Source organism: Cynocephalus volans, chromosome 8 (genome assembly GCF_027409185.1).
Source record: "Cynocephalus volans isolate mCynVol1 chromosome 8, mCynVol1.pri, whole genome shotgun sequence".
NCBI classification, from domain to species: Eukaryota; Metazoa; Chordata; class Mammalia; order Dermoptera; family Cynocephalidae; genus Cynocephalus; species Cynocephalus volans.
Window position 1 is genome coordinate 25,641,908 of NC_084467.1, and position 51,557 is coordinate 25,693,464.

At 47.7% G+C, this 51,557-nt stretch overlaps 2 protein-coding genes across 2 annotated transcripts; one reads left to right on the top strand and one right to left on the bottom strand.

Moving 5' to 3' along the window:
- The first annotated feature begins 2,576 nt into the window (after positions 1–2,576).
- Positions 2,577–31,887, top strand: HDAC1 (histone deacetylase 1). Its single transcript, XM_063105294.1, has 14 exons — positions 2,577–2,696; positions 8,195–8,307; positions 18,589–18,706; positions 23,511–23,585; positions 25,159–25,297; positions 25,755–25,896; positions 27,137–27,229; positions 28,855–28,963; positions 29,056–29,196; positions 29,709–29,817; positions 29,906–30,036; positions 30,319–30,471; positions 30,958–31,006; positions 31,287–31,887. The coding sequence occupies exons 1-14, from the start codon at positions 2,648–2,650 to the stop codon at positions 31,312–31,314; spliced, it is 1,449 nt and encodes a 482-aa protein (XP_062961364.1). The 5' UTR covers positions 2,577–2,647; the 3' UTR covers positions 31,315–31,887.
- A 222-nt stretch (positions 31,888–32,109) lies between these two features.
- MARCKSL1 (MARCKS like 1) lies at positions 32,110–34,424 on the bottom strand. Its single transcript, XM_063106469.1, has 2 exons — positions 34,157–34,424; positions 32,110–33,388 (listed from the first exon to the last, which is right to left on the bottom strand). The coding sequence occupies exons 1-2, from the start codon at positions 34,241–34,243 to the stop codon at positions 32,876–32,878; spliced, it is 600 nt and encodes a 199-aa protein (XP_062962539.1). The 5' UTR covers positions 34,244–34,424; the 3' UTR covers positions 32,110–32,875.
- Between the last annotated feature and the right edge of the window lie 17,133 nt (positions 34,425–51,557).

Below are 51,557 nucleotides of genomic sequence, written 5' to 3' on the forward strand. Positions count from 1 at the left end.
ACATGCCCAGTAAGGGGATCTTAACCCTTGGCTTGGTATTGTCAGCACCACGCTCAGCCAGTGAGCGAACCGGCCATCCCTATATAGGATCTGAACCTGTGGCCTTGGTGTTATCAGCACCGCATTTGCCCGACTGAGCCACGGGCCAGCCCCTATGGGCTTACATTTTAAAAGGACAGCTCTTACTGCTGTCTTGAAAATAGACTTAGTTAATTAATTAATTAATTATTTTTAAAAATGACTGGTAAGGGGATCTTAACCCTTGACTTGGTGTTGTCAGCACTATGCTCTCCCAAGTGAGCTAAGTGGCCATCCCTATATAGGGATCCGAACCCGTGGCCCTGGTGTCATCAAACCTACACTCTCCCAAGTGAGCCATGGGCCAGCCTAGACTTAGTTAATTTATAAAACTGGGGAGATTTTGCACAAAACTCCACATTTCTGCCTTCTCTTGAAAAATAGTAAGATTTGGCCACATTGGGCTTACCTGTCCTCATGGAGCTGAGTAGTGGCCACCCCCTCCCTTCAGGTGGGGCATAAATTCTCCCTTTGCCAGAGTCCCTTCCAACTCCCTATTGCTCCCAGACAATGAAACTCAGTATTAGTAGCTATTCATCATCAAGCTTGCATCATTGTTCTTATAATAAAGAGGAAAATGAAAAAAATTTTTGGTACCCACAGTTTCGTTAAAACGTGAGAAAATTGGGGGCTTTCCAGTTAGCTCAGTTGGTTAGACCACGGTGTGTATTTTTATATATATATATATATATATATCAAGGTCAAGGGTTTAGATCCCATTCCTGGTCAGCCACACATACACACACAAAAGGTGAGAAAATTAAAGATACCTGGTGATGGCAGTGTGTTTAATTGAAGATGGTGGAAAGGCATATTTCTTTATGAAAGTGAAAAATAATCCAATTTTTAAAATATGCAAAGAACATTTGAGTCATAATAATATAAATCCATTCATTTACATCACCTGCCTGACTGCTGCAGGCATTTGAGTTTGTGACTCCTGTTCTGCATTTTATAAAGTGGTGCCACACCCATGATCTCATCTGATCCCCACCCTCCTCCTCTTTTGGAAACTGTGCAGCCATAGAGTTGGTGAACTTTGTGTTCCTATCCTTATTTTACGAAGAGGGAAATGGAATCCCAGAAAGGTTAAGTAAACCCACCCAAGGCTATGTGGGAAGCAGCAACACTGAAGCAGAACTAGGAGTATGATTTGTTCCCTAAGCTCTTTGCTGTTTTTATACGAGATCTGCCCAGTCTTAGATCTCCTGTTACCTTAATAATTAAGGGCCCAGATGCAGTTCCCAAGTGAGGAACACAAGTCCCCAAGCACTCTTTAAAGAGGCATAAAAAATTATCTTATTGACTGAAGGACCACATGTAAGTACCTCAGTTAGCACAATGTTTGGCACATAGTAAGCTCACTAAATATTAACACTGTTGTAGTTATTATTATAATGGCCTAGCACAGTGCTTTTCAGTCTTTCAGTTTTCAATAACGACTAGTTGATGATTGATCGATCTGGTACAGTGTTCTCAAGGGGAGGGTGTGGGGCGATTTTACACTCTCTCTAACCCCCTCCCCCCACATTTGGCAATGTCTGAAGACAATTTTGGTTGTCACAAGGTGGTAGGGAAGGGTGCTTCTAGTATCTAATGGGTAGAGGCCAAGGATGCTGTAAACAACATCCTGCAATAATGCACAGGACAGCCCTCTACATCAAGGAACTATCCACCCCAAAATGTCAATAACTTCAAGGTTGAGAAGTCCTACTCTCTTATAACAGGACAATCTTGTTTCCTTCTGTCTAAAGAGACTCCTCAGTCATCCCGGGTGATCACATCAGGGAGGTAGGTCTTGGAGTCAGAAAGGCTGGGTTCTGCCACTTTGTTACAGTGTCTCGGGTGCGTAGCAGGCATTTGGTACAATTGAAAATAGAATTTAATTACTAATTTTGTGACTCTGTGCAGTTCACAAAAGTCTGAACTTGTTTATCGTTATCTGTAAAGTGGCGCTAAAAAGCCCTCCGCCAGAGCTGTCTTCAGAAATAACAGACAACGTAGGTAAAGCACAGTACTTGGCCCACAGCAGGCCCTCGGCGAACACGGGTTTTCTTCCCCTTTCTTGTCCGTTTTTCTCCCTCCTCTAAACCCGCGTTCCAATCCAGGTTCAGCCCCTCCATTAGCTAAGTGACCTTGTGCAAGTCATTTGTCCCCTGGAGGCCTCGGTTTATTCTCTGAAAAATTAGAAAGTTGGCCTCGGATCTCCAGGCGTGCTCCCAACAGCAAAATGGGACTGTGAAGTTTACGGAGCTGCTTTCCTCCCCCGGGACTGATGGTACGGTCCCCGGGCAGCTCCCCCACCCCTCTGTCGCGGACCTTGGTACAGGCCCAGGGGGCCCTCGGCGGCCTCTCAGGGCTGCCCTTGCCCCCTGCCGAGTTCCGGCCCGGGCCTGCGCAAGCTGATTGGCTGGAGCGGTGCCCGGGCTGCGCGGCTATAGGTGAGCCTGGGAGGGGACGGGCGGAGCGGGCTGGAGACCCGCCCCCTCCCCCCTGGGTCGGACGCAGCGCGGAGCCGCGGGCGGGAGGGCGGACGGACCGACTGACGGGAGGGACGGCGGCGAGCAAGATGGCGCAGACTCAGGGCACCAGGAGGAAAGTCTGTTACTACTACGACGGTGAGTCCCGTCCTGGCGGCGGGGGCGGGGCCGGGCCGGATCGGGGGAGGGACGCTGAGGCTGAGGTGATCTGAGAGGGGAGGCTGAGGCGTTGGGGGGAGGCTGAGGCATTGGGGGAAGGCTGAGGGAGGAGGCTGCGGGGAAAGGAGGTCGAGGCTGAGGGAGGAGGCTGAGGCCGAGAGGGGTCGTGTGGGGAAGCCTGAGGTAATCTTGGGGGGGAGATTCTGAAGAAGTCTGCTGTGGAGGGTTTGAGTGGGCCTCCTACAGGGGAGGCTGAGTCTGAGGGGGGAGGCAGAATCTGATGGAGGCGGTTGCAAGAATGTATATGGTCCTGCTGAGAATTCAAAGGTCTTCCACTGTCCCGTTCCTTCCTCATCTTCTTTGGTGAGCGTCCTGCAGAACTGGTCACCCGCTTCCCCTCCCCCCAGTCTCTGAGCAGGGCCTGCAGTTGCTGCTGGGAAATGGGGCCCTCGGGGTTGGAAGGAGAAGGATGCAACCTGTTAAAACAGACTTTTCATTGAACACAAGTGTTTCGAGCCGCTCACTCTGTTCTAGGTAGGGTTTGGGTGCTGGGGCCCTGGGGATGATCAAGTCGTACTTCCTTCCCATCTTCAGCACACAGTCTAGAGGGGAAGATACACAATGGCAGAAGTACTCTCCAGTGTCAGTGCTGGGTTAAAGAAGAGCTAGATGTTCTGGGAGCACAGAGAACAGGCACCCAACCCAGCCTGAGGAGTCAGGAAAGGAGGTGTCATCTCAGTTAGGACCTGAAGAACAGGGGGCATTAGCCAGGCCCAGGGAAGGCAAAGATAACAGCAGGTTTAGAGGCAAGAGGAAGGACAGCACCTTTGAAAAACAGTAGGTATTTGTACAGTACGGCTGAGGCATAGATTTGGGGGACTAGTGTAGAAGGTGGGGAGCAAGGGAGGTTGTGAAGGGTTGGCAGTGATGAGGCTGGAGAATTCAGTAGGGATCAGATCATGAAGGGCCGTGCATGCTATACCAAGGAAGTTGGACTTTATTCTGAGGGCACTTGTGAATCATTCAAGTTTTATGCAGGTTAGTGACATCATCAGATTTATACCTTAGAAGTATCACTCTGGGACAGAAATTCATGAATGTAGGGGTAAGGAAGAAGCCTTGAATTTCAAGTTTCTGGCACAGGAAATTTGATGGTGGGTGTTTGGAGAAAGACATGTCAATTGATAATTAAAATTATTTTTTTTGGGGCCGGCCCGTGGCTCACTCGGGAGAGTGCGGTGCTGATAACACCAAGGCCCCGGGTTCGGATCCCATATACGGATGGCCGGTTCGCTCACTGGTTGAGCGTGGTGCTGACAACACCAAGTCAAGGGTTAAGATCCCCTTACCGGTCATCTCTAAAAAAAAAAAAAAAAAAAAAAAAAATTATTTTTTTTAAAGAAATAACTATTGAGGCTGGCCGGTTAGCTCCGTTGGTTAGAGCTTGGTCTTGTAACACCAAGGTCAAGGGTTCGGAGCCCCATACTGGCCAGCTGCCAAGAAAAATAAAGTATTTATTTTACTTTTTTTTTTTTTGTCTTTTTCGTGACTGGCACTCAGCCAGTGAGTGCACCGGCCATTCCTATATAGGATCCGAACCCGCGGTGGGAGTGCCGCTGTGCTCCCAAGCGCTGCACTCTCCCGAGTGCGCCATGGGGCCTGCCCATAAAGTATTTATTTTTAAATTAAACAAATAATTAGTTGAGATGTCTAGGGGACATCAAGTAGAGGCATCCAGACCATTCAGAGCTGCAGTTTATTTTATTTATTTATTTATTTTTAATTAAGTTTTTTGGTGGCTGGCTGCTATGGGGATCCAAACTCTTGACCTTTGTGTTACAGGGCTGGGCTCTAACCAACTGAGCCAACCGGCTAGCCCCAGGTCTGCAGTTTAGAAGACAGAGATGACAAGATAAAGATTTTTGGTAGTCATCACCATACAGATAGTAATTTTAGTTATAGAAGAGCATGCAGTCACCCAAGAAGATGTATAGAGTGAAAAGAGAAGAGGATCCAGGGTGGAATTCTAGGGAAGTGGACTGAAGGACAGTCTAGTGCCCTTCATATTCTGTACTCCCCTGTCATAGCACTCATCACAGTATTGGAATACCCATTTACTTGGTCATATATTTTGCAGACAGGAAGTTCCTTAAGGAAAAAGCCTCTGTATCCCTAGTCCCCAAAACAGTGCCTAGCTCATGGTAAGCTCTCAATAAATATGTGTTGATTAAATGAATCAAGATACAGAGGGAGTGGCCAGAGAGGTAAGTGAGTCTAGAAAGTGTTGGGTTACAGAAGCCAAAGGAAGGAGGGAGTGGGCAAGTGTTGGCAGGGGTTGGGGCAGAAGCTAGATTACAGTAGACTCAGAAATGAATGGATAGGTGAAGAGGAGACATCAGATTGAACCCTTTTAAAGGGAAACTTGTCTGCATCAGGGAGAGAGGGTTGTTGATAAAGGACTGATGTAGTGGCTGAGAGTTAAGCATATTCAAATTCTTACGGAAAATAACCAGAAGAGAGGGTTAGGTTGAAGGTACAGGAGAGGGACTAGTAATGATGGAGTTTCCTGAGGAGAACAGGTGAGATAGAAACCAAAGCCTAGGTAGGGACACCAGCCTTCAATAAGTTGCCTTGTGATGAGAGGGTAGGTAGCAAGGAAGAGTTCAAATGCAGTTAGGTTTGATGGGGAGAAAGTTGAGGGAGTTCTCAAGAAGTAATAGAATATTCCTTTTCCTGCAAGTGTGGGAGGCTGTTGTGAGAGGAAGCTAGGGAAATAAATTTCAAAGGATTGCTGAGGACCCATTTGAGTCTGGAACCTATGATTTTGTAGCCATGTCATTTTGTACTGTTTTATGATCTCAATATTTTGAGTTTAAAAGAAGAAAAAGCAAAAAGACCTCAGTCTTTAGAGAAGGAAGTAGACTTTTTACTTCTTGAGAAACTGAGTTTTGCAGTGAGGTCACTAGCGTGTACCTCAGATTTGGCTCTGTCACTCAGAAGCTTTGCAGTATTGGGCAAGTCACTTTACCTTTTATGTCACTCTCCTGTAAAACTGAAAATGATAGCAGTTCCCAAAATGATAGCAGTTCCCTTTATGAGAACAGTGATGGGAAAGCTCTTTAACAGTTTAAAGAAGGGCTGACCAGTTAGCTTAGTTAGAGCGTGGTGTTATAACACCAAGGTCAAGGGTTCGGATTCCCACACAGGCCAGCTGCCAAAAAAAAAAAGTTGACAGTAGAGTCAAATGAAAAGGATTATTTCTTTTTAAAGTCTCTCAGCAATATGATTAAAAACTGTTAAGAAACGGATGGGGATGGCTAGTTAGCTCAGTTGGTTAGAGCACAGCCTTCCAACACCAAGGTCATGGATTCAGATCCCAGTACCAGCCAGCCACCAAAAAAAAAAGGATGGTGTCTCTGGGCCCCACCCTCAGGTAATCCCTTATTTAGCCCTCTAGATAAGGTATCTTAGTTCTCCAGGTCCAAGCCTTGGCTGGATCCAAGCCTGATAGGCAAGGGAATTGCTAGGGGTCAAGGCCCATACCCTTTTTTTTTTTTTTTTTTTTTTTTGTCGTTTTTTCGTGACCGGCACTCAGCCAGTGAGTGCACTGGTCAGTCCTATATAGGATCCGAACCCGCGGCGGGAGTGTTGCCCGCTCCCAGCGCAGCACTCTACCAAGTGCACCACGGGCTCGGCCCCCATACCCTTTTTTCACTGGGTACTAAAAGCCGTGCCTAGGGGCTGGCCCGTGGCTCACTCGGGAGAGTGTGGTGCTGATAACACCAAGGCCATGGGTTCGGATCCTATATATGGATGGTCGGTTCGCTCACTGGCTGAGAGTGGTGCTGACAACACCAAGCCAAGGGTTAAGATCCCCTTACCGGTCATCTTTAAAAAAAAAAATAGCTGTGCCTTATCCTGATGGACCTGTAAGGAGGGATCTTTGGGTGTATAGTTCACTCGGTTTTAGAACATTGTTCAAGGAACTTCCTACCAGGTAGACCAACTCTAGATTAAGTGCAAACTGAAGTAGATACTTGGGAAACGTATTGTAGCTTTTAGCGTACCGGATTTGGAGTCTCTGAGTTAGTTCTGAGGTCACTCATTACCTGTGTGATATTGGGCAGGCACTTAACTTCTCTGAGTCTTATAATAAATATTATGAATAAATATAATAAAATTATATTATAATTTAAAAATAAATATTATAATAAATATTATCTGGGTCAGATAATAAATATTTTAGGCTTTATTTTGCCATATGGGTGGGTCTCTGTGGCAACTTCTTAACAACTCAGCTCTGCCACTGTAGTGTGAAAACAGCTATAGAGGGTAAAAAATTAATGGGCGTGTCTGTATTCCAATAAAATTTAATTTACAAAAACAGGCAGACAATTGTATTTGGCTCAAGGGCCATGGTTTGCTTACGCCACTCTTGAGCAAAGAGAATGAGGGTGAATGTGTGTGAGAGAGAGAGAGAGAGTGAGTGTGTGTGTGTGTGTATGTGTGTGTGTGTTGTGGGGGAGGATGATGGTGGTAGGTAGTAGGAGATGAAGTTGGAGAGGCAGATTAAAAAAGTTCTTGGGGGCTGGCCCGTGGCTCACTCGGGAGAGTGTGGTGCTGATAACACCAAGGCCGCGGTTTCAGATCCCATATAGGGATGGCTGGTTGGCTCACTTGGGGAGAGCATGATGCTGACAACACCAAGTCAAGGGTTAAGATCCCCTTACCAGTCATCTTTTAAAAAGAAAGAAAGAAGAAAGTTCTTGAGTGCTAGGCTGCTACTGAAGTTATTTGCTATTTATCCTGTAGGGGATGTGGAGCCATTAAGGATTTTTGAGCAGATGTCATCAGAACTGTGGATTAGGAAAATAACTCTGGTGACAGTATGGCAGATTGTTTGAACTGATGACAGAGGGACCAATTAGAAGGCTATTGTTATAGATGAAGCAAGCGATGATCAGGGTTTAGTTTTCTTATCTGTAAAATAAGCATAATTTTCCTTGTTCTACCTATTTTACAGCATTACTGTGAGGATCCAGTAAGAAAATGAAGTGAATGTGCTTTGACACCATAAAGTGTCACAATATGTAAGAGGGGTATGGTGGCTTATAATAATTCTGAGTAATGATGATTATTTTTCTTTTGTGGGAAGGAATTCCTTGGAGGTATAGTGAGGTGAGTTACCTCACTGATTGATGTTTCCCAGTAGCTTTGGAATGAATCCCGCATTCTAGTGCCTGTGTATTCCAGGATAAGAAAGTGGGCTAAACTGATCCTTAAGTGCTGACCTCACCAGGGTCCCCTGCTTTTTGTTTGTTTTCTTTTGGAGTTACCCTTCCTCATGGTAGGAAGGAATCTTGGGAATTAGAAATGAGCCTGAAAGAGTTTGCCTGGGAGTTTGCTGTAAAAATTCCTGGGTTCTCCTGAGAGTATGTGTCTAACTGTCACTGAAGCTGTCATTCTTTCTTCTTCAGGGGATGTTGGAAATTACTATTATGGACAAGGCCATCCGATGAAGCCTCACCGGATCCGCATGACTCACAATTTGCTGCTTAACTATGGTCTCTACCGAAAAATGGAAATTTACGTGAGTTACTGGGAATGCTACTAACCTCATCAGCTCTGGTTTCCTAGGTGCCATTCATTATCTCCTTTTCTCAACTACTCATTCGCTCAGTCATTAAACATGTGTTGAATGGCTGTTCTGTGGCTGGTACTGTAAATGATAAAGATTCTGTTTTTAAGGAGTTCACTCTTGTGCTGGAGACCCACACATAAACAAATAAATTATACTACAGTATGGAAGTTTACAAACTACAAAATGTGCAAATTAAATGTGTACAAATTACAAAATGTACAAGATGCAGAGATAATGAAGAGTGAAGGAGGAAGGGAACCTTGGAATGTTTTCTAGAGGTGGTATCTAAGCAGAATTTTAAAGATTGAATAGAATTTAGCCTGGAGTTTAAGAGGGGACTGGCATTCTAGGCTAAGGGAAGAACATATGCAAAAAGGCATAGGTCAAAACAATATGATGTTTGGGGAAAACATAAGTACTTCAATGTGCAGGTACTGCTGTAGTGTAGAGTTCACAGTGTGAATGAGGTGATATAGAGCTGGAGAGGTCAGCAAGGGTTGAATGTGTTGTGCTAAGCAACTCTGATGGGCCAGGATCAAAAATCCAGTGCCTAAAAAAAGAATGCTTGGGACTGAGTTGACTAGATACTAAGTCTCTAGTTATTACAGAATATAGACTCTTATCTAACCCCTAAACTCAGCTCCAGCTGATTTTGCCTGATCTTCCAGTTGTTGTTATTGTTGCTTTTGTATTGTTTTGGTAGCTGGTCATTAAGGGGAGCTGAACCCGTGACCTTGGTGTTATCAGCACCACTCTCTAATCCAAGTGAGCTAACCGGCCAGCCCTTAATTTTTTTTTTTTTTTTTTTTTGGTGGCTGGCTGGTACATGATCTTCCAGTTTTTAAAGAGAAACTGGAAATTCAGATTACTATTATTATCCTGAGGATTAAAATGTTAGTCCAAGGGTTTTTTTTTTTTTTTTTTTTTTTTTTTTATGTATGCATCAATATATCTGTGGACCAGATTTGGTCCAATTGTTCCTAGTTTTAATCTCTTCTGGAGGCAGAGAAAAACAAGTGAAATATTTTAAAGAGAGGAACAGGCATACATTTTAGAAGCAGGCCAGTTAGGCTGTTTCAAGAGTCCTAATGAAAAAATAAAGAGGGGCTGGGGGCCCATATTGCCTTATGGCATAAGTCTGTTGTTCAGGTCTGTGCTGACAGCTTGAGTAACCTAGCAACAGCAGTATCCTTCTCGCGGTTCCAGAGACTGAAAGGAGATGAGTCTTCTGTCCCAGATGGCTTTGTCATGTCTCTGGAGCCAGTGGAGGCAGCTGAGAAAGCAAGAAGGGAAGGTAGACAGAGGAGCAGACAGACCTTGGGACCAGAGAGCTTTTCAGTTGTGAAGGGTAGCTGGGAATGAAAACAAAACGCAACAAAAGTTTTCAAGGACGCTGGAGAGAAGAGGAGAGACTAACTTTCCACTCCCATCTTTTTACTGAAGAGGGAAACCCTTCCCAGAAGCTTCCCAACAGACTTGCGCATACACCTCATTGGATCATTTGCCATCCTCAGACCATTCACTGGTGTAGGGGAATGGGATTACCAGAACTGGTTTAGACTAATCTAGTTCGATCTCTAGGGCTGGGTATATTAACAACCACATTGGAATCTGTTACCAAGAAAGAAGGGATAGAATGGCTCTTTGGGTGGTAACCAACAGTGGCTGTCATAGGAGATAATACTACCTTATTGGAAATGACTTCATCTTCTTATTATAAACTCCTAAAGCAAAACCCTAGTATAATTTCTTCTTGCCAACTCTTTAGACCTTGTTCTCTTTAATGTGATCTTTTCCCTCCTCTGGCTGTACCTCTCCATTGACTGTGAGTCTTTGGTCCTATTGCCACAACAGTGTTTCTCTGAATTCATCCCTCTTATCCTTTCCATTCTCTGGTCTGTGATCTTAGAATACCTTTCCCAAAGAATAGGTAGCCATTTTTGTATCTCCTGCAATTGAGGCTTTTCGGAATCATTCCTGAAAGAAGCTCCTTAGACTTCTCATAGAAGTTGCTGTATTACCTCTATCTCTGTACCTGAAGGAGACATGTTGAGGTCTTTTTCACACAATTTCACCCTCTTTGGTCCCTCCCCGAATCCTGTCTCCACACATCTAATTAATCTAGAATCTACATCCTCACTTTACATCCAGGCACCTTCTTGTTTACATAATCAAGAATCCTGCTCTCTTTCTTACCTTGGGTGCTAATTTTTTATATTTCCAGCCTTCTTATTTATGCCTTTCTGTTCTTTTTTTAAAAAAAAGTTTTTATTAAATGTTGAGTAGGTTTTTTTTTTTGTTTGTTTTGTTTTTTTTTGTCGTTTTTTTTTCGTGACCGGCACTCAGCCAGTGAGTGCACCGGTCAGTCCTATATAGGATCCGAACCTGCGGCGGGAGCGTCGCCGCGCTGCCAGCGCAGCACTCTACCAAGTGCGCCACGGGCTCGGCCCTAAATGTTGAGTAGTTCTGAAGAATTTTTATAAAATATATGAAAGGTATAAGGAATCACAATTCAATTAATACCGTCTAGTTTAAGAAAGAGAACATTTTCTTTTCTTTTCTTTTCTTTTCTTTTTTTTTTTTTAAAAGATGACTGGTAAGGGGATCTTAACCCTTGACTTGGTGTTGTCAGCACCATACTCACCCAGTGAGCGAACCGGCCATTCCTATACGGGGTCCGAACCCATTCCTTGGTGTTATCAGCACCACACTCTCCCAAGTGAGCCACAGGCCAGCCCAGAAAGAGAACATTTTCATTACTGCTAAAGCCCTTATATACACTTTGCTGATCCTATCTTCCTTCTTCCCCAGAGTTAACTTATGCCCTGACTTTGGGATTTATTATTTCTTTCTTTTTCTTAATAATTTTACCAGCATGCATTCGTAAACAATGCATGTTTTAGTTTTACATGTGTGAATGTTATATAAATGTAGACATACAGTATTTATTATGACTTGCCTTTTTTGCTCATATGTCCCTGAGAGTCATACATGTTTTTAAAAAATTTTTTATTTAAAAGAATTACTTTTGGCTGCTGGCTGGTAAGGGGATATGAACCCTTGACCTTGGTGTTATCAGCACTGTGCTCTAACAAAATGAGCTAACCAGCCAGCCTAGAGTCATACATGTTGATGCATTTTGCTGTATTTACTTTTACTGTATTTCATTGAAATAATGTACTACAATTTGTCTATTTTATTATTGGTGGGCATTTGATTTGTTCTTGGTTTTTGGCTATTACAAACACTCCTGCTGTGAACATTCTTGAACAAGTCTTTTGGTGTACATATGGTAGAATTTCACCAGAGGATATACCAGGAGTAGAATTGTTGGGGGAGGACATACACAAAAATACGCTGGTATTAGATAAAGCCAAGATGATTTCTAATTGCCAGTAATGTAGAAGAATTGCAGTTGCTCTAAGTCCTTGTCAACACTTGATTTTGTCTGATTAAAAACTTTTTTTGCCAATTTAGGTGGGTGTGAAATGATATCTTACTATTGTTTTAATTTGTATTTCCCTATTGAAATTTCTATTCAAGTCTTTTGCCCATTTTCCTACTTGGTTGTCTTTTTTTTTTTTTTTTTTAAATTAGACCGCAGATGCATAAAATTGGGTTAATCATTATCCTTGGCTCATAAGCGTCATTGGTCTATGCCTGCCCTTCTTTTGTAAAAACCTATTTTGTTATTTATTTATTCATTTATCTACTTAACTATTTTAACAACACAATGAACATCTATAGCCCCACAACCCAACAATCACTCTTCTAAATTTTATGTTTATCATTCTCTTGCTTTTTAAAACATTTTTATTGTGTGTGTGTGAGATTGTGAATGCCTAAACCATGTATAGTGTTCATTTACTTGTTTTTGAACTTTACAAAAAAGGGTTACACTATTTGTTGTCTTCTGGGACTTGCTTTTATCATACAATATTACATTAGTAAAATCGACCTTGTTGCATGTAGCTATAATTTTTTCATTTTTCTCTGCTGAGTAATATTCTATCATATCTGTGTACTGTTATTTATCCATTCTCCCATGAACTTAATTTGCATCTGATTTTTTTAATGTTAGAAACAGTGCTACTATGAACATTCTTGTACATGTCTCCTAGTGCATATGTGCAAGAATTTCTTTTGGCTATATCTCTAGGAGTGGAATTGGTGGAAGGTAGTGTATATGAATATTAAATGACAGGTTGCTTTTCAGTGTGATTGAGTGAATTTATAGTCCCACTGGCAATATATAAGAGATACCTTGAGTCATATTCTCTTCTATACTTGGAATTAAACTTTAAATTTTGCCAATCAAATGGGTATATAAGAGTATCTTCTTGTGATCTTAATTTGCACTTTACTAAAGACCAGTGAAATTGAGCATCTCTTCATATGTTTATTATCCATTTATATTTTCTCTACTGTGAAGAAATGTCTTTTCGTTTCTTTTGTCCATTTTCCTCTTGGGTTGCTTGGCTTTTTCTTACCAATTTGTAGTAGTTCTTTATATATTCTGGTATATGTAGTCCAATGTCAATATATTATTGTAAATATATTCTATTTTCATTTTGGTTTTTTCTGAACAGAAGTTCTTAATTTTTTTTTTTTTTTTTTGTCTTTTTCGTGACCTGCACTCAGCCAGTGAGTGCACCAGCCATTCCTTTTTTTTTTTTTTTTTTTTTCTTAATAAAGATGACCGGTAAGGGGATCTTAACCCTTGACTTGGTGTTGTCAGCACCATGCTCAGCCAGTGAGCAAACCGGCCATCCCTATATGGGATCCGAACCCGGGGCCTTGGTGTTATCAGCACCGCACTCTCCCGAGTGAGCCACGGGCCGGCCCCACCGGCCATTCCCATATAGGATCCGAACCCGTGGCGGGAGCGTCGCCGTGCTCCCAGCGCCGCACTCTCCCGAGTGCGCCACGGGCTCGGCCCCAGAAGTTCTTAATTTTAATGTAGTCATATTTATTAATTGTTCCCTTTATAAGTGTTTTTTTTGTGTGTGTGTAAGAAAAAGTCTTTTCCTTCCCCACTGATCTGTCACCTCTTTTATATATTAAATGTCCATATTTATTAATTCATTCCATACGTATTTATAAAGCACTTTGTGCCAGGCACCATGTGTGGGATCAGCTTCTGGGCGCTGTTCTATTGACTTGTTTGTTGACCCCTATGCCAATACCACAGTGGCTTAGAATTAGCTCATCAAGCTCCACAAACAAATCTACTGCAATTTTGGTTGAAATTTCATTGAATGTATACATCATCTTAGACAGAATTAATATCTTGAAAATATGTCTTTGAATTCATAAATATGGTGTGTTTCCATTTATTTAGGTCTTTTAAACTTCTCACAAAAAAGCTTCTTTAATGTCTTTATTTTGAGATATATGTACAGAAAAGTACATAAAATAAATATAGTTTAACAAATTGATATAAAGTAAACCCTGTACTGCCCAGTTTGCCAAAAAAAAAAAAAGTAAACATACATGATATGAAGTAAACAACACTAGCTAGTTCAAAAAGTAGAACACTGCCTGTATCTCAGAAACCTACTTATGTCCCTTCTTGAATCAGTTTCCTTCGTCCTCTCAGAGGTAACTAGAATTCTGACCTTTCTGTTAATTTTTTCCTTGCTTTTTATCATAATTTACCTAAATATGCATCCCTAAACAATATAGTTCAATTTTTCCAAACATTGTGGATGGAATGCATTATTTGTGTGTACCTGTAGTTTGTTTATATTAATTGCTGTGTAGTATTTCATTGTAAAATATACCACAATTTACCTATTCTGTTGGTGGGCATTTGATATTCTTTCTGTTAATAAAGTTTTATAATTTTCTCCATAAAGGTCATGCACATCTTTTAAGATATTTTTTCAAGTACAGACAGTCCCCAACTTACAGTAGTTTGATTTATGATTTTTTCTTTTTTCTTTTGGCTACTTTGTGATTTTTGACTTTGAGGTCATATTTCTTGGAACTTTGAAACCTAGGATGAAGATGTGTTCTCAGGAGATTTGCTTTTACTTTGTAAAAGAGGTGGCATTTGAGATAAGCTGTGTCCTTCAGAGATTTGTGATAAGAGATGAATTTCAAATAGTGGAAAAACATGAGTACAGACACTGTGGTGGGAAGCTCTATAGGTCTTGTTGAGAAAGAGATGTTTGGTATATAATATTTATGGAAGAAAGTGGGGGAAATTAGATTGGGAAAGGAACCTTGTGAAATTATTTGATTGCTATATCAAAGAGTTTAGAATCTTTTCTTTCCTAAGTAGGGAGTCATTGAATATTTTTATTTTTTATTTATTTATTTATTTATTTATTTATTTATTTATTTATTTATTTATTTGTTTATTTATTTATTTATTTATTTATTTATTTATTTATCTATCTATCTATCTATCTATCTATTTATTTATTTATCTATCTATTTATCTATCTATCTATCTATCTATCTATCTAATCTATCTATCTATCTAATCTATCTATCTATCTATCTATCTATCTAAAAGATGACCAGTAAGGGGATCTTAACCCTTGACTTGGTGTTGTCAGCACCACGCTCACACAGTGAGCTAACCGGCCATCCCTATATGGGATCCGAACCCGTGGCCTTGGTGTTATCAGCACCGCACTCTCCCGAGTGAGCCACGGGCCGGCCCCCATTGAATATTTTTAGATCAGGGCATTGATGTTCTAAGATTTTTGTGATATCTGTATGGGAGATGGAAGAGAATAAGGCTAGATATAAATGGGACCAATTAGGATGCCAAAAATTATCCAACTGGGATAATTTATTAGGTCAACAGATATTTATTTATTGTTTGTTTATTTGTTTGTATTTTTTTTGGTAACTGGCTGGTACAGGGATCTGAACCTGTGACCTTGGTGTTACCAGCACCACACTCTCTCAAGTGAGCTAACCAGCCAGCCCTAACAGATATTTATTGAGCAGCTGCTATATGACAGGCACTGTGCTTGTTGCTTAGAATAAAGACAGACTTGAAACATGCAATTTCTATGCAGTTTGGTGAGTATTGGGAAGTACACGGTTCTCGGGGGAGCTTTTCAAGGAGTTACTTAACTGAGATTCTGGGGGTCACAAACAGCTTTCTGGGAGAATTGATTTTTCAGTTGAAACCTAAAGGTTTAGTAGAGGGTGGGAAGAGAACAGTGTTATAGGTCATAGCACATGCAAAGGCCTAAAAGTGAGAGAGATTGCCCTTGGAGAATTGCAAGTAAAATGGTGGTTGGCAGGTTGGTACAGTGCATGAGATAAATTTAGCCCCTCAAACATGTTTTGTTTAACCCACAAAGTATTTCTTTTTGTATTCATTTTGGTTTTTAGCCCACAAAGTATTTTTAAGAACGTTACATTAGTTGCCACCTTTGAAAAAAATGAAATTTTACCCAAAGAATCTGGCAATTGGGCCCAAATTCCCTCATGGCAGTAATAAGCTAAAGTTAGGTAAAGGCTGTCCTCTGCTTACTGGTTTTTTGTTTGTTTGTTTAAATTACCTAGTGGTGTGGTGCTGATAACACCAAGGCCACAGGTTCGGATCCTTATATAGGGATGGCCGGTTGGCTCACTTGGGAGAGTGTGGTGCTGACAACACCAAGTGAAGGGTTAAGATCCCCTGACTGGCCATCTTTAATAAAAAATAAATAAATAAATAAACAATAGATAAAGCACCTAGTTAGATAAATTGCCTGGTCCTTATAAGTGATTTGAATTTAGTACTACCTGGGCTAGAGGATAAGATATTTAAGGGGGATGCTAGAAAGGTGAGCAGGCATCAGTTTATTCTGGTTTTCCAAGCCGGGTTAAAGAGTTTGAGCTTGATATTGTGAGTAATGAAGCCTCTGAAGTGTTTTTAAAGAGGAGTGACATGATTAAGTTTTCATTTTAGACAGATTACTCTGCCCATAGGATTGAGAATAGATTTACAATGGTTAAGGTTGAGGCTGGGATACCAGTTAGGAGATTGTTGCCACAGTGCAAGCCAAAAAGATGGTGTCCTGGGGAAGGAAGTGGACATATTTGACAGATATGTTGGCAGTAGTTTCAAGAGAAGTTGAATGTAGTGGATAAGGAGAGAGAGGAATCAAAGGTGATACTCTGGTTTCTGTCTTTAGTAATTGGGTGGATGGTGGTGAGAATGGGAAACCTAGGAAAGAGAAGCATAGGAGAAATAGGGTAGTGGATGCAATCAAGATTATGGAGGTGTGATGAGAGGGCCTGGCAATGGGTTGAAATAGGAAAGCAAAAAAAGGCAGAGAGTTTAAAATGACAGTTAGGTTTCAGCCTGAATGGATGTTGGTATTTTTAACAGAAATGGTCAAAGGGAAGGTCTGAAAGTTAAGTTGAATTTGAGTGCTTCTAGGATCTCAGCGACAAATTGTTGGGTCCAGTTGAATCTGAAGTACCTCTAGGATTTGTGGGTGGAGCTGGCTGGGAAGTTACTGCAATTGTGAATCTGGAACTCAGAACTGAGATGAAGATGGAGTTAGTGGGGGCCTGCCCATGGCTCATTTGAGAGAGTGTGGTGCTGATAACACCAAGGCTATGGGTTCGGATCTCTATATAGGGATGGCCAGTTGGCTCACTTGGGAGAGCCTGGGGCTGACAACACCAAGTCAAGGGTTAAGATCCCCTTACCGGTCATCTTTTATTAAAAAAAAAGTGGAGTTAGTGGGCTGGCTGCTTAACTCAGTTGGTGAGAACACAGTGTTGTAACACCAAGGTCAAGGGTTCAGATCCCTGAACTCACCAGCCTCCAGGGAAAAAAAAAGAAAAAAAAAGAAAAGGAAAAGATGGAGTTTTAGAGTTTGTGTAGTCATCTGTTTAGAAGGGATAGCCAAAGCAGAGCTTTGATGACATTCCCAAGAGAGTAAAGGGTTTAATATAGTAAAACCAATTTGGTATTTGGAGTCAAGCCTTGTTTCTTTCACTGTGGATATTTTTTTTTTTAAGATGACTGGTAAGGGAATCTTAACCCTTGACTTGGTGTTGTCAGCACCACACTCTCCCAAGTCAGCTAACCGGCCATCTGTATATAAGGATCTGAACCCGTGGCCTTGGTGTTATCAGCACCACACTTTCCCAAGTGAGCCAAGGGCCGGCCCTCACTATGGATATTTTTGATAAAACAGTTATCTGTCTCTCAGTCTTATATTCCTCATTAAATTAAGTGAGGATTAAATAAGAGTTAAATAGTACCTGGAGCCATACCTCTGGATTACTTTTCCACTTTTACCAGCTGTGTAATCCTGCAAGTTACTTAACCTCTCTCTGCTGTAGTTTCCTCACAGTAAAACAAGTAATAAGAGTATGGATTTTAAAAGGTTGGTGTGAGCATCACATAAGATAGCATATAAGGTGCATGAAACAGTGACTGGCACAAAGTAGACACTCGATTAATGTTAGCTGTGTATTGACAATGCTTTGTAAACTTTAAAAATATTGGTAATTAGAGAAGAGGGTCATCTTTGAAGAAGACCCATGTCTAAGGGATGGGAGGAAGAGAAGAAAATTTTTAAAAGGGGGAAGGAGGGGCCAGCCCGTGTCTCACTTGGGAGAGTGTGGTGCTGATAACACCAAGGTCACGGGTTAAGATCCCCTTACCGGTCATCTTTTAAAAGGGGGAGGGGGAGTCATCAGAATGTGGGATGACCAGGAAATTATCATGTCAAGAAGTTTTAGTGGAGAGGATGTGATCAGAATTGTTGGTGTGATGATTTATAAAGGATTTCCCATCTATTTTGGTTGACATTACTTACCACTTTTTCTTGAACTCCTAGAGCTATTTGGCTCACAATTATATATCGTTGTAATAATAAAAAGTAGTAATTTGTAAAGCACTTTACCATTTACAAAGAGATTTAACTGTCTCATACAATTCTCACAACTTCACTGTGAGGTAGATATTGTCCCTATTTAGTAAATGAGGAAATTGAAGCTCAAAAGATAATGACTTGCCTAAGCAACAGATCTTGAGCAGTAGCCTAGGGGTCTTCTGATACTCAGTCTCCTTTGATAATCTTATATGCCTAATTAGATTGTAAGTTTCCTGAGGCCTGAATCTACTAATCAGTTATTTCTTTTAATCCTTTTATAGCACTCAGTGCTAGGCAGAAAATTTTTAAGTGTTCAAACTAGACTGAGTAAAGACTGGCAGTAGTCAAGAATAACTTGCCCTTTCTCCCTTCTGCCCTCTAGCGCCCTCACAAAGCCAATGCTGAGGAGATGACCAAGTACCACAGTGATGACTACATTAAATTCTTGCGCTCCATCCGTCCAGATAACATGTCCGAGTACAGTAAGCAGATGCAGAGATGTAAGTTCGTTCTGTTCCCTCCCTATTCGCAAGCCCCCAACTGGATCTCTCTTTCCATTGGAGAGGCCCACCCTGCGTTCTTTGCACCTCCAGTTCAGTTGATACCTGATTTCTCTTGCCTCTCAAGGATGCCAAAGTGCTTCTTTTTTCTCGAGTCTGGTTTTCCTTGTTTCCTGATTATAGATAATGCAGCTTAGACTTTTTCCAGCTAGGTTCACAACATTGTCCCAAGACTACTGTAATTATTGTAATGGAAAAAGCACTGACCTGGGAGAGGGAGACCATTTGTACAGGGTCCAGCTCTAACTCAAGTGACTAGGCAAGTCACTTCCCAGATTTTTTTTTTTTTTTTTTGTAAAATGGGCTAAGTCGTGTGATCTGTGATTTCTGTCCAACTATAACTGTCTGACTTTGTGAGTATTAATTGAGAATTTAGAGGCCACTCAGGACAGACTCTAGATGATGTAATCCTTGAGATGAGGTGATTCTAGCACTGTCCCCTGGGACTTGAAACTCTAGAACAGGTATCACTTCAGAAGCCACATAGTTTGTAGGAATCGTAGTGATTGCTTTAGCTATGGGAAAAAATATGTTCAAATTTGGGATATAACTGTCAAACCTGACTTCTCCCTTATTATTTTAGAAATGACTTCTTAGCACCTAAGACCTCATACAATAAAACAGTAACAGTATTGTCCAGAAGAAGTTTCAGTTAGCTTATGGCAGCATATATTGAAATATCAGGAAATCTGTGGCACTTGTTTATTGCTACAAGGTAGTCTGATTCCCAAGGAAGAAAGTTATTTATTAGTTACCATAACTATAAAGTCGTAATGATGACAGAACCATGATGACTTTCTTGAAGCATTAGGCTTCTTTGCTAACCCACAACTCCAAGAGCTATTGCCCCCTCTGAGTGAGGTATTTGCTCTCTGAATTGCATGGTCTTATTTCCTTCCAAGGTGAGACAGATTTATTTATTTTGTCATATAGATGTCCTATAACCCCTATAGATGGCTTTAGGGGTTTCCATAACCCACTTAGGCCAGGAATCAGGCTCCACTCTCAGTAGAGTGGGCTCTCATTAGAAAAGGTTGGTATTAAAGCAAGAAAATGAGCTTTCATGTCTTAGTTTGAATCCTCAGCTTAGCTGTGTGTTCTTGAGTAAGACTCCTAGCCTAAGACAGTAGTGTCTATTTCATAGTCAGGGATGGGGAGATATGTGAGATAATGTATTCAAAGTACCTACCCTCAATGAGTAGTAGCTTTTGCCATTATGACTTATTTTTGTTATTTACAAATCTGTCAAGGCAGACAAAATATTAGGCCCTCAGGAGTGTGCAGGTTCTACTCTAGCACTCCAGTTTTCCTGAAACCAGCATTCCAAAATTGTGCATTAAGGGCTGAGCAGAGCTGCTGATGCCATGTTTGTCTGCTTGGTGGTGGGGAGGCTAGAGAAGGAAGTCAGCACCCTTTTGGAGCCATGAATATTGTCCAAACTCCATCTGTTGCTCAGATTGGAATTTCAGTGGAATTATTGGACAGTGTGGCTCAGCAGACTCCTGTAGGCAATGCTGCTGTATCCTCAGTTGACTCATTCACTCAGTTCACACAAAAGATGTTGGACAACTTCTACAATTTTGCTTCATCGTTTGCTGTCTCTCAGGCCCAGATGACACCAAGTCCATCTGAAATGTTCAGCCTGGCAAATGAGGTTCTGAAATGGTATGAAAACTTTCAAAGATGACTAGCACAGAACCCTCTCTTTTGGAAAACATAATTTGAATAAAATAATTTTTAACGGAAAAAAATAAAAAATTAAATTGTGTGCATTAAAAAATTAGGTCTGGGATTTTCTCGTATGGGAAATAGGGTAAGAAGGAGGAGGCTGAGACTTCAGGGTGTATCTTACTGACTTGATTCAAAGCATTAAAGAAGGTCAGAGTAGGCAAAGACTTTAGATGTCACATACTGCGGGTAGACTTGGGGCATCTACTGAGACAGTAACAGAAATATAAGAGGTCTTTTGGGGGTAGGGAGGGTGGCTGGCCAGCACAGGGATCTGAACCTTTGACCTTGGTATTATAACACTGTGCTCTAACCAACTAGAGCTCTTTTTAATATTTGCCAACATCTATCCTAGGAAGTTTTACTTTGTGTGAAGACCAGATAACTCAGGTTTCTTTGCTCTTGGCTGGAATGTAACAAACTCTTTGTGGTCATTTTGAGACTTTGAGATCCTTGCCCTAAAGTTCTAACCTAATATTTAATTAATGAAAATTGGAACATGAATAATGAATAAGTGCATTTTTTTAGCAGATAGTCTATCAAAACATGGGGCTCATGGTGAAAACATGATAAAAGGGATTTCTGGTGGTCAAAAATTGGGAAACATTCTCATCCATTTTATAGAAATACAAACTGAGAGCAAGGGATGTGAAATGACTTTCCCAGAGTCACACAGCATATTGGTGGTAGAATGGAGAATGGAATTCTAGTCTCCTGATTCTGGGGTACTTTTAAATATGGTACATATAAAATATTTCAGATACAAGGGCTGGCCCGTGGCTCACTTGGGAGAGTGCGGTCCTAATAACACCAAGGCCATGGGTTCAGATCCCTATATAGGGATGGCTGGTTAGCTCACTTGGGAGAACGTGGTGCTGACAGCACCAAATCAAGGGTTAAGATCCCCTTACTGGTCATCTTTAAAAAAATAGAAAGAAAGAAAGAAAGAAAGAAAAATTTCATACACATACAAAAAGTATAAAAATGACATAATGAACATCCATGTAACCCACTACCCAGCCTAAGAAAGAAAACAAACAGTTGAAACCCCCTGGGCACCTCTCCTTAATCACATCTCCTTTCTCTCCTACTGCCATCTACCTCCTGCCCCATTACCACCACTGGCAAGCTATAAGCACTATCCTAAAGTCAGTGTTTAGTCCGATGCATCTCTTTCTTCAATATGCTTTTTACTGCCTTCTTTGCCTACCTCTGCTCCCCAATCTCTCACCCAGTATTGCTTCCCTTCAGTCTAAAGACAGCCTAAGAATAAGAAAAGTATTAATAGTGGGAAGAGGGGAAACCAACAGAAAGGTCTTCCGTAGCTTCACAGATTAGCTCATAGGAGTATCTACTGTCCCATTTGCCTTCTTTCCATTTCTAGTCACATAGCTATTGAGCTGAGAATAAATGGGCTGGCCATCTGAGCCACATTTTGGTTTGGGGCCTAAATGAAAATATTTTTTTCTCATGTCTAAAACATCCATTCCTTCCCATGGAGGCTCCCTCCACATCCCAAATGTGAGTATGGAGAAAGCTTTGGAAACCCAGGCAGACCAAACCTGCTTCAGGAGGAAGTGGCTAGAGAGGGAATCTATGGCAAATGGATAAATAGCCTGGCCCCAGGGACCAAAGTTCTTATTGACATAGCCTCCCAGTGTTTACCCAGGAAGAGAGCCACACACTGCTCACTCCCTTATGTAGCCACATCTCTTCCGAGTACCAGATCTTGGGCACCCTCCCAAGTTTAGAGCAGTGCCAGAATCGGTAACTCTTGTGGTTATTGCAAATACTGAGCTACAGCTATGTCTTGAGATGTTACCTCTGCAGTCCAAGCTAGGCTGTCCTACCCTCCTCATCCCAGGGCTCTTCCTCCTTGCTCTATTTTGAGAACTCCTGTTAATAAAAGTGGGTGCAGTGGGAAGATTAGGGTAAGAGAATAAGGATCTAGCCCCACTCCTGCCTCTCACTTCCTATATATCATTGATGTCTCTGTAGTTTCCTTTTCTATGAGTAGTCTTGTATCCGTAAGGTTCCTCTCTAGCTCTGTGAGTCTACAACCTCCAGGTGTACTTTCCTTCCTGTCTTTTTCCTTTCATTTGCATTATTATTTGCATGTGTTTCCACATTATATACTAGTTTATACTTTTACCCCTTTAGGCCTGAAATAACTTTATTCCAGTTGTCACTTGTGGGTGTAGTAGAAAGAGCACTGGGCTCTGGGAGTCAAGACACCTGGACTCTGATGTTGGCTCTGCCACTGCACTGGTTATATAACTTTGGGCAAGTCACTTAACTTCTCTGTATCCGTTTGTACCTCTGCACAGTGGGGTTGATATCTGTCTTGTCTAGCTCCTTAGGGTTGTTGTGAGATTCAAATGAGATTATATACGTGTAAGTACTTGGGAATAGGCCGTGGTATATTTTCACAGGCTTTTAGGACAGACACACCAAAGCTTAAATACTGTCTCTGCCATTTACTAGCAGTTCACCTCTCTGAGCTTGTTTTCCCATTTGTAGGATGGGATCAAATCTAACCTCAGAAGGTTGTGTGAGGATAAATGATATTATGTATTTAAAGCATTTAGCACAGTGTCTGGCACATTGTAAGCACTCAGTGAATGATAGTTATGTAGGTCTCTGTTCTTCACTTCCTTGTTGGTCAGCTGGAATGAGGTCCAGGAACAAACTCAGGCTGGAAGAAGAGGATACATTTTTCTCCCTCAAGGAATGAACCAACATTTTCCAAGTTGCTAAATGCTTCTCCATGTAAGATTTCTGTTAATTTTCTCAACAATTGGGTGAGGTGGATGTCATTATTGCTGATTATAGATAATGGCCTAAACTCAAAGAAGTTAAATGACTTTACCCAATCACACAGCCAGTAAGTAGTAGAACCTGGACTAGAACCTAAGTCTTCTGAATTTAAATTCTGTTTTTTTCCATCAGCTAATAAATATCTAAACAAAAACTAGAGGAAATTGTGGAAATTAACCTTTTGCTTATTTCTTTCAAGTCAACGTTGGTGAGGACTGTCCAGTATTTGATGGCTTGTTTGAGTTCTGTCAGTTGTCTACTGGTGGCTCTGTGGGTAAGGAATATACATCCCCTCCTCAAGGGCTATGCTGGGCTGTTCTAGTGAGGTCTGCCTTTTAGGCCTCTATTCTGGGGGGCGGTGATCTGTGACTGTGTAGAATGGTCCTGTGGGTTTTAACCTTAGGTCTTTAAAATGTCCTTCTGGTTCAGTCGCAGACTAGGTCAGTCTCTGACATAGTACTGCCAGGTGTCCTTGACCGTCCTCTCCCACCAAGAGATCTTGTATTCAAGAATTCCCTGATGACCTCATGGGGTTATTGAGATGTTGTATGTAAAAGCAATTTGTGATCTGCAAATTACTGTAAAAATGGAAGTATCATCATCTGTGTCTTATGAAAGAGTATGGTGATTGCCTTTAGAGGTCAGAAATACTCCTCACGTATCTCCCATTTCCATTTGTAACTTCTGGGTTACCATTAGGATTACTCTAATCCCTTTCTTAACAAATATTTATTTTCCTATAATCATTGTATCCACCCCCATCCCCCAATATAATCTCAAAGAAAAAATGTACAAAAAAAAACAGTCACCCACAATCACACTGTGGATAACTACTGTTACCATTTTGGTGTTTGTATGTCCATTATTTTTTGTGTGTGTATATATCTGGACATACCATATATACAACATCCATGTTTTATAAACATGTATTGCATTATATATATATAGTTTTTGTTTGTTTTTGGCAGCTGTACGGTACAGGGATCAAACCCTGGACCTTGGTGTTATCAGCAACACACACACACACACTCACACATACTCACACACTTTTGTGTCTGCATTTTTTATTTAGTAAATCTTTAAAATTTCTCTGTCTGTAGTATTCTTCTATGTGATTTCTAGTGGCTACATGATTATTACATGTTATTGACCTACTTCAGTTGATATAATCTGTTCCCTCTTGTTGGATCATTTGGATTATTCCATGCTTTTATTGCTGTTAACATTAACACTGCCACAAATGTACTTGCAAACATGGGTGTGTATTTCACTCTCACTTCTTGGTCCTATTTGTACTTTGAGCCTGCACTATCTTTGGTAACTTTTCAGAATTTTTTGACCATGTACCATAGTAAGAAATACATCTACACATGAAATCCAGGATATACATGTGTATGCGTACACAAACACACACTCATTCTGAAGCCAAAATTTTACAAAAGAGCAGTCACCTTTAATGTTACTCTAGTATTTTTATTCTACTCTATTTCATTTAAAAATATATAAGCACAGCCCTGTAACACCAAGGTCAAGGGTTCAGTTCCCCAAACTGGCCAGCTGCCAAAAATTAAAAATAAATAAATAAAATTTAAAAATATATTTTAATCATGACCCACTAAGTTAATTTTAAGGCCTACTAATGGGTTACTATCCTAAGTTGAGAAAATCGTTTTTTAAGAGTAGCCAGTACCATACTTATTCCCTGTTGGAATAGGGTAAGAGGGAGGGTACTATACAATACAGCTGTTGAATGGGCAGGTCCTACCTCTCACTGGGTTCTCGGGGCTTCTTGGGGAAAGAGGAGAGTGGCTTAGTAACAGGCTTATGTTCTTTCTTCCCATGCCCAGCAAGTGCTGTGAAACTTAATAAGCAGCAGACGGACATCGCTGTGAATTGGGCTGGGGGCCTGCACCATGCAAAGAAGTCCGAGGCATCTGGCTTCTGTTACGTCAATGATATCGTCTTGGCCATCCTGGAACTGCTAAAGTATGCCTGCCTGGCCTTGTCTCTTGGAGGAGCACCTTAGGCCAGGTTCCCACTTCCCTCTCCCCCTGGGCTTGCCTCCCTAGTTTGCTTTTCCTAGCGGTGTGCTGGCCAGGATGTGTTCTGTGAGTGTCTCTGGCCATCTTCTTTGACGGGGTCTTGGTTTGATCTGAGCCCACGGCAAGATCAGGGGCAGGCGCTGCTCAGATCCTGCCTCCAGAGTGTCCCTGTGTGGCTGGAGTTGACCCTGGCTGTAGAGTAGGAAGATCGGACTTGGTCGGCTTGGTCAGGCCTCTGGAGACACCTGGCCACTCTTCCACCTTCCTTCAGCCAGTTTCTACGTCTCTGGTGCTTAGAGATACCTGAGGGAGGCAGCCAGCCTGGTAAGCTGGGACCTAGCGCCCTTGGCGCGTCCCATCCCCAAAGAGTGCCCAGACCCCTGACCCCCTTCTGATCCTAGGTATCACCAGAGGGTGCTGTATATTGACATTGATATTCATCACGGCGATGGTGTGGAAGAGGCCTTCTATACCACAGACCGGGTCATGACTGTGTCCTTTCATAAATATGGAGAGTACTTCCCAGGAACTGGGGACCTACGGGTGAGAACTCCTTTTAGGGACCAACGAGCTCACCCTCAGCTGCCAGCTCTAACTCTCCTATCCCATGCCACTAAAAACCACTTCCTGTCTCTTCTGCCATTCAGAACACCACACCCCAATCTGGGCACCTGCCATAGTCTTTTTCCTTCCCTTATTCTGGAGGGAGGGAATAATGGGACATAGTGGGTCAGGGAGGGATAGGGGTCGCCTGACTTCCCTCCTGGCCACAGCTGGGTTGCATTACACTATTCTATGTCGCATAAGGCTTAAGTTTTGAGCTACGAATTGGGACTCTTACGGACCATCTCAAGGATTCTTAACATTTTTATTTATTTATTTATTCATTCATTTACTTACTTTGTGGCTGGCCGGTATAGGGATCCAAACCCTTGACCTTGGTGTTGCAAGGCTGTGCTCTAACCAGCTAAGCCAACTGGGTAGCCTTGGATTCTTAACATTTTTAGGTCACCTTCCCCTTTGGCCTTCTGACTGAAAGCTATGGACTCTTTCCCCAGAAAAGTACATGCAATTTTATGTTTGATAAAAGATAGCTAATAAACATGTCCCCTTACTGAAGCTCATTTATGAACTTCAGGGTAAGAATCCTTGGAAGCTACTTCATTCAATTGTTCTGTGTGCTTCTATTAGCATGAATATAATGAAATCAGCTGCTTTGTTATACCAGTAGTCCTTGGGTGAAAAAGTGGCACTAATTTAGTTGTTTGCTGTGACAAGCATTAGAATAAGTGAATATTTACTGTTTTGAAGTTAGTTGGAAGAACATTTCTTCCCTTTCTGTTCCCCTCCACTCCTCCTTAAAAAAGGGAGAATGAGGGTAGAGGAGTGAGCAGTAAAGCTCTCTGGAGAGAAAAGGGTTGTGGGGGGTAGGTGTTATTTCTGTGACCCAGCTGCTGGCTAGCTCTAACCCAATCCAGAGATAGAAATCTTATGGGGCAGGATATTCCATCTCTGGCCCCATCAACAGCCCCTCAGCCTGGGTGGAGCCTCAGTGGTGTGTGCAGAGAGGTGAGCTAGACTTGCCACTGAGGGGAATGATACTAATGATACTAACAAAGGTACCCCTGCTTTGTCCTGGCCCACCTCATGGGCCCAGCTTGTCTCTCTTAGAACCACTGCCTAACCACCACCACTAAGGAAAGACCTTAGCCTTCCAGCCCCCATCCTTGAACTTCCTCCTAGCTTCATCTTTCAGTTTTACTTTAATGTCCCCCTTGATTAGGATATTGGGGCTGGCAAAGGCAAGTATTATGCTGTTAACTACCCACTCCGAGATGGGATTGATGACGAGTCCTATGAGGCCATTTTTAAACCGGTAAGTGGCATTATCCAATTCTTGGGCTACAAACAAGGGATTGGTCTAGGGGAGGGATAGCAAAGCATCTCCGCCATACCTCAGGGGTCTTTCCCCATTAAGGCTAGTTGGGAAATGAGAGGTGTTTCAACCCTGGACTGTTTTTTGGTTTTGTTTTTTTAAGGTGACTAGTAAGGGGATCTTAACCCTTGACTTGGTGTTGTCAGCACCATGCTCACCCAGTAAGCTAACTGGCCATCCCTATATGGGATCTGAACCCATGGCCTTGGTGTTATCAGCACTACACTCTCCCAAGTGAACCACAGGCCAGCCCAACCCTGGACTGTTGTGTGGCCAATTAGGGGAACAAAAATCATCCAAATATTTGTTAATGCCCTCTGGAGGTTAGGCCCACTGCTGGATACAAGAAGGTCTAAGACATGTCTTTGCCCTTACAGTCAATGGTAGGGGAGATAGGCACATACCCAACAGCGTGTTGTCAGTGTTATTGTTTTTGTATCTCATTTCTTTAGATTCAGCTACTGAGAAATTATTCTTCTGGTGGTGTTAATGTCTCCTTGGTTTTTCCTATTTGTTGTTGCCTTACGTTGATATCTGCACGTTTGAAGAAGTAGGGACTTATTTTAGTCTGTCTGGGAAAGCCCTTCACCAGGCAACCTGTCCAGAGATTCTGGAAAGGCCATCTGGTGTATTTCATGGGGAGGCTTGCTGCCGGAGTCTTTGGGCAGGCTGACCTGGTGCCTGTGTTTTTGAGGGATGAACAGAACAGTGAGAGACAAACTGCTGCCTGGGCTAGTGAGAGGATAGTCAGGGATGATTTCACAAGGGTGGTGACATTTGAGCCGGACTTTGAAAAATGAGGAGGTACCCATGTAAAGAAGGAGGTGGGGGCAGAAGGGGTGGCATTCAGCAGAGGGAACAGTACCAGTAGAAGTGCAGAGGTGCCAGTATGTAGTGGCATGTAGTATGTATGTAGTATGACGTGTGGAAGGAGTGTTGAAGGAGGTAGTAGGAAATATATGTTGGGGTAGTATTTCAAAGCAGGTCTTGAATGCCATGATGAGGAGTTAGTTAATAGAGTATTAACCTAATAAGTTCAGGTAGTCATTCAGCAAACACCAAGTGCCTAATATGTGCTTAGTAAGGATGACAGAGAAGCCTGAGTTATTGTCCCTCTTGTCAGTAATGTTAGAATCTAGTTGTGAGAATAAGATATACAGAAGTAAAGTGCTTCCTCACAATGTAAGGCTCCAAGTCTGTAGGATCAAATGAGTAGAGCAGATGTAGCTAAGAGTCAGGAGGGCTTTCTAGAGGAAGTGGCACTGGAGCTTGGGCAGTGAAAGAAGGGAAAGATTTAGGGAGTTGACAGGGAGGCCACTCTAGGTTCAGCATTAATAGAGCTAGAAGGAGCTTAGAGGTCCTTTCAAATTGGAAAACTGAAATTCAAAGTGGAGAAACGAGAGCCCCAGCCTACTATTCCCTTTTCTCTACCACACCATGAGGGAGAGTGGAAAGGTAGGAGTGGCTGATAAGGAACAGAAGAAAGTGCTGCACCCACCCTTTCCAACCCCAAACCCCGCATAGCTTTTCTTGAAGTTAGTGGTGACCAATATGTGTCCTTTTAGGTCATGTCCAAAGTAATGGAGATGTTCCAGCCTAGTGCAGTGGTCTTACAATGTGGCTCAGACTCCCTGTCTGGGGATCGCTTAGGTTGCTTCAATTTGACCATCAAAGGTGAGACCAGGTAGCACAAGAATGGGTGGGCAGGGTCCTGCTGGGTGCTTCTATAACCCATTACTAACCCTAACCCCTTTCTCCCACCAAAGGGCACGCCAAATGTGTGGAATTTGTCAAGAGCTTCAACTTGCCTATGCTGATGCTGGGAGGAGGTGGTTACACCATTCGTAATGTTGCCCGGTGCTGGACATATGAAACAGCTGTGGCCCTGGACACAGAGATCCCTAATGGTAATAGTTCCAGGGCCAGGTTGGGCTGGGTGGAAGCTGGAGCTCATGTATCCTCAAGTTCACAACTCCTTCCCCATTGGTCACATGACTAGTCCTCTTCTGATACTAGTCATTGAATCTCCTGCCTATACCCTTGTATAGGCATAGCCATTAAAGGTATAGTCTATAACCTTGACAGACTATAGCCATCAATGGTTATTCACAGCTTTGGAATTTCTGCTCTATAGTGTAACTGGGGTAGTGAGTGAAGGGAATGCTTGCAAGGAGCATTGCCTTGAAGTGTCCTAAACCAGGGGCTTAGTTGGGCCTTCTCCTAGTGACATATATACCACTGGTGTGGACACAGGAGAATGGTGTTAAAAAGATTGAAATCCTAGCACCCAAGTCTCTCCCTAGCTTGGAATCATCCTTCTATTTGATGAGCAAACAGGCCTAGATAAACCTACAAATGCATTTCTCAGGGTTGCATGGTGGCCAGGTCTCTTGACTCTCTTCTCCCCTGACTCATTCAGAGCTTCCATACAATGACTACTTTGAATACTTTGGACCAGATTTCAAGCTTCACATCAGTCCTTCCAATATGACTAACCAGAACACTAATGAGTACCTGGAAAAGATCAAGTGAGTATATCCCCTGGCCATCCCCCTATTCCAGGCTCTGGTTTATCCCTAACCAGAGTCCAACTACTCCCTCTCCCACTGACCATAGACAGCGACTGTTTGAAAACCTGAGAATGCTGCCCCATGCACCAGGGGTCCAAATGCAGGCGATTCCTGAGGACGCCATCCCAGAGGAGAGTGGTGATGAGGATGAAGAAGATCCTGACAAGCGCATCTCGAGTAAGGCCAGACCCAGGGGCCGGTGCCTTCTCACTCAGTAGGGAGCTCTGCCTTCCTTCCCCTTGTTCCTGGTTTCACATTTCCTCTAAGCTATTCTCTCATTGAGAAACCTAAGTTTCAATTTCCCGTGCCTACAACAACAGGTTAGGGAGTCCGAGTTCCCTCCCTCTCCTCTTGGTCCTTTCCCCTTGGTGTCTCTTGGACACACAGGGAAGCACTGGGCATAGATCCTGAGATAAATAACCTCTTGCTCTCTCACCCATACTTTCCACTGCCTCCCAGTCTGTTCCTCTGACAAACGAATTGCCTGTGAGGAAGAGTTCTCCGACTCTGATGAGGAGGGAGAGGGTGGACGCAAGAACTCTTCTAACTTCAAAAAAGCCAAGAGAGTCAAAACGGAGGATGAAAAAGAGAAAGACCCAGAAGAGAAGAAAGGTGGGTTTGGGTTGGGCCAGAACTTGGGTCTTAAACCCTAGGTCTTGGAGGAGGATGGATCTATGTAGGGCACTGGGAGGAGGGAGCTGACTCAGGCCCTGTCAGCTCCTGTGGGGCTCTTCCTCAGCTCCTTGGGCCTTTCAGCAGCTCCCAAAAGTGGCAGTCCCACAAAACAATGAAACGCTTCGTCATTTCTACTGGCTGATTGAGCATGGCTCTCACATACTACCCAAGCCCTTTTCCCAGCATTTTACCCGTTTCCCAGGGGGCTGCCTCCACCCACAGGGTTCTTGGCTTTAGTAGGCTGGGAAACCGGTCCAACCTGTTTGTTCTCAACAGGGCTCACTGGGAGAACCTGGGATGGGGTTTTCTCTTTGTATGTCCAGTGAGCTGTAGTGTTGGGGGGGAGGTTTCAGGGTAAGTAAAGACCTCATGGGTCTTTCCAGAGGGGCTGCCCATGGCCATCCATGCACTCTTATGTTCTAGAAGTCACAGAAGAGGAGAAAACCAAGGAGGAGAAGCCAGAAGCCAAAGGGTGAGGAAGGAACTGTCTGTCGGCCATCTCCCTGGCATTGGAGCATCATCCCCTTTGTCCCACCACTCTGAGAGGGAAGGCACAGGGACAGCTGGTCCAGCTTACAAAGGCCTCTTTCAGGAACTAGTCTGTGTGTCTCTGCAGTTCTAGGCAGAGCTAGGAAGCCTCAGTCTCCAGCAGTCACCTGGGTAGCTGGGGTCCTGTGGCAGTCATTGTACCCACTTTTGCCTCAAGTCCTCTGGGGTGGGTTATCTCATGCCGGTCTCTGCTCTCTCCACAGGGTCAAGGAGGAGGTCAAGTTGGCCTGAACAGACATCTTCAGCTCTGGCTTCTTGCCAAGTTCTCCAACTTTCTCCCCCAACTGCTCAGATTTTATATTTTCTATTTCTCTGTGTATTTATATAAAAATATATTAAATATAAACATTCCCCAGAGACTAGACAGGAACCAGGGCCCTGAGCCCAGGGCAGCTGTGCTTGGTAAACTTTTCTAACAGCTGCCTTGCCACCCATCCCTCCTCAATTATTAAGTTTGAATCATAAAGGGTACCTGGTCTGGGTGGAAGGGATACTTTTATGCCTAAGTATCCATAAGACAAAATCCTGAAATGCCAAGTGCCTGTTTTGTAGCTTTGGAAAGGTACCCTTGCTGGGCATTCTAGAAGAGATGGCTGGGTCTTCAGAGACCCCATGTTCTTTTGTCTCCTAAGTTAAAACAGCCGTTTTTAGATTGGTTCTGTTCTCATACCTTCTTCCCACTGGCCTCAAGTGAGCCAAGATACACTGCCTGCCCTCTGTCTTCCCCCAATTCTGCAGGTGGAGGTGGTAGTCTAGTTTCCTTTTTGAGATACTATTTTCATTTTTGTGAGACTCTTTGTAATAAAATGGTACATTTCTATACCCTCCTGAGTGGTGGTTTTCTAGCAGTGTCCCTGGGTTGATTTTAACTCTTCTTCCCTGCTTTTCTGGTTCTGGTGTCAATGAGTGTTTGGGCAACCCCCTCAACAAGAAAACCCATAAACTTACCTGTCTTAACCCCTTCCTTGAGGTTTGACTACCAATCTTCTCACCCTACCCCCAGAAGACCACTCATTAAGGCAGCACTAAAGGGACGACATTTATTCCTTTTCCAAATGTTACAGTAAAACCAGGTGGAAGAGAATGGTTTTAGCAGTTAGAAAAAAAAAAGTACAAATCTGGGGTTTGGCCATTAAAAGTTATTTACAACAATGGGAGAAGAAAAGACAACAAGAAATTGTTTCACATTACAGACCTCTCCCCCACCCCAAAGCCTAATACTTGCTTATCAAGTCAAAAAAGAGACACAGTCGATTCACAAGCTGGAGGTTTGAACTTGAGTAAGACATTTATAAAAACCTGGACTGAGGCAGTGTCCTCCCCAGCCCAGGTGCCACTAGGCACAGCACAAGAGACTAAAAACTCAACAGAGGGAAGGCTGGACACTCAGGGTTTCGGAGTATAAGCACCCCACTTCTGGCTCAGGGATTTGGGCAGTCAGGTAAACAAAACCTACTTGGAAAAGAATTGGGGAAGAAAACCAGCAATTGCCTTCTGCAAGGGTGGGGCCAGAGAAGGAGGTAGGGCCAGGGATAGGAGCATTTCACATCACTAACCTAACTTGGGAAACTGTAAGGGACCATCTTCAACTGGCCTTAAGAGGAAGACCAGATGGCTGATGGGAGAATCCACAGGAGGGAGAGGAGGAGGAGAGGGAACGTGGCTGGGAGGGGGCAACAACCCCTTCCTTTCTGGGCACAGGAAGGCAGCCAGGGCACCAGGTCCAGGTAGTGACCTCACAAGGACAGCACAGTTTTTGCAGCTTAGAGATCACCCACCTGCCCCCACCCAGCTACTCATTCTCAGCGTTGGCCGGTGTAGGGCCACTCTCCGGCCCTGAGGGAGTGGATGGCTCTGCAGCCTGGGGCCCTGCCTCTTCTTCCGTGTCTCCTCCCTTGGAGGCAGCACTAGCCTCTGCCCCCTTGGCCTGGGGCTCCTGGCTCTCAGGGGTGGGCACAGCCTTCCCTTCCTGGGCAGTGCCCTCGTCGCTGCAGGCACCGATCTCCCCCTGCTCCTGCTCTTCCTCCGTGGGTGAGGAAGCAGAAGAATCACCCCCACCCTCCTTCCGATTTCTCTTGAAGGACAGGCCGCTCAATTTGAAAGGCTTCTTGAAAGAGAATTTCTTCTTCTTCTTGGGGGTCTCCTTGGGGGGAGCCTCCCCCTTGGCCTCAGCGCCCTGGCTAGGGGGTGCTGGCTCGATGGCATCGCCAGTGGCCCCGGCCGCCTCATCTGTTCCGTTCACAGGGGGCGACTCCCCTTCACCCTTGGGGGATAAGTCTCCATTGCTTTTCACGTGGCCATTCTCCTGCAGGGCAGAGGAGACAGCAATGAGGGCTGGGGCTCCTCACCTCCCCCGGCCCGCTTCTGACCCCCTCCAGACAGCGGGGTCCCGAAAGTCTGGCTTTGGCTTCACCCCACCCTGGGACCGAGCGCGCAGAGGCCGCGGCCGGCAGGAGGCGCTGGGTCCAAGGCCCCCACCCCCCTCCCCAGGGGCGCGCTCTTATTCCGCGCGGAACCGCTCCGGGCCGCGGATCCCGGGCCGGCGGGCGAGCCGTGCCAGGCGATATTGGGCGGGAAGCCGCCCGGGGCGCTGTCTCCCTGCACCTGGACGGCCTATTTTTCCAGCCTACTGCTTTGTGTAAACGGCCCCCCACCCACCCCAGGCTCTCCCACATCTCGGCTTCCCCCTAAAAAAAGACCGTGGGCCACGGGGATCAGGTCTGCGGGGGGAGTGCCCTCCCCGCCGGGCACCCGCCCCACGGCCCCTGAGCGCCCCCTTGGCGCGGCCCAGCAACGCCTTTGTTCCCCGCGCGGCACTCGGGGCGGCCGGAGAGCAGCGCCGGGGGCCGGGGCCGCGAACAAAGAAGGCGGCGGGGCCCGGCCGGCGCCCCCTCCCCGCCCCTCCCCTCGCTTCGCCCGCGGGGGCTGCGGCGCCGAGAACAAAGGGACCGGGCGGGGGAGGGGGCGCCGCGTGTCCCGGGCCGGACAAAGCGCGCGGCCCCGGCCCGGGGCCCTAGAGGGGGGCGAGGTGCGAGAGGAGGGGACCGGGGCTGGCCGTGCGGAGCGCACCCACCTGTCCGTTGGCCTTCGCGGGAGAAGCGCCTGCTGCCTCCTCGGCGGTCACGTCGCCCCGGGGAGCCTTGGAGCTCTGGCTGCCCATGGTGGGGGCTCTGCTGAGGGGCGCCCGGAGCCGCCCCGGGCTCGCGCCGCAGGGGATAGTTCGGCGGGGTCGGCCCGGCCGGCGGAGGGGTGGGGCTGGCGCCTGAGGGGGAGGGGTGTCGGGGGGAAACCGAGCTGCACCCCCACTCCGCAGCCGACCCGCTAGCTGCGCCCGCCGCCGCTCCGCTCCGCGCCAGAATGCCGCCCGCCGCCCGCCGAGCGTCTATATATATGCGCCCAGGGCTTGGGGCGGGGCCGGACATTTAAATGAGCGCCCAATCGAGGAGCGGAGGCGGGGTCAGGTCGCAGGCCCTATTTGCGCAGTGGACTACGCTGGCGATCTGGTCCCCCTACCCCACCCAACTACGGGGGCAGGTAGGGTCCGGTGTGGGAAGGAGGGAGGCCGCTCCTCGGGCGAGCTGGGCGGGGCGGGGGCTCCTAGAGAAAAGGGGAGACAGCAGCCATTCCTTCCCCTCGCCGCACCATTCCCTTCCCCGCGCGGTGGAGCAGCCCCCATCGCCCTGCTTCTGCACTGACGGCCCCTAGCAGTGCCCCCCTTGAACTCTTGGAAGGGCTCACACGCCCAGACTCATCAGACGACTGGTCCTGAGTTGTGCTGCAGGAAATGTGGGCGTAGAAGCGGCAAGGCCCCGCATTGGGCTCGGGGCCCCTCGGGCCTGGAGACCGGTCGGAGGTCCCACCCACATCCCTGCCTGTCTGCGGCGGCCAGCCTGGGAGGTCTGACCTGCCGTGGGGTCACTTATGTCAGACTGGAGAGGCCCGTCTCTCATCCTTCCTCTCAGTCCCTTGGTAGCCAGTCATACTGAGGCCCGGACAGAAAAATTCACCTCCAGCCCCTCCTGCCCTAGGCCTGGACCCTTTACGAAGTCTTTTCTGGGGGTTCAGTGCCCTTGACGGGCATGTCCAGCCCCATTTGAAAGCTGAGGAGCCTGAGTCTGGTGCTTTCCTCTCCCCACACACAGATCTGCTCCCCTACATCGGGGCTCCCTACAGACCTCAAGACACTTCAGTTTCTGAAGGGGAGGGATGGGACAGCCCCTTGAGGACAGCTCCCAAGGCTGCCCAGACCAGCCTGCTGCCCTGCCTGAGGCTGAGGGAGCCTGCAGGCAGGGTGGGGTGGCCAGAGGTGCTCTGGCTCGCGTCCTCTGTCACTTCTTCCTCTGGCCTGGGTAGGTTGGGGAAACCCCAAGATCTTGGCTGGCCCGGATGTGTGTGTCCGGCTACCTGCCCTCAGCCTCCAGGAGGAAAGGGACAGGGGCTGGAGGAAGCAAAGTGTTGCAAAAGCAAGGCTGTGTCCCAGCCAGCTCAGCACGTCTCTCCCTCCTACAAGTAAGGCCTCCTGGGAGGCCTGAGGCTGTAAGGTGTGAAATACCCCAGGGCCTGAGAAATAGGAACTCCTCACAGATCTGACCACAGAGGGGGCAGGAAGGATGAGGTGACTTCTACATTCTGCACTCAGTCCCGTGTCCTCCCCACCCCCTCACCCCCAGACTACAGAATACTCTCAGCTTTATTAGCACCCCTCCCTCCATCTTACAGACTGGGCCACTGAAGTTCAGAGAGGGAAAGTGACATGCCCAAGGGCACACAGCAGCTACCAATAGCTAAGGGTGAGAAAGGGTTTGTAGAGATCTGATAAAATGATTTGGGGGCTATAAGGAAACCCCTGGAAGAATTTCCAATTGAGAGCTGGGGCTACGTGGTCAGAGTGGGAGGCAAGAAGAGCTCGTTTTGGGATGGGAGGGGCACCACGCCCCACTGCTGCTCACTGTCAGTTCAGTGACTCCTCCATCCGCTGCCACTAAGGGGTGGACGTCGTGACCTGCTCTCTGTCTTCGTCACAATAAGAAACCCACAATACTGCCAGGCGCTGACTGCACCAGTTGGCAGGGCTCAGATTCAGAGTATTTGAGTCCTGGAGGGGTTGGGGTCAGAGGTTAAGAGCAGATCCCAAGGCTCCTGATCCCCAGGTGCTGTCTTGCAGGGTTAAGAGGCAAATCTCCTGGAGGACCCCAGGAAGGGGGAGGAGCATGGAGCTAAAGGACCCCGAGTCCGCAGAGCTCAGAGGGAGCCTGGTCCACAGGGAGGCCCTGCATCCCTACCAGACATCCCAGGAGGCTGGAGAGAGTGTGCCTCCCAGCAAATCCAGGTCCCAGCAGAATCTGACTTCTGGAAGAGGGAAGAGGCTTAGGATGCTGAGGGGTGGGGGTGGGGGGTACAGCAGCCCCCACGGCCTCCTCCGTCCACAGTGTGGCTCCTTCCTCCCCAGCTGCTGCCAACCCAGACAATGCACCCATTGTTCTGTGTCCGGGAGCCTGTGTGCAACTGTGTGTGTCGGTTTCTCTCTGTGTGCAACTGTGTGTATTGCTCTGTTTTTGTCTGTGTGTGAGACTTTGTGACTGTGCTTATGTGTGCGTGTGACCAGGTGTGTGTATGTTTGTGGTTGTGTGAGTCTGCATCTTAGTTTGGCTCCGTGTATTCAAGGGTGAGATAGAGAGCCTTGGTGACTCCTGGTGACTCTCTGAGACTTTCTGGGTGTGTGCCTGTCCTTCCTTGAGACTGTGTGTCAGTGACTGTGTCTGACTGTGATGGGTGTGTAACTATGAGTGTGTGTGGCTGTGTGAGAATACCTATGAATGTGTGGAAGAAAGAGTGGCTATTTTCTGTTCGCATGAGTGTTCCCATGGGGGGCTCTGTGTGCCTCCGTGGGTCACTGATGCTGTGGTGGTCAGAACCTTAGGGCTGGCTGGTTAGGTCAGTTGGTTAGAGTGCAGCCTTACAACACCACGGTCACAGGTTCAGATCCCTGAACCAGCCAGCCACCAAAAAAAAAAAAAAGAACATTGAGCTTTTCCAGGACAGAGTGATAGGGAGAGGAGGAATGGGAAAGACAGGGTGACTATGGGATGGACAGGGGACAGGGGAAGGGCAGCTGTAGGGACTAGTGACCCCATGTTCACACATCCCCCACCTCTCCTAGTTCTCCCAGTTCTATTCCAGTTCTCCTGGTAAGGGCCCAGACCCTGGACCCGGCCTGAGACTTTCCCAACCCCCAGTGAGTAAGGCAGGGACAGAGGGCGTGAATTTCTCTGGCAGGAAACCAGGGGTCTCTGGAGAGACACAGGGCAGGGGTGAAGGAGGGAAGAGGGCAGAAGAGAACATTGACCCACAAAGGGGCGGTGCGGGGGGCTCCTTCAGGCTTCTGAGGCCCCAGGCCCTGTGGCAGGGTCAGATTAGATGCCAGGTGAGGTGTGAGTGGGCATTATCTAGTCAGAGATGGAGGGATGGGCCTTCCTAGTGGAAGGACCAGCGTAGGGAAAAGCCTTGAGATGGGAACAGACATCAGAGAATGGCTAAGTTCCAACGGAGGCCCTGAGGAAGGGTGACTTGACACAGCCCGGCTTCCAGTTCCCCATCTCGTGGGGAGCATCAGCAGACCTGGACACCTCAGCTGTGCCCCCAGGTCTGCCTCCTCCTGTTGTCACCACGAGCCAGTCCTCTCTCCTCTTTGGCCTCACTCTGCTCATCTGTACAGTGAGAGGTTGGGCCCCGTGATTCATAGTCAGAAAGACTTACTGGAGTTCCTCCTTCTGCTCACACTCGGAGAAGGCTAACTGGTGAGTCACGCAGGGTCCCTGCCCTCTGGGGCTTCCCATCTAGGAGAAGAGACAGGCAGTGCCTCAAGGGGAGAAGAAAGAGCCAGACGTAGGCTTAGATGAGGGGCCTGTGGGCACATGCAGAAGAGTTAGAGCAGGATAAAGGGAACAGAGGTCTGTGTGAGGGTGGGGGTGGAGGGAGAGGCCTATTTTGTGCAAGGCTTGGGAGAAGGACTCATTGACTGGGTGCAGGGACCAGCTGGGGACAGGGAAGTGATGCTGCTGCTGCCTACTTTTCTGTTTGTGGTGACAGCTGGTGAAGTGGAGCCATTGACTGAAACAGGACATCACGGGGAAAAAGAACTTGGAAGGGAGTTGCTGAATCTAGCCTTGCTGAGTTTGAGGTGCCCAGGGAACATTTAGGGGGACATCCAGGAAGCAGCCTGAAGTCTATATGCTTCAGCACGCAGACACGTGATCATGCTTCCTGAGCCAAAGGCCAGAGCCTAAAGTCTGGCTAGTGACCTTACAGGGACAGCAGAAAGAGGTTTTTAAGTCAGGACTGACCCCAGGAAATTTGGGCCTCTGGGGCTGGCCCATGGCTCACTCGGGAGAGTGTGGTGCTGATAACACCAAGGCCCCGGGTTCTGATCCCTATATAGGGAGGGCCGGTTAGCTCACTTGGGACAGCGTGGTGCTGACAACACCAAATCAAGGGTTAAGATCCCCTTACTAGTCATCTTTAAAAAAAAAAAAAAAGAAAAAGAAATTTGGGCCTCTAGTTGCTGCCAATAAGAGGCTAACTGCAGCCAAGCAGTGCATGAGGTCACCCAGGAAGTACCTTGGCAGGGGGAGAACTGCATTATGGGGCAGATGGCAGGAGAGGGCCCAGAAAGGAGCTGAGGCATGGTCCAGGGAAACCCCAGAGAGCAGGATCATAGAGATCCCTGACCACTGGGGAGAGTTTAAAAAAGGCAGGAAGAACCAACAGTAATAATCATAGCCGGTAGCATTGATTATGGGCTGATTGCATGCCGAGCCCTGGGCAGCTGCTTTCCCTACATTTCTCATGACCCTGTGAGATGTGAACCATCATTGTTTCCATTTGCAGAGGAGGAAACTGAAGCCCAGGGAGGGGAGTGTTTATGTGAGCCGCATAAGAGGAGGAGGTCAGCACCAGCAGAACGTGCTTTCCAGGAGCTCCAAGGAGCATGGTGGTGCTAGGCTCAGTGGGAGGCATCCAGAGAGGGTTCTGATGCTCAGGATGAGAGGAGCAGTCAGAGATGTCGGCAAGGAGGGGCCAGGCAGCTGCAGGGCCTGGTCCCGGGACTGGACTCCCCAGAGCTGGTACTGGGTCCCATGGGCCTGGCTCGTTGGGTTCTGCCCTGGTCCGTAGGACCCAGGTCTGCAGCCTCCCTGCCACTTACAGGCCTTGAGCCCCTGTACAAATGCTGGGGCACCTCAGGGGCTCTTCATTGGGACCCACCATCCAAACAGTCACCAAATCACAAGGACAGGGATTCTGAAAGTTCCTTTTCAGAATTTTAGGCTGCCAGAACTTTTATTTCTCCCCTCCCCTCCTCCTCCTTTGTGTGTGTGTGCGCGCGCGCGTGCTCTTCCTAACTTTCAGTTTCTTTTCAGATCCTGGGTGCCTTTGGGGAAGGAGTGCCTAAACCAGTGGAATGTGGATTGCTTACAACTTTCCAACAAAAAATCCCCCATTTAGGGGAAGTCCCTTCAAAAGAGAAACTGAATCTCCCTCCTAGTCAAGTCTGCAATCCCACCCCTTCCTCTCCACACTGCTCCAACTTGCATTCAGCCTCTTCCTCCAAATGATCTGGGCCCCGACTACTGCCACCTTCCGGCTTTGTGACCCTGGACACACTCCTGCCCCTGCCAGCCTCGCTCTGCCCACGCTGTCAAATGCAGGCACTGGGAGCCACTTGGGGCTGCTGTGAGGGTTCGCTGAGGTGTGTTGTGTTGAGGTGGCTGTAGCGGTGAAGAGCTGGCTCCATCACCACTGTGCGGCTTTAGGTTCTGTCCGAGCCTCAGTATCCTCATCTAGAAAATGGGAACAATAGTACCTATTCCCTAGGGTTACTGTGAAATAAATGAGTTAGGACCATCAAGGAAAGCCCTTAAAACCCAGCACCCAAGATGCAGAGCACACTGGAGGCATTGAGTAAAGTCTCTAGGTGCTATTAGGCAGAATTCTGGAGCAAGGGCCTGACACAAACTTGGTGCTCAACACTATGCCTACCTCCTTCCCGCCCTGGGGAGAGGAGGTGGGAGCCTAGGACCGCCCTGTGACTGCCTTTTTTGCCAGGCAGGTGGTGGAGGGACTGGCCTGGCTGTTCTAAGGATGATGCTGTTCAGGGGGAAATTTACTTAGCCTCAATCAATTCCTTAAACAGTAAAAGAATATGCTTCTCCCCCAGAACTCTGAGCATTCTCTCCCTCTCCTCTCACACCCCACAAGTGTCCCCCTGGGACTCAACCTTTAGTGACTTTTCCCAGAGAGACATACTCCGGAGCCTCCTCAACACACACTTCATCTGTCTGTCCCCTCCCAGCCCCTCTTCAAATTCTCCTTCCCTCCCACCTTCACAGGGAGGTCTTATATCCCCAGGGACCCTTCCCCAGTGCTCCAGGTTGTGCCTGAAAGAGACGGTCGAGCCTGCAGCCCCACTTTGCTCCTGTCTCCCTAGCGCTGAGCTCCGACTCTACTGTCTTTCCAGTTGCTCAGAGTGCTAAGCCTGCGCCTACCTCAGGGCCTTTGAACATGCCCTTCCCTCCGCCTAGAGTGCCTCTCTCCTTGCTGAATTTCCACTCTTCTCTTCAAACACAGATCAAACCACTCCTGTGGAGCTTCCCAGATTGCCCAGGAGGAAGGAGCGGCTCTCCCCACTGTGCAATCCACCCTCTGGGCTCGGCTCAGCACTTCTCACGCCGTATACTCGGCGCACTGCAGCGAGCCAGGAACCCGGGCTGACCCACCACTCTGCCCATTTCAGCTCATCAGTCTCCTGTCTCCACGACCACCTCCCTGAGGAAGACCCTTTTTTTGCCTGGACTGGGCCACATCCCCCACTTCTCACTGGTCTCTCTGTCACTAGTCTGCCTCTCAGCCATTCTCTATTGTCTCAGAGTCACTTTCAAATGGAGGGTGCTCAATAAATATTTGTTGACTGATGGAGTAAATGACTGAATGAATGAAGGAGTGAAGAAATGTAAAATCGGATATGCTCCCCTTGGCTTTAGACCTCGCAGTGGCTCCCTACTGCTCTCAGGACATATTCTGTGCCTCACATGTGAGGTCTTCACTGTCTGATGCCCACAGCACACTCTGGGCTTTCAGCCAAGCCATAACTGCCCTCCTTCCTGCCTTTGCGCAGGCAGTCCCCTCTGCCGGATGGTCCTTCCCCACTGTGCAGCAGGGAAACGGGCCAGGGTCGTCACAGTCATCCAAGCCACTGATGACAGGGCCTGAGCTAAAGGGAGAGGGGTGAGTCGGCCAACCCCAACACTTCCTGGGCTCAGTGTTCTCACCGTTCTCAGTGCTGGTGCTTAAGAGTGTAGCCTTGGAGTTGGACTTCAAGATGCCTACCGTAGGCCCTGTGGAGACATCAGTCTGGGGGTTCATGGATATATGAGCCTGGACGTCACAGGAGAGGCCCCATCTTAAGGTAACAGCTTGGTGCTCATCCCACATTTGAAGCCACAGGACTTGACAGGATCCACTAGAGAGAGGAAGCAGGTCAAGAAGTCAGAGCCAGGCGCTCCAGCATTTAGACTCTGGGAGGGCAGCCAGCGGGGGACTCAGCCGATGGCCAGTCAGGAGGAGAACAGGAGCAGGGTGTCCTCCAGGCTCAGGGAAGAAACGGCTTCCAGAAGGAAGGAGTGATCCACCATGTCAATGCTGGTGAAAGGCAGAGGAAGATAGAGGGAGAGAGACATGGGAGGTGTTCAGGGAGTGGTGACAGGGCGTAGGGAGTGGGGAGGAAGAAGGACAGAGGACAGTGCCTGAGAGTCTGGCTTGAGCAAATGGGTGGGAGGGGGTGCCAAGCCCCAGACAGGGAGCCTAGAAGGAGAGCAGAGGGTGTGTGTGGAGAGGTCACTTCTGGAGAGAGAGAGAAAAAAAGAGATCTCTCTCTCCTTCTCTATGTGTATCTTTGAGGGAATCTCTAAGCCGATGACTCTGAAACCTCTATCTCCTACTGTTTAGGACTCCAGCTATCTTTGGAGGTCACCCTGGATGTCCCACAAAGACCAATAAGACACAGACAGGCCCAGTGTGGACACTGATTAGAGGGGACAGAGTTGGGGGCAAGAAACCCAGGGAAAAGTCAACTGGACTGGCCCAGACAAAAGCCATGGTGGCCTGAATTAGGCCCAGGGAGGACAGAGAAGGAGAGAGGATGAAGTGCAGAGAGGCGCAGGGAGCACAGAGCCCCAGAGATGGGACTGACCTCCGTGTGGAGGTGGAGGGGGCTGGAGGAGAGAGGGAGATGGCTCTGGGTGTCTGCTGTCCCCGAGAGCTGGATGTGGGGCTGCCCTAGTTACCCATTTATGTGACTGAGAGCCCCCAAAACGGCAGGGATGTGTCATAAGTGCATCTTATGGTTGGGGGGGGTACTATTGACCACTGGACAGATGAGTCAGGGAAGCAGCCCAAAGACTCCAGCCACCAGCACCTCTGCCAGACCTTTGCAGGGAGGCTTGGGTAGGACCAGTCCCAGACAGGACCTGAAGAGTGTGCAAAGTGAGCCTGGGACCTAGTTGAGGGTCAGAGACCATACGCTGGACCATGTCCCTCCCCTGCTTTCAACCTGTTCATGGCTCCCTCCTTCCACCTGGATAATAGCTCGTTCTTGCTTTCAAAGTCTTTGAAGCTCCGGCCCCAGTGGGTGTCATTTTAGATGGGGCCCACCTGGCTGCCAGTCCACAGTTCTCTCAGCAGATTGACTGTGTCAGCCTGCAAATCACCAACTCTTTCTCTGCACTGCCCCATCTGCCTAGAACGCCAATCCCCGGGCATGCCTACCGACTGTTTGCTGACCTGTAGGGATCCCCCCTGAAGTCTTTCTTGACCCACCAAAGGACCCACTGTGCCCCAAATAATGTCCTGTGACACTGTACTCAGCTGGTGTATGTCTCTGCCTTTCTCTTTCTGTGGCACTGTGAGAGTCTGGAGAGTAGCAAACAGGTTTAGTTCATCCACTGTACCCCCTGGGGGTTCACGGGTGGGATGGGTGCGGTGGGAGGATCAAGGGGTGATGGCGGATGCCCTCCCAGCCCTGTAGGTTTATCCACTCAGTATGTTGTGAATGGGGAAAACTGACATCTTCCTCCCAACAAAGTGGAGAGAAACAGAGAGAGGCAGAAGCTGTTTTATTTGAGGAGTGAAGGGCAGACAGGAAACTCCAGAGAGGGGACACTGTATCATGCAGTGCTCTCAGGCCATCTTCCTGCTCATCCCTTGTTTGGCAGAAGTCTGCCTTGGGATCTTCATGTGATGAGCCTGACCTGTTGCCCCCAATCCCCGGAAATAAATATCTGTGACACTCCTCTGGAACCTCAGGGCACAGGAACTATAGCCGGGCATGCCAGACTGCCTGGGCTCAAATCCAGCCTTGCCAGGAACTAGCTGGGTGTCCTCGGGCTAGTCATTTCATGGCTTTGAGCCTCAGTCTCCTCATCTGACAACAGTAATAATGGTGGAACCCACCTCATAGGACTGTGATGAGGCTTAGGAAAATGCATGCAAAGTTTTAGCACAGTCCCTGGCAGAGAGTAATGTGCAATAAATAGTAGTTGTTATTATTACTATTTTATCAAAACACCTGGGATCTAGTCCCAGTTCTGCCACTGCTTTCCTCTCTGGGCCTGCCTGAGTTTCTGTTTATAAAACGAGGTGTTGGGGCCGGCCCGTGGCTCACTCGGTAGAGTGTGGTGTTGATAACACCAAGGCCCCGGGTTCGGATCCCATATACGGATGGCCGGTTCGCTCACTGGCTGAGTGTGGTGCTGACAACACCAAGTCAAGGGTTAAGATCCCCTTACCGGTCATCTTTAAAAAAAAAATAAATAAAAAATAATAAAAAAAAAAAACGAGGTGTTGAAAGATTTAATGACTAAAGGATGCCAGAGAGGCTTCCAGATGAGTGATTACCTCTGCCCTGCAAGGCTCACTTCCCAGGGGCTGCAGGGGGTTGTCACCCCCACTCTGTCAGGTCTTTACTGAGTTCTCTGTCCAGGCAGGACCTGCTGCCCGCAGTGCCAGCCCATCTCCTCCCATCTGCTCACAAGGCAGAATGAGAGGAAAGGGCTGGGGTTGCCTCAGCAGGGACTGTGGTTAGACAGGACGAAGGACTTCCTTCCTGGCTGCAGGATGCTGCCCTAGGAAGGGGCCAGAGGTCGTGGGACAGATGCCGCTAGAGGGAGGGGAATGGCTAGGCCCAGATGGTTAGGCTAGAGTTGGCCAGTGGAGCAAATCAGCTAGGCAGTGACCTCACTTCCAGAGACCCTGAAAGCGCCCTCTTTAAACCTTTTCCAGGGCTCCCAAGATCACAGAGACAACAGGCAGGAACAAAGACACAGCAACACCGATTCTCCAGGACAGAGGGACAGAGGCAAGGGGTCACCAACTAGACATATGCTGCTGCCTTCACCCGGAACACTCTTCCCAGGGTCTGGAAGTGGCTGACCCCTTCAGGCCTAGTTTAAGACTTACCTCCTCAGAGAGGCCCTCCTGACCAACCCATGCATTCATTCAACATTTACTGAGCCCCACCTATATGTCAGGTGCTGTTCTCGATCTGTGAACAAGAAAAAGTCCCTGCCCGTCCCCTATAAAGTAGCAGCTGTCTCACCCCTGTTCTTCTCAGACACAACACACTTTATCTCTGACCCCTTTTTCTGGCCCATCCCCCCACCAGAAAGTAAGCACCGCGAGGGCAGAAACCTCGACGGTTTATTTCACTAGTGTGAACCCAGTGACTTAACCAAGTGTGTAAACCTAGCACTAACCACTAAAATAGGCCCTTCATAAATATTTGTTGAATAAATCAGTGCACACAGAGATCGGAGATCGAAGGACACAGGGAAACAGCGTCCTCAGAAACGGACACAGACTTTTAGAGATGCCCGAAAGTGTAAGAACACAGACACGCACAGCATGATCGCCGCCAGTGTCCTTCAAGCCGACCGGAGCCTTCCTTCCCTTTGGTCATTCTGCTTAGCCACTAAGCCCGGGGCTGGACTCACCCTTGCCCTGGGGGTGACCCAGGAGGTGCCGAAGATAATGATCTATCCTGGTCCCTGCACTCCCTGCGCCACTCACAGAGCTGGCATTACGTTTGAGGGGCCCTATTTGAGACTCGTCTGCTTTACTTTTTTGGGTGTCTTCTGATGAATAGAAATTTCAATTTAGTCACATCTATCAGTCTTTCCAAAAATATATTTGTGGTGGTCCGGGAAGGGCAGGGATGACTAACCCCGCAGAGACCCACGCCCGGCCCGCGGGGCCCCTCCCGCTGCCGCTCAACCCCGACGGGCCCTGCAGGACCGAAAGCCAAGGCTGCGGCAGAACCACCTGGTGCCCAGGCCTCGCCCTTCCCCCTCACCTGCACCGAGGCCCCGCCCACGACCCGCCCCTCGGCCAGGCCCCGCCCCTCGCCGGCTGTCACGGGCGTAAGGGAGCTAGGTATCTCTTCCTCTTGCCCAGGAATTGGTAGTTAATATTCTACCACCGGTTCTTCCACCTGTAGGGATGGGAAATTTCAGGCAGACAGGATGGGGACAAGGCTCCCCCGCTCGCCCGGTCCACGCCCACTCCGCCTCGCCCCTCCCCCCGCTCTCAGTCGCCCTCAGGCCCCGCCCACCCAGTCCCGCCCCTCCTCCCGCTCCCAGGCCCTGGTCCTTGGCGCTGGGGATCCGCCCCCTCCTGGGCCCCGGCCCCCACAGGCCCCGCCCCTGCGCGCGCTCACATGAGGCGCGAGCGCGCACTGTAGCTGCTGGGCCAGCGCGCCTAGGGCACGTGCGCCAGGTTGGTAGCCACCGGCCGCAGCAGCAGCAGGTTTCGCGCGGGCCAGCGCCAGGCGGCGCCCGGCGGGCGGCGGCGCTGCGGGCCCGGCCAGTAGTTACCCAGGCTGCGGCGGGAGGCGGGCGCCGGCAAGGCCAGGCCCCGGGAGCCACAGAAACACAACTCTTGGTCCAGGCCGTGCGGGATCGTGGCCCGGGGCCGCCTGCGGAGGAGATGGGGCAGTGGTTACCCCAGTGGGGCACGACAGGCGGAGAGGAGGGGACCGCTTCGGATTGACAAGGCGGGCCGCGGGAGAGGTCATTCCTGGTCGATTTACGGGGACGGAAGGGGGATTAGAGGCCCCCACCCGGGCCTTCCCGAGGACCTGGGCATTCTCTCCTCCCCCACCAGACCAGGGCCGTTTATCCTGCCTCGCCCTTCCTCGGGCCCCCTCACCGGGACAGAAGAAAATTCACCACGGAGTGGGCAGTCTCAGTGAATAGCATGGTGTCCATCCCGCCTGGCCTGGCTTCGAACTCTTTAATACCTGCCCGGACTTGGAGAGGGGACCTGAAAGCCCATAGTTCCCCCGGGCCCGGCCTGCCGGCTGTTTTTAGCAGAAGCGTCAGCTGGCAGAGGGGGGTGGGGGCAGAGCTGATCTCTGGAAGGGTCTAGGCCGTGGTCTGCCCTCACCAGCCGCTTCAATGGGAGGGGCCTAGTCACCAGATCTCCAATTTCCCCAGAGGCATTTCCCCTCAGGGCAGAGGGCAGAAGTGCAAGGACAGGCAGAGGCAGTAAGAGGGCCTGAGGGCAAGAAGGTCAGCTGCCCAATGGAGAAACCCTTCCCCACCCAACCCAGGGGCCTCCAGCCTCGGCTCACAAACCGCTGTTGTGCTCAGGCAGGACCCACACCTCAAAGAGCCTCCCTTATCCCAGGCTTAGGAATCCCCCCCACTTCTGTTCCCCATGGCCCTTACAGTAACCTTTTCCCTAACCTGGAGCAGCCAGTTCTAGTTCAGGAGTTTTTTGTTTGTTTTTTAAATTTTTAATTGAAACATAATTGAGTGTGTGCACTTATGGGGTATGGAGTGGAGTTGACTATCAATATTTGTGTACAATATGTGATGATCAAACCAAGGAATTCTTATCTGGAGATTGTGGATGAGCTGCTGGGGCTCCAGGACCCCCTAAACTATCTGCAAAGTTCCAAACACACGTATTTCTGGAAATAATCTAGAAAGGATCCCTGACACCTACCCCCAACCCTCAAAAAAGCTAAAAGTCCTTAATCTGGTCTAACCCACGCTTTTTTGCAGAAAGGGAAACTGAGGTTCAGAGAGGAGCAGAGAAAAGCTAAAAGTAAAACCCAGACTTCCTACTACTCTGCCTGCCCTTACAAGCGGTGAGACAACCCTTCTGTGCCCTGTACTGTTCAGACCATGGAGTTCGGGTTCAGGGCTCAGAGCCTAGTCTGGAGATCCTGAGGAATGGTGCTGGCCCAGCTCCCTTTCCCGCACTGCCAGTTTGGGTTATTTCACCCCCAGTGACTCACACTGGCTGCCGGGAAGAGTGGGCAGCTGTTCTGAGCCCCCAGAGCCCAGTACAGGCCCTGACTTGCCCCCCCCAATTGTGCAGCCATTTTGGGATCTAATTTCCTCTTTCTCCTCCTTGGGGAATCTCCCTCCCCTAATCCCATCCTCTTTCCCCTGTCTTCACCCTTTCCCTCCCTGATAGCTCCTTCCCATCCGTAAACAAGCAGGCTCTAGTCTTTCCTATCTTTGAAAAAAAGAAAGCCCTCCCTCAACCCCGCATCCTTCTCCAGCTCCCCTTCACAGCCAGCATTCTTGAAAGAGTTGTTTCTACTTCCTCACTGAACCCCTGCAATCTGCTTCCTCCCCCACCATTCCACAGGAACAGCTTGTCAAGGTCACTGCTGACTTTGTTGCTAACTCCAAGGGATGCTTAGGAGTCTTTATCTGACTTAGCCCCTTAGCATTGGCTGACTTGGACACAGTTGAATACTCCCTCCTTCTTGAGATACTTTTGGGCCCTTGTTCTTCTGGACACTGTGTGCTCTTGATTTTCTCGCTATGTATCTTACTGGTTGCTGCTACATGGCAAATTTCTCAGCCTTTGCTCACTGCCTAATCATGGTTGCTCCTGCACCCTCTACAGTCTGTACCAGGGGAATCTCATCGGGTCCCAGGCCTTCCGTGTCCAGCCTGTGTCAGGGACTCCCTTCTCTCTTTCAGCCCAGTCCTCTCTCCCCCAGCCCCCTCACCCTTGTCTTCTGGACTCTTCCCACTGGATGTCCCACTTCACAGGAAACATGCCCTACAACTGCCCCCCTTTCCATGTCCCCCAGCTTGGCCATTTTCCAGTTGGTTGAACCTGAGATCTGAGCTTGGTTCTAGACTCTGCCCTCTCGCTTTGCACATTCAAGTAGATACGAAATCCTGTCTTCTCCAGGACATATCTAAAATCCCATGGTTTCTCTCCACTTCCACTACTGATAACTGGCCAAGGCCCCATCACCATTCACGTGAGAGGCTGCAACAGGCACTGGCTCTCCCTGCTGCTGCTCTCCACCCCTACATGGTGTGTTCCCACAGGGCAGCCAGGGTTGTCTTTCCAAAGCATGTCCCCCTGCACAGTGTCTTCAGCACCAAGTTTACCCATGGCACATACTAGTCCCAGTGCCGGGACATTTGCCACTCTACGTCTTTGCTTGGGTAACTGCTTCTCATCCGTCAGTTTAAGTGGCAGTTCTTTCTGAGAGCCACTCCCAATCAAGCAGTCAGTCACTAGCTTGCCTAGTCTGCAGACTCCTGAGTGTTCCCATTGTAGGCCCTGGGGATGGAAGGATGAATGTGGTCCAGCCCCTGCCCTCAGTGAGTCTATAGTGTAATGGGGAAGACAGGTAGTAAACAGGGATCAAAGACTAGATATGTCACAGAAGGCAGTATGATGGGACAAGCAGGTGCTAGGGGAAGGGGTGCATGCGTGGTCAGGGAGCCTTCTTGGAGAAGTGACAATTATTGGAGATCAGAGGGGTCAGTGGGGTTGGGAGGGAAGCTATTCCAGGCAGAAGGAACAGTGTGTTTAAAGATGGGAATGTGGCTGGACCACTGATGTGAAGTGGTCCATTGATGAGATTTCAATAGGAAGTGACACGGCTGGGTTTGTGGCCTTTATAAAACAATGCTGATTTGGAGGAATCAAGTGAGGGAGGAAGCAGGGAGACTGGTTGCAGGCAGCTGGAGTCATCAGCTGAGTAGCGGTGGGGCTTGACTCAGGGCGGTGAAGGTGGAATTGGGGCAGAGTGAAAATGGTTGCCTGGACCGGGGGTCGGGGGGCAGGGAAGAGGGAGGGAGTGAGAATGATTCTGGTCCTCCTCCCCCAGGAGTGATGGAGGGGAGGGCAGTGGGAGCTGGACCACATCCCCATGGCATCCAACCCCTGTTCTACCTGGTGTTAGCTTGTCTGATGTCTTCCTATGGTCCCTCATCCATCCTTTTTCTTAGAGGAGCAGGTGGAGGCCCTAGAGAAGGAAGGCTGCTAAAAAGGCCCAGGATAAGGCAGAGGGGAGGAGAAAGGGGAAGTTGGGTTAGAGTCCGGATGTGGGCTTCAGGGAAAGTGGCATGTGGAGTTTCCTCAGAGTCTGGAAATTCCTCTGTCTCTGGCTCCTCCCTGAGACCCCCAAACCCTAGATGCTCAAACCCTGGGGCCCAGTCCTTGTATGTCCTGGGGGCTTTCTAGGGTCTATATGTCTATATTTGAAAGGCCACAATCTCCTGACAAATCCCAAGGTGGTAAGCAGGACTCTTGACGGTCCCTAACATCAGTGTGCTCTTCTTCTGAGCCAGTCCCAACGCCTGTTACCTGCATGATCCCATGTAATCCTCAGTGATCCCTGGAGACTCATAGCTTATTTATCCCCACTATGAGAGTTTAAGGGGTTAAGGAACTTGCTCAGATTCACACAGCTAGGATGAGGCAGAGCGAGGATTTGAACCAAGGTTTGGATGACATCAGAGTCTGTGCTTTTAACTCCTGTGCTATATTAAGCCTGTCGACCCCTGGCTGATTGGCTCAGTAAGGGGAGGAGGCTTTGTGGGGGATTTGCTTGTGGCTGGGGTGGCTGCCCCCGTCTCATATCGAGCAATGGGAAAGGGTAGTGCTGACGTCAGTTATTGCCATGGCGATTTAGCAACCCTTTCTCTGCCATCTCCATGGTAACCTGGGGGTCCATCTGTACTTTGCCCCCTCCTTCTAAAAGGGGGTCCCTTAGGGAGGGGCTGGCTAATAAGGTATCTGAGGGAGAAGTCAGGGAAGGCAGTGATTTGAGCATCCCCCTTTCCCTGGCCATTCCCCATTCCTCAGGCCCAGAGAATAAGGCCGGAATCTGAGAGTCCGCATCTGGGTTTGGGGACAGCTTTACCATTTAGGGTGAGAGAGTCAGCTCTGCCTTTCCCACCTGGAGATTTCCCTGGAAATAGCCCCCCACCCTCTGCCAAGTTCTCAAGCTCCTGAGAAGAACTGCTGGGAGGTTGGCAGAGACAGACAAGAGGGTTTTCCTAGCTCCCTCCAGGGCTGGACATCACCCAGCCCCTGGGGACAGTGTCCTTGGCCGACTGGCTCTCTGCTGCCCCTCAAAGGCAAAGGTAGGAGCAGCAGCAGAAGCAGCCTCTCTTGCTTATTAAGTACTAAGCTGTGCCAGGGATTTCTAGCTGGTGCTGTACACGCATGACCTTACTAAAACTTTCCAGCAGGTGTCATTAACCCCATTTTACAGAATTGGACATTGAAGTTCAGAGAGGGTAAGTAACTAGCCTAAGGTTGCACAGTTAGTAAAGGATAGAGTCAGGACTTGAACTCAGGACTAGAGTGGCAGTGGCTTTTCCTGGGGGAAAGAGGAAAAAGAAACAGAGAACAGGATGGAAGGGGAAAGGAGAAATGGGAGAGTGAAGTGACCCAGGTTGGAGCCTGTCATACTCCATCACCTACAGAACAAAGTTCAAACTCCTTAGCCTGCTACTTGAAGGCATCCTCAAATGACCTTCTCTTTGGTTAACCCATCCCTGGACCCCCTGCATTCTGAGCTGTGCAGGGTAGGGACCCGTCAGATTCAGGCCTGGGTTTTCAGCACCTGGTATGGCCCAGGTAGATGTTGGTGAAAATCAATTGAACTGAATTTGGCCTCCACTTTCCTGCCTCCAGGCCTTTACCTACAATGTTCCCTCCACCTGGAATGCCCTTTCCCTTTGCTCATTGCTAATGGACATTATATAGCTAACTAGCCCCAGGGTCTGGCTCATTGGCAACGTCTGTGTGTCTGGAATCTTTGCTTCCCTCACAAACCAAGCATGTGGGAGGAAGCAGTAATTCTTTTTTTTTTTTTTTTTTTTTTTTAAAGGAAAGGAGGGTTGAGAAGAGGGGAGAAAGGAAGTGAAGGATATGAAAGGAGAAAAAGGCAGAATGGGAAGGATTCAGCATTTTGGAGCTGGCAGGGTCCATAGATAACAGCTGGTGCTCTTTTTTACCAGTAAGGAAATGGTCCCTTTTAATAAGCCTCCTACATTTGGGACTGCCTGGGGGAATATTTTGGGTGGAAATTGAGAAGCTATCCCTTTTGGGTGACTGTGGGATTCTGAAATGCTCTAGGGAGGACTTGG

Coding starts and splice junctions, on each gene's coding strand:
- MARCKSL1 (XM_063106469.1), bottom strand. CDS start 34,243: ATGGGCAGCCAGAGCTCCAAGGCTCCCCGGGGCGACGTGACCGCCGAG. Junction 33,389..34,156: donor CCGCGAAGGCCAACGGACAG/GTGGGTGCGCTC, acceptor TCTGCCCTGCAG/GAGAATGGCCACGTGAAAAG.
- HDAC1 (XM_063105294.1), top strand. CDS start 2,648: ATGGCGCAGACTCAGGGCACCAGGAGGAAAGTCTGTTACTACTACGAC. Junction 2,697..8,194: donor AGTCTGTTACTACTACGACG/GTGAGTCCCGTC, acceptor TTTCTTCTTCAG/GGGATGTTGGAAATTACTAT. Junction 25,897..27,136: donor CAGGAACTGGGGACCTACGG/GTGAGAACTCCT, acceptor CCCCTTGATTAG/GATATTGGGGCTGGCAAAGG.